Source organism: Amphiprion ocellaris, chromosome 14, assembly GCF_022539595.1.
Source record: "Amphiprion ocellaris isolate individual 3 ecotype Okinawa chromosome 14, ASM2253959v1, whole genome shotgun sequence".
In the NCBI taxonomy this organism is placed as follows: Eukaryota; Metazoa; Chordata; class Actinopteri; family Pomacentridae; genus Amphiprion; species Amphiprion ocellaris.
In genome coordinates this window covers 28,501,483-28,573,571 of record NC_072779.1, presented here as the reverse complement: position 1 = coordinate 28,573,571, position 72,089 = coordinate 28,501,483, and the positions used below count along the sequence as shown (strand labels likewise).

The following is a 72,089-nucleotide window of genomic DNA, read 5'->3' as shown; positions in this document are numbered from 1 at the left end:
CTAAAACTTCAAATTCCTTACTCCTTTGTGATGGTAAATTTAGTATCTTTGACTGCATGATCAGCTTGGGCTTTGGGAAATGACAGACATGGTTGTAACTGCTTTCTGAGATTTCAGAGTTTAAAGTGATTAACTGAGAAAGCAGGCTGATTCACAATGAAAACTATTATTAAAGTGAAGTCTGGATCTGGATGTGGATGACGGATATGGATGACGGCACCGGATGAAAATCTATGAGCAACAATTTTAGCAGATTTCCTTATAATCCACCAAATAGTGGTTGGGACATTTCAAGTCAGGACAGAACTTGTGTGCTACGCTGAGGAACGTTAATTAATTAGATGCTACCTGTTGAGCACAAACATGAGATTACGAGGGAACACATCCCACATTCAAACCTGTAATATTCCTTTCAGGTTCAACAAGGACGAACACTTGAAGTGCCGCCTGTGACCTCAAACCCACACGGAGGCAAACATGTGCCGGCTGTGTGCACAAAGTGTCCTGTGCACATGATACATTCCTTATCAGCAGCTCTCCTTCCTATTATGCAATGAACGTCACACTTGAATTCTCACTTTGATGCAACTCCCTGCAATGTGCTGCTACCGGTTTGTGTGTGTGTGTGTGTGTGTGTGTGTGTTTGTGTGTGTGTGTGTGTGTGCGTGCGTGCGTGCGTGTGTGCGTGCGTGTGTGGCTCAGTAACTCTCCACTGAAGGGCTGATAAAACCCTAAAGGTCAGATTCAGACCACAGGGCTCTATTTGAGTCTCTATATGGCTTTAAAGTCTAATAAAAACTAAAATATTATTGATTTTGTCTTTCCTCAGGTATCACAATGGCATTTTTGTCAAATATGCTTCATTGCTTCCAACTTCACCGTGACAACTGTGCAGAAATAACCCAAAACTGTTCACATTAGCTATGTAATAAGTCGTCTCAATGACTAAAAAGACCTTACACAAACAGTGAAATGTCACCTAAATGTCCTTATTTTCAAAGAAATCTTTTTTTTTCCAATGAGGACAACATTCAATTAATCAGAAATACAGTCTAGACCTTGTTAATGTGGTAAATAACTGTTCTAGCTGGAAATGGCTGATTTTTAATGGAATATCTCCATAGAGGTACAGAGGAACATTTCCAGCAACCATCACTCCTGTGTTCTAATGCTACATTGTGTTAGCTAATGGTGCTGAAAGGCTAGTTGAGGATTAGAAAACCCTTGTGCAATTATGCTAGCACATGAATAAAAGTGTGAGCTTTCATGGAAAACATGAAATTTTCTGGATGACCACACATTTTTTGAACGGTCGTGTATATATTTTTTTCTTCACAAATAAATTTATTATTTCATCAAAATAAATACATTAAGTGCATTTGAAGCTAAATTCAAAGTATTTTTGCTGAAACTGTATTCAATATTGTTCATTTTAACCCTCTGAACCCCAAAACTCACCAGTAGGTTTGAAGGGTATGTTATCTTTTTTTTAAATGCCAAAATTGCACCATTTACCATAGTCAAAAACTGCAAGAAAAAAAAATCAATGGATTCCCAACTTTCTGAGAGTCTGTAAAGTACTCATCTGTGCCATGCAGTTCCATCTAGAAACTTAACTGAATAAGATTAAAATCAAGGTGTTTCATCTAAAATCACTTTATTCTGCATGTCTGCATTGAAAAATTGAAAATTGACACAAATGAATTATTTGCTGTAACCAGATTCTGTAAAACAAATAAATAAATAAAACTGCACTCCCATGTGCAGCTGTGTCATGAAGCAACTCAGCTGTGACCAACAGTTATGTAACAGAAACTTTGTAGCTGAACTCCAGACTGTGTTTGCCAGAGCACATAGAGGCAAGTGTGGAGACAAATCAAAACAAAAATGTAAACAGCATAAAAATCTACTGTATGTTATTTTTTCCAATATTGGTAACACTTATGGGCACTTGGCAAAATGCTGCACAAGTTGATTCCATGTTTATTTAATTTTTGTAAAATTAAAAATAAAAAAATCAGAGATATCTAACTTGTTTTATGATTTATGTCATTCTAATATTGCTATTCTGCATACAACACATTTCTGAGCTCTCTATACATCTAGTCATGGTTGTTCTGTTTCCTTAGAGATGCAGGACTTTAAACTGCAGTGAGAAATGAGCCCTCGGTGAGTAAAAATGTGCCCAGAAACTGCTGGAGGGTTAATATCGCACTTAATGTTAATATCAAAGCAAAAATAATTTAAATCTAACTCTGCTGCAGCTGTGTGTCGAGGCTGAGGCCCCTGAGATTCACCTGAGTGGACGCCTCTGCTGAAACACTTAACCATGTGTGTAAAAACTTGGAGAAGTCAGAGAATCGGGCAGCAGAAGGAAAGTGGGTTTCGGTAAATATGTGACTAAAATGAAAAGGTGCTGCAGAAGCGGGGGAGCGGAGGTGCATGGAGCCGGACTCACCTTGGCCTGGTTGATGATGAGACCCATGAACGTGGACACCAGCGCGCTGCGGGACAGATGCGGGTTCTTGCGCCGCTGCTCTGGTTTGTCCAGCGGGAAAGCGGCCGGTTCCTCCGCCGTTGCCAGCGTGTAGGAGTGTCGCAGAGTCGGCATGTTGGCGCTGTTGAATGCTGTCCGGGACGGTCGGTGGTTCGATCCGAAAAGGCGGAAAAAGGAATTCCAGGAGACGCGCTGTTTGACGGATCGACGAGGAGACGCGTCTCTGCAGCCTGTCGGCGTGTTTCTGTCCTCACCTGCGCACAACACAACACTGAACTGCTGCGATGAGGAGGTGGCGATGTGTTGGAGTTTTTACTGCGTGCAGTGAACGTCCCCTCCCACTCTGAAGGCACTGATGCTGCCTTTAAGTGCTGTGGGAAACATCAAGACTGAGTTCTTGGTGCAGAAGGGCTGTGAAAAAAATGCTGCATTCAAAAGCTTACAGTAGTTGTAGAGGTTTACTAGATTATAGCATTCTGCAAATTATGTATAAAGCTGATAAAGAAACTCTACCAGTCAATGTCCAGAAAAGATTTGCAAAAAAGAGAAAAATGAACAGAGATCTTCATAAAAACAACATTTAGGACCAAATTAATGGAACGCTGCATTTCTGTAAAAGGGGTCAATTTATTATCTAGACAAGGAACCAAAAGAATCTAAATAAACAGAAAGATTTAAAAACGTAATTTAAACCAGCCTATTATTAATATAATATTAATATAAAGTAATTAAGTAAGAGTATCACAGTGTTTGTTATGAGAGAAAACTCTGATATGAGTGACAGTGACTGTGCAGACCTCTCAGACTTTATAGACATTTTGTTTATTGATTGTTTTTAATGCTTACTGTAAGCTGATTGTTATAAAGGGGCAGGTTACATAAGTTTATTCTTCTTTCTGCTCCCTTTCATTCAGAAGTCTGGAAACTTGTTTTATATTGTACTGAATTGCTATTTTTTATGTATTTGAATGAACTAAGTAACTTGAGTATTTCCAGCTTATGACTCTTTATAGTTCTATTGTTCTGCATTTTAAAGGAAAATGTTGCACTTTCTGCTCCACTACATTCGTCCAACAGCTTTAGTTTCTTTGAAAATGAAGATTTCACACAAGAAGCTTTTAAAATTCACCAACCAAATAATTAAAGATTAAACCAAGTTTTCAAAAATCAGGCTAACATTCAGATACCTGAGCTGTTGACTTTTCACTCAAAACCTCTCACATTTCAATAAAAGTTCAAATGATAGAATAGCTCAGCAAAAAAAAAAAAAAAGATCACTTGTGGTTAAGAAATTTGTTTGTTTTTCCATCTATATTCTAGAGATCTGTGATAAATCATTTCTGCACGGGATTAGTAAAGGCTTATTTTATCTTATCTTAGATTTAAAAATCCCCCAAAGAATCATTAGATTTTCTGATTTCTGATGGTCTTTAAACTGCTCACCTGTTTAGCACAGGTCCCTCCAGAAATTTAACCAAATTTAAGCTTAATCACAATATTTAATCAAAAATCACTTTATTCTATATGTTTCATTTAAATTCTGGCCAAAAACATGCGCAAACTGGATTCTGGAAAAAAAACAAAACAGCAAAAAATGCACTGCTTCATGCACTGTGAAGTCATGAGTGACACAGTTTTGACCCACAGTTATATAACACAAATTCTGAGATTTTTTGGTTGAACTGCAGGCTGTGTTTTGAAACCTGCAGCAGCTGCAACAATAACATGCCGCTGACGCAAAACTTTGTCTGCCACTTTAACGAGGCTTCACTTCTTCACTCACACTGTTGCCCTCATTTGGCTGATTTATTCTCACTCAGAGCAAAATAACAAAATAACTAAACATTTGTCGTCCAAAAAGTGATGCTAGCTCTGCCTGGATAGCATCCAGCTTGCTATCAGTGCTTTTGCCTATCTCATGCAGCTGAGCAAATCGAAGTTCAAAAAATTAGCGTGGTTTCTGTTTCTGCATCAGGGAATCGGTAATGGCATCGAGGTCGTTAGCACGCCTAGCTTTGTTAGCTGTGGAGGTACCACTCGAGCCAGCTTTCTTCACAGAATCAGCCATTTCATTTCCGGAAGTGGAAAAAAAGGTCGAGGCAAAAGAGTAAGCCAACTTCAGTGGGAGAGAAATGTCAAAATTGGGAAGTTCAGGCGAGAGCAAGACCCCTAAGCCACCATCTTGTCCAGCCAGTCACCGGAAGTCGGCAGAGTAATTAGGCTTTGTGTTACTGTTATATGAAATAGTGCAGTTGATTTTGTATTTTAGCTATATTTTAAAGCCAAGTACTTCATTTTAATTTAAAATTTGACTGCATGACTAGTCACTGTTATTTCTTCACTATGGTTCGTATTTATCTTTGCTGTAAGGATATTAGACTACAGATGGTTTTATTCTTAACATTTATATATATTGAGTTGTTTCTAGTCAATAAAAATATATGTGCATATTTTTTACACTATTTAGCAACAACCCACCTACTGTAAATACTTTATGCAAAGCACGCCAGTGTAAGGTTTGACTAACGACCACTTCAGTCAGCATATCAGAGCTGATAAAACAGAAATAGCACAAAAACCACATTTGCTGAGGGACCATGTTACAATGATGCGTTTTGAAGATATTTAAGGCTAATTTCCAGCAGCGGTTTTAACTGCAAAACACACATAAACACACACACATAAAACAAATCTGTAGGACTTCCTTTTTCCACCTGAGAAATATTGTAAAAATCAGGAACATCCTGTCTCAGAGTGATGCAGAAAAACTAGTCCATGCATTTGTTACTTCTAGGCTTGACTACTGTAATTCCTTATTATCAGGTTGTCCCAATAGCTCTCTGAAACATCTACAGCTGATCCAAAACGCTGCAGCCAGAGTACTGACGGGAGTTAGCAAGAGAGATCATATTTCTCCTATATTGGTTTCTCTTCACTAGCTTCCTGTTAAATCTAGAATAGAATTCAAAATCCTTCTTCTGACATATAAAGCTCTTAACAACCAATCTCCATCATATCTTAAAGACCTGATAGTACCATATTATCCTAGCAGAACTCTTCGCTCTGAGACTGCAGGCTTACTTGTTGTTCCTAGAATCTCTAAAAGTAGAATGGGAGGCAGAGCCTTCAGTTATCAGCTCCTCTCCTGTGGAACCAGCTCCCAGTTTGGGTTCTGGAGGTGGACACCCTCTCTATTTTTAAGACCAGGCTTAAAACCTTCCTTTTTGACAAAGCTTATAGTTAGGGCTGACTGGGGGACCCTGACGGGGTGAGCTGGTGTTTTCATTTGCACAACTGACTTCCCCTCTTGACGTCCCTTTAGTTTGTCCCTAGTTCTGCTGCTATAGGCCTAGGCTGCTGGGGAACCTCTCTGGATGCACTGAGCCCTTCTCTAACTACCTATGTATTTACTATATATACCATTATTGCATTACATTCACTCTGTTTCTTTCTGTGTCCTTTCTCGGAGTGTCCCTGGTCCCAGAGCTGGATGCTTCAGATCTGTGGTTGTTCTCCCACCAATTGGCCTAGTCTCCATCTGTGGGATGCTGCTGCTGACCTTCCTCCAGCCCACTGCTTCCAGCTGCCCATTTCCACCAATCTACTCTGCATTGCCCTTACTATACTTGATTTGCTCATCTACATATTTTTGAATTTACCACCAGCTATATATGTAGTATATTTAATGCCAGAGCCGTACACCATAGCAGTAAACTATAATTAGTTTCCATGTTAGTTGCACTTAGTTGTTAGTTGTACTTTGCATGTATCATCTGTCTTATCATGCATGTATCAAATTGTGTGTTTTATGGTCCCCCCCCAAACACACACACACACACACACACACACACACACACACACACACACACACACACACACACACACACACACACACACACACACACACACACACTAACACACACACACACACACACACACACACACACACACACACACACACACACACACACATCTCTACCCCTACCCTCCACCTCTCTACTTCTTCTGTCCCTCTCAACCCACCCAGCCAGCAGCAGATGGGTCCCCCCACATTCATTCTGCTCGAGGTTTTTTTCCCTGTTAAAAGGGTGTTTTCCTTGCCACTGTTGCCTTTTGGCTTGCTCTGGGGGTCAGGCATATGGGTTTTGTAAAGCGCCTTGAGACAATTTGACTGTAATTGGCGCTATATAAATAAAATAAAATTGAATTGAATTATTTGATTGAAAGATAATTGTTTCACAATGTGATTTTAAGAACAAAGTGCAGTTTGCTGTTTGTGCTTATACAGAAAAGAAGCACTTGTTTTGTAGGGTTTCAGTGGATAGAAAATGCATTATTTCTTGGCAGAAAACTGAGGCCATCATGAGCTTCATTCCTCAAACTCTGCTGCAATCAAAGACTCATGTTGACCTTGACTTTGATCTTCAGACTGTGGTTGTGATTTGACACAGAAACAGCTCAGAGGCTGATAAGAGGCTCGATAGCTGCTTCATAAACCTTTACAGGTCCTTCAACCTTCTACCTTTGCTTTCATCCTGTGGCTATAGCTGAGGGAAGATTAAAAGTACTGAGCAAAGTCTGGTGTTTTCAGAGTCACGAAATACCAGACTCAGCTGAGTAATCTGGTTTTGTATCTCTGTGCTGTATAACATTGAACATGGAGACGTGAAAATGGGTTTTTAATCAAACACAGTACTGAATTGTCTTGAGTTTGTTGGATAAAGTGTCACATGCCATTGGTGATGGAAAAAAAAACTCAGCGGTTACCATTGATATCAGGGTCCATCCTCTGGAGATCATGAAAAAGTACAGCAGATTTCACTGCAATTTGACAAATAACTGACTTCTAACAAAGCATTTAACCATGAAGTGCAAACCAGCACACCATGGAAACAATTATGGTACACGAAGTACGTCAGTAAAGTAATACCTTGAACACTACTCATGTTCTAGCAAGCCCAACAAGAACACTATGTGAGGAAACCCCATAATTATCCAACTACATGCATCTAAGGAGAATGTGACCGGCTAACTTTTCAGGCTGATTATCTCTGCAGGTTCAACAGAACGGAATTTTTTATTATGGTCAGATCATAGGTTTATTGTGTCAGAATGGACTTGTTTAATGGCACTTTATGTGGGTGGAGGTTTAGTAAATTATCTGCAATATACTTTTGCAACACCTGTAGTCATTTAGCACAGTTTTTGGGTGTTATGTGCTACAGTTATACGATGCACCTAGTTTGACAAACAAAAGAGGTGACAGATTTTTCAGTATTATGTTTACAGTTGCCATGCTAATGTTTGAAGATTACCAGACAAACCAAAGTACAGTTGCGGATAAATGAAGCATTGCAGATGCTTTAATTTTAAACTGCTAGTGAGATGTAGGATTCCTTGAGTTCTCGTAGTACTCCATCATGGTTGCACTACAAGTTTGGGGAACATTACAGTTAATAAAATTCAATTTGTTGTGAATATGAATATCCAAAATGCACCAAATTATATTTGAATGTATTCAGATAATGAAACTAAAATTTTGACCCCATTGTGACACTCAAGGAAGTCAGTGCATCAGGAAAGCTTTTAAGTTTCATCCTCTGGGGAACCATGAATACCTACATTATAGGAATGTTAATGAGCTGTTGGCTGGTTAACTACCACTGATCATGTATTTGATTGAAAATATGGTAACTGCGATTGCGGAAGACGAAAGATTAGCAGTTTAACTGTTAGAAAATGTATTGTAGATTTGATGTAGCACCTAAAATGTCCTACTGCTAAGTGTTATACTTTATTCACCTAACAGCATGCAAGGATCCATATGGTGACATAAATTCCATAATCTCACAATGTTTGTATTGTGTGTTTGCAGTAGCCTAGGTTGCAGTTTCTGTACCACAGTTATAGAACCATATTTCTAGGAGTGTTAGTGGGGTAGAGGTCAGGTTATTTCCTCTGTAGATGGTGCTGCTGTAAAAACACAGGCTGTAGAAGATGCTGTCTTGAAACTGCAGCCTTCTCTATTACAGACACAAGTTACTCCCCCAAGCCTTTGTGAATCTGTGTTGACCCCTCTGCGGATGTCAACCCAAAACCTTGCAAAGGCAGTAGTGTGCATGTTTCGCAAGAATGCGTACGTAAGCAGAATACGTAAACCCTGATCTACAAGCAGACTATAAGTGGACTAGAAAGTATAGTTTACCAAACATTCATGATATCTGCAGCTGTCTGTGTACACATTTACAAGGGAGTATAATCAAGTCCGAAAGATTTGAAGTTACATGTGTTTGCACATTCTCTTAGTTGTCTGCTGGCTGTCCAGTCTAGTTTGCAATTTGAGGCTCATGATAGTGCTAGAGTGGGAGTGATGATGTAAATGTCATCATCAGATCATGAACTCGAGGCCCTGTGTCCATTCAGTTACAACAAACTAGAGAGTAACTCAGACGTCTGCACAGACTGCACAGAGTCAGTAGAGGGACAGTAGTGCAAATGTGTGGGATACGTAGCTGGCAATTTACTGTGCATGAGTGGACTGAACCTCTAAGGTGACTAGAAAATCAATAAAGTAGCATAAAGCCTTGAATTTACTCCCTTGCAGACAGCTGCTGACACCATGGAAACGTAGTTATTATGCAATTTTCTAGTCAACTTGGAGTCCATTTGGAGGATGTGTCCCATAAAAGTGCAGCAGGTTGGTGCCTATGTTTTATGTACACACATAAATACCACCTGTTTGCTGCATGGACACCCAAATGTCTGCAAGAACTTGGGCCGATGACTAAATTTACATCAGTTGGAATTGTAGAAAGTAGAACGCTGGCCTAAGAACACCTACATTTTCTCAACCCTAGATTATATTCCTTTGTCAATGTACATACAAACACCACAGACACATAGTTGTTGTTACTATGCTACTTTCTGCTGCATTTGGAGTCCACTCAGAGGACTCTGTTCCAGTAAGCTGGTGCCGTTGTTTTCTCATAATGCACACTACTGTATTCACTGATGGGTCTGCACAGACTCAGGTAGATGACTAAATTTATGTCAATTGACCTCTTGCAGAAAGTACAACACTGGCCTTAAAACAATGATACATCATTGGTGTCTGAAACTGTCCTGCTGTATCCACAACAGGGTATGAACTTGGCTTTAACCTTAATTCTACTCCTTTATGGACATGGACATCATGGATAGTTTTTGGCATTATGTTACTTCCATTTGGAGTCCACTTGGAGGATTCTGTTTAATAAGGTAGGTATATACATATCTACATAAAGTAGACGTGTACGCTTTTGCTAAGCTTGTGCAATACTCTCCTTGTAGCACAGTTGCTCACAAATTTAGAACTGCTCACAGACGTTCACAGAGGGATCAGACTTTCAGATCAGACTCTTCTGGACTCAGGCCAGATGACAAAATTTACTTTACATGAATCTTATCTTATCTTAGGTTAAAAAATAACAGAAAGAATCATTAGATTTTCTGATTTCTGATGGTCCTTAAACTACTCATCGGTATAATCCAGGTCAATCCAGAAACTGTTACGAAGTTCAGGGTGGCTCAAGTGCAGGAAATGAACAGACGGTCTAGAATGCAACACAGATTTTATTTACAAAGGTTTTAGGACTACAAGCGGAAACTAGGACTTCAACAGGAAACAGAAATAGGGAGCAAAAGGCTCTGGGTCTTACGGCGGCACCTAGGGGCCGGGAGGTACTGAAACAAGACTAAACAATAACTCTAACTCGCGGTAGGTAACACCTAGGCGAGAAAGGCCAGTCTCAGGAATACTAAAACAAGACACGAGGCTATTTCTACGAGGATAGCGAGAGGTAACTACAAAAGAAGTCTTCTCCAAAATACGGTGCTCTTAACGAGAGCTATAACTATAATTGGACTACAAACTCACGGAGTAAACTAGGAATGCTCAGAACTGGTTCACAGCGGTTGCAGCCAGGGTTTGGGAGCAGTGTGCTTCAGGCCAGATGGTGGATGGCTTGCAGCAGCAACAGGTGAGTGGGAATGGACGCCAGAAGGAGGGAGTCAGCTCAGGTGAGTGTTTCCTTGTCTCTGAGATGATAACCAGGATCCAGTGCTGACGGCAAAACGGCAGGAATGGGTGGGTCCAGAAGGAATGTGTCTTTTACGATCCGGCACTGAGAGCTGGGTCGTGTCTGGTTATATTGTGGACTAGATCAAGCTTGATTGGTTGCACTCTACCTGTTAATGAGCTGGCTGATTATGGCAGATGGGGAACACCTGTTGCCTCCTCTGCACTGCTGGGCTGCCCTCAAAGGAAAGAGGAAGGAGAGGGGAGGGCACTAACTAGGCCTGGCAGCAGCCAGCCTGACAGAAACTTAACCAAATTAAAGCTTAAAATCACATAATTTCATCAAAAATCTTTTTTTCTGTGTGTTGCATTTAAATTCTGGTCTGAAATGTGCTCTAAATGGATCCTGTAAAAAAGAAAAAAAAATGCTGCTTCGTACAAGAAGTCATGAGTGACACAGTTTCGACCCACAGTTATATAACACAAATTCTGAGATTTTTTGGTTGAACTGCAGGCTGTGTTTTGAAACCTGCAGCAGCTGCAACAATAACATGCCGCTGACGCAAAACTTTGTCTGCCACTTTAACGGGGCTTCACTTCTTCACTCACACTGTTGCCCTCATTTGGCTGATTTATTCTCACTCAAAGCAAAATAACTAAACATTTGTAGTCCATGAGCGAGGTCCTTCAAAGTCAAATAAATATAGTGAAGTAAAAAGAGTAAAAAGTAAATATTTGCATCTGAACTGTTGTTGCAGGAAATAAAAAGTGTAATTCAATACTTTAAAGTATTAATGAGGAATATATTTTAATAGAAATTTCAGCTATTGATGAAGCAGCAATGCAATGAACAGCTGTAATCAATGAGTTTTTTTTACCGTTTGTATTATAAATATATTTAGTGGAGCCAACGTGTACTTTATTTCCGATTTAATTGGTTGCTTAACTTGAACACATCTACTAAGATACATTCCACTCCTGTGAAAGAGCAAAACTGTCTTTTTATTTGATGATATACTGACTTGTGTTGCATTACATAAATGTAGACGTGCACACTACTACTAAGCTTGTGCACTAATCACCTTGTAGCATAGCTGCTCAAAAGTTTAGAGCTGCACACAGACACTCACAGAGGGGTCAGACTCTCAGATCAGACTCTTCTGCACCTGATGAAATTTACTTTATCTGAACCCAACTCATGCATGCAAAAACACTGGTTTATTTAGCAGAGAGCTGCTAGCATACTTTACTTACAGAAATCTACTCACACATGCTTCCAGCGAAGTGTGTTTCATTTGTTTTTAAGAATTAATTGACTATTGATTGTTAACACAGTCGACTTCTGGATAAGAAAACTGATTAAAAGGTACATCTATAGTAACCATAAATTTAACATTTCAAGGCTAAGCATGCAACAGTCAAATCGGGGTCACAGTGAAGTGATCGCAAGAGAAGAAATGTAATGAGATCTAGATTACAGCCCTGAACTGTGCACCACGATAAGAAAAGCTGTTGATAATCACCTGAATGTTGTCTTATGTAAGGAAACAAAGTATGTGCATGCACTAATAATCCATTAACTCTGAGACATGCAGGTTTGAGGTTGCTGCTACTTCTTGCATAAATGAAAGCTATTGTGAATGCACTCTCCCCAATAATTACAACTTTAAAAAATAAAAAACACACCCTACTTTAGAACAAAGCCAGTGCCCTTACGCAAGCATGGTCCACTTCCACTTGGTCCCTCCACCCTGAGGTGAGGCCTCACACCTGCACAAATGCATGTCAAGGAGGGAAATACCTTCAGAAGTACTCATGCTTAAACAAACCCCAGGAATCCTTTCACATCAACTCTGTAACTACCTAAACTTTACACTGAGTCACTTTTACAAATAGCGGTGAATCACTGACACTCAAATACCAGCAGCGTGACAAAATATGTCACAGATGGTCGGACAGATTTAGAGTAGACAGTCTAGGTGTAAAAGTAAAATTTGTCCTACAATTTATCATCAGGAGGACAGAAATGTTAGAGATGCTTCCATAGAGAAACATAAATGTGTACATGATGTTTTGATGTATTTACACTTTAGAATTTTTCTGAATATATATCTGTGGAAAGAACTACAAAAGCGATTTAAATGCAACACATATTTAGGTTGTGCACTAAGTGGCAACAGGCAACAGAAAGATAAAACAGTGATTCAGCCACATACTGTACCTACACACACACACCCATAAATACACACACCTACAAACTTACGTAACCATAGATACACAACCAGGGAAACAAGGCCTCGCGCTTGAACTGTGTTTTCACTACCAACATGTCAACACAACACATTTGAATGGCATTTAAGATGCCTGGACGTCCTATATTTTCCCAGAATAAGCTGTTTTCTGCTTCTCTAGAGCAACAAAGCTGCATTTGAACCTGCTGAATGTAACTTAGCAGCAAAAAATATTTGAAAACTTATCAGTGAAGTCTTATCAGCTGTGTTTACTGCTTCAGGCACTTTAAGCAAGTTTCCATTAGTGTTGAGTGTAACACATTATTGATCCTTACCAGAACTGCAGAATTCAAATCCTTTAAAGCTGCAGCTGAAAACTAACCTTATCTCACTCATTTTGCACAATGATGCCATCTTTTATTGTGTCCTAACTTTTCATTCTTGTTATTTTATTGTCATTTATTTGGGTTCGTCACCTAGGCATTGTGTTTTATGGTCTGTCTGCTGTTCTATCTGTGCAGCACTTCGGTTCCACTCTAAATTTGACTAATTCAGTAATCAGGTACCAATCAGTTACATTTATCACTTTTATTTTGAAGCAGCATAGCCCACTGCCAGTGTCGCCTTGATTCTCTTATGCAACTGAGCACTTGGTTTGGAAGCTGGTTTTGACTTTTTGCTAACACTTTACTAATCCTCTGAGCTCCAACCAGTTTCTGGGCGTTTATTTGCTCCTGCCTCCTTTTAAGTAATTTTCACTGCAGTATAAAGTCCAGCATGTCTGGAAACAACACAACCATGGCTAGGAGTAGAAGGAATTCAAAAATATATTGTACAGTTTAACAAAGTTATAATGCCATAAATGGGGGAAAAATGGAAAAAAGAAAGTTGTATTTTTTGATTATTTATTTTACAAAAAGAAAAAATCTGGAGTTGACATGTGCATCTGTCCAAGTACCCACAGGTGTTGAAAAATTACAAAATGGCGGGATACTAAGGATAATTTGCTACTTAGGTTTTTAATTAATTTCCACACTTGTCTTAGCCTGCAGTTCAACCAAAAAGTCCCCATCTTCCCTGTTGTGGTGATAAGCACCTTTTTTTTTTTGCTTCTTTGCAGAAGCTCTATAGAACAAATCATTTATTTTTTGGCAAAGTTCTAAATGAGACATGCAGCAAAAAAGTGATTTCTGATGAATTATCACAATTTTCAGCCTAGATTTGGATGATTTTCCTAACATAAGGGAAAGTCAATAGGCTGATTTTATAAAGAGAGCAGGCCTTTCAAACCTGTAAGTAGGTTTTGGGGTTTAGAGTTAAATAAGAGTTTCGATAAAAACATGTTGTATAAGGAGAGGGATTTGTACTAATATGTAAGGTTTAACAATGCATTGTTAACTATTAAGTAAGTGACAAAGTTTCTCAGGTGAGTAGTTCAAAAGTAATGTGCCCTCAGCCCAAAAGGGTCGAGGCGGATGTCTGCCCTCCCTGAGTGGGTTCTGCTGTTCAGAGGGACTTTTTCTTCTCCATAGTGTTTGCTGACAGGGATTTTTTGGATTGTATAAAATTCTGTTGACCCTGAACCTTAATATTTGAATAGGTCAGGCTAATTTGACCATTTATTTATTTATTTGCTCATATGTATATATATATATATATATATATATATATATATATATATATATATATATATATATATATATATATATATATATATATATATATATATATATATATATATATATATATATATATATACATATTTAATATTTAAACTTGTTTGGTAAAACTATAACACCAATCTTGCTTCTTTGTTGGAAAAGGCTGTTGTTTTAAATGTGTTGTATGAACAACAGTGACTTGATTTGACTTTATGTAACCCATATTTTAAAGCATTACGTTCCACAGAGTGTAACTAAGTAAAGTAGTGTTATACTTTTCATGAGTAATGGCCTGACACCAGTCTTTGTCAAAGTAAGGCAGAAAAGGTCTTTCCTAATCTGCTGTAAACTGCAGTTTCTGATCAGATGAGATCAGCAGCATCAGATTTATGAGGACTGTTAAGCTGCACGGTGTTAAAACCTTGCAGTGAGCAGCTGCATCTACATCTCTTTTCACCTCACGTGTACCTTTTGCTTAACTTAGACTTTTATATCACAGACCTTGTGTGGTGTTGAAACGGTGTGGAGTGAGTAGAAAGCCTTTGGCAGCTCCTCAAGTTTTGTTGGAACTCCTGCAAACTCATATCGGCTCAGTTGTTGTTGCTATTTTGGTAAAGAGCTGTATTGGAATTTCTTTGTAACGAAATCACTTTGTGATTCAAGTTCTTGATATTTACATTGCCAATAAGGAAATGGAACATTTTGTTAAAGAGGTTAAATCTTGTGTAATTGGTCTCTTGTGGACTTGCTTGTGATAGCCTGAACTCATTTATTACTTATTTGTAAAAATACATTTCTATTCACTGTATACTGTGTAGTTTTTGGGTCTACAATTCTACAATAAATACAAATACAATTTCACTTAGCAGACTCTTTTATCCAAAGTGACGTACAGTACATCTGAGAGTAGATACAACACACGCAAGGATCCAGTGAGGAGAAAACAACCTTGTAGTCTTTGGGTGAAAGCCATTAGGTCTCATAATTGTTAATTTGGCCTGTAAGAAGCGCTGGTTGACTACTATTTACAGGCTGACTTAAGACACTACTAGCCATTTTCAGGCATAGGATTTGTAACACTACCCTCTTCATTGACCTGTTAAATTGCTATCATTCAGACATAGGTCACTTTTATGTCAATGTGCCTTAATGCAGATACGTGAGCACATGATAATTGCCCCACATGTAAGACTGGACAGTCAGTGCATCCTAATCTTCTGTCTGCCTTTCAGTTATTGCAACTACATGCAATCTAGACTCAGGCCCTGTTAAAAGTGAAATGGGACTTTTACACAAAGGTTACCATGTTGATCATTTAGAATTGAAATTGGCACGTTTACTTCCAGAATAATGAAAAGGAGTGCATGTCTGAATTATTGTGTAAAGTCTTTTTCAAATTCGCTCTTGTAGACTTCATGTTTACTGTCATGTTAAATTGCAATTAATATGACAATTGTCTATGTTTAGTCTAAACCAAATTGGTGATTTATGTTCCTCTCTAGAAAATATGAAAAGCTACTCCACTAGAAAGATAATAACATTGCTCTGGGATTTGGATATAACTTAAGTCTGTGTCATTCCATTTTGTAACACACTTTTATATTCTCATTTGTTTCGCATGTGTTCTTATGTTCTTGTGTTCTGTTGTGTTATAGTGTTCAGTCACAACAGTAAAACCACCAACCTGTTACTGACCCTTTGAGCCCTGGAGCCCTGAAAGTGTTCTGAGGTTTCAGGCACCAACATGTTTGCAGCAGATCCTTTTAGTCCTGGAAGTTGTGAGGTGAGCCTCCGTGGATCTCACTTCTTTTTGCAACACCTCCCAAACATGCTCAATCGAATGGGAATCCTGGAATCTGGGAGCTTTGTCACGTTCTTGAACAATGTTTTCAGTATATTAGGAAGCATTATGCCGCTAGAAGAGGCTGTCAAGGAGTACAGGGGTGTAGGTAGTCTTCAACGATGTTTAGGTAGGTGTTAGTGTAACATCCATGTGAATGCAGCAGAACATTGCTCAGAGCACCACACTGCCTCCGCCTGCTTCCCCTCTTCCCACAGTACTGCTGTCTTCACACTTGCTATTTTTTCTACTTTCAACACATCAACTTCAAGAACTGACTGCTCACTTGCTTAATGATAGATCACACCTCCTGACAGGTGCCAATCATTCATTTCAGCTGTCAGTTGTTTTAATGTTTTGGCTGATCAGTGTTAATTCTTGCATTATACAGTTTTTTTTAAACAATAAAAAATTACTTGGTGAATCCAGGTTTCCAATGCGTGTTTTTACAACACCTTAGGTCAAACTCTTGCTTACAATATCTTGGTGTTTTGTAATTTGTGATCACTGACCTGCTGCTGTTGTGTTTTTAGCTTTCTGTAGTATTTTGACTAATTAGGCTAATTAATGGGTTACATAATATTGTGAGACATTTAATCTTTTCTGTTTGTCTTGTTTGAACAGTGCGGCCCTACCTAGTTTCTTCTTTGATGAACATTCAGCACTGATGACATGTCACTGATGGCTGATGGATGATGACGGTAAACAGAAATCTCTCGAAATGCATGAAAAGAATTCACTTGCACTGCTTTTGCAAGTTTCAGGTAAGTGAATAGTCACAAGGTGTGGACTGAATGAGACCTGTAATTCTATGGAGCTACGTAGCTAAGAAACAGCTGCGTGTATTGACTTTTACTTCCTGTCAGATATTGAAACACTGGAACAGGATTGATGTTTGGGTCCATTTTGAATGTTCATGGTTTAAACCACTTTATCCATCTTCTAGACATCTCTCTCCCCAGCAATGAATTCCAGGTCCTCCTTAGATGTTCACTGGCCAGATGAGAAATGTAATCAAATGAGTTCTGAATTTATTCATGGGGTCTCCTCCCAGTTGGACGTGTCCAGAAAAAACCCAAAGCAAGGTGCCCAAGAGGAGGCATCATACGGAAAATAAGAATCTGGAGTATTTTCCCCAAGAAATGATCTACATACATGAGTTACATATCATTTGGTTGAATACTTAAAACTCACTAAAGGCCAAAACTGGATTTTCAAAAAACCGTAGACTTACAGGTTGAATATGTAGCCACAATTGCAATGAAGAAATTTCCCCCAAAAAACTATCACTTGCACATGTATTTGCAGGTTTATTTACTACTGTGATCTGCTGATTGTGTTCATTTATATATGTACAGATTAATGTTGCATGGATTCTCAAAGCTTAGAAGTTGATGGTGCTTTTATATTGTACTGGAGATTGTCTCCAGGTAATTTGTGATAATTTATAATTGAAGTTTACCTTTTTGCTTGTCGGTATGTAATGTTATTGAAGTAAGTTGTTATTTTGGGGTTTTCTACATTGCAATTGCAAGTTTGAGTGCTATAAAGCCTAGGACCTGTTACCCATGTATGTATATCATTCTATGTGGGGATGTATTTACAATTCTGTTTTCTGTCTGTGAACAAAAACTGGCCTTTTTAAATTTTACTCCTCCCTATAGTATAGCATACAGTCCACTGGTGTTCAACAGACATAGCTTCAAGGTTGGAGGTGCTGATTCTTGTCCTCCAACCTTGAAGCTATGGTTGCTGTATACCAATGGGCTGCTCTCTCAGGTATACAACCATAGGTATACAACAACCACAGCTTCAAGGCTGGAGGTGCTGATTCTTGTCCTCGCTGATTCACACTTGGCTGGAAACCGCCTCAGCATTCAATGAAGGTCACAGTTTGATGAAGTCAACAGTACCACATCATCTGCAAGCAGTTTAGACACAATTCGGAGGTTCCCAAACTGGACGCCTCCCTCAATCTGGCTGCACCTTGAGATCTCGCCTGTGAATATCAGAAATAGGATTGGATACAAGGAGCAAATTTCGTGGCGTCCAACTCCCATCGGAAACGTGTTTGACTTTGTGGTGAGAATCTAAACACAACTCTGTACAAAGACTGGATCGCTCATAGCAACAATCCCCAGTACCTCCTACAGAGTGCTGCAGATGTACCTGTGTAATGGAACATGTTGCATTTAAATATATATTTGGAGATTAAAACCTGTGTATTGGTGATTTATTGCAAAGGTTTATCTGGTATAAAAACTAACACAGGGTGTGGTGCATAGAAAGCCTGATTCTGCAATCCTTAGCGGGCATTGCTGCACGTTATGCATCAAATAAATTCAACTCACACTGGCTTTGAGAACTTCATTTATTTATGGAAGGGTGGTGCTGCTCTCAAGGAATACAACATCTTTTGGTCATGTTTTAAACATCAAAAACTTGATACTGATTATTAAAAAAAAGTCACGACATAAACCACCAAACTGACAAGGACTGTACATTTGTACATAGAAGGTAGCGAAACAAGACTACCTATGAAAAACTGTTACTAATTGTAAAACTAAACCAAAATTTCACCAGCTTCGGTAAGATTGTTGAAGGCTTGCATATGATGCATGGTGACATTTATGACGCTTAAGGTGCCAAATTGAAAGTGACTGAGTGTCAGCACACTCAGAGAGAGTATTAAAGGAAGGAGTGTTAGAAATACATGCAATGACATGACAAGACCATAACTGATTAGGATAAAAATGAGTGAAATGAAGTATTTTAGTGGCGTGTTTAGAGCCACAACATATCCTGGGTGCTACTGTATGACATCTAAAAATATAATATTCATTTCTCAAGGTGCCCTCCTCATACATAAATACTTCATCCATTAACTCCACTCATGATTTCCCCTTTCACAGACAGTTTTCTCCCTCAACACAATCCACCCACCTGTTTTTAAACTGATTTTGTTGGTTTAGAATGATGAATGCTGCACTTACAGTAGTTGGGCTGGAGGTCAAATATGAAGTTAATATATCAGCTCTGCCACAGTTAAAGTTAGCCAGTAGATCTAATGTGCAACAGGCAGAAAGGAGGTTGTATGTTTACACACTGTTAGAGCCTGCATTAACACGGTATCAACATCCGATCTGTATCTGGGTTTCTTATCTGGAGAAAAAAAAAACACATTGCACCATCTGACACACATCTGAAGGTGTTCAAGCTTGATTTATAACTGGATATCTGAGGTGTCAATGCAATCTGTTTAGTTTTGCTACTTTCTTTAGAAAAATCATGTGCAAATGTCACCTATGGTAACGCCACCACTTTCTGCTTTCTCACACTGTCAAAACATTACATACAAGCCTTTCCTCTGCAAAAGAAAGATAAGGAGCATTCATAAAGCATCAGATTCTCAAAGGACCATTATGTGTAATGCAGTGGCCAATCAGAATCCAGCAGTACATGGATGATCATGCAACTCATACCATGTCAAGTTAGCAAGAGTTTTGGGTCATGAGCAGCTAAAATGAGCTATGAGACTTCCATAGAGATGAAGTGAATATTCTTAATATTCATATTAATGCTACAGAAGTCATTTATGCAGGATATATAAAGGTCTGCTGCATTTAATCATCATTTTCATCATCAATTAATCTTTTCCTCAATGAATCAATCAACTCTTTGGTTTGTTAAGCCTCAAAAAATGGCAAAAAAAAAAACCTTTCCAGGTGGTTAAATAGGAGACAACTGGTCTTCTTTTTGGTTCCTGGAAGTCTGTTTACCAGAAACCTTCACACAAACCAATAGCTGCTGTTTGGGTTCCACAACATACATAAGCCGGAGGTTATCAGAACCTTATAGCACCAGGCTGAGAATGTAGCCAACAAAGCAGAGGTAAAAGAAAAGGGCATTTAAGAAAACACTTAGAACCTGTTCATTAAGTCAGCAAAGCGCAAACAACACAGCATCGAACGAAACAAGATCCTGTGTATTGACAGAGTCGTTGAAGAAATTTAGATGTAGATTTTGTCCAAATGCAACAACCTGGTGCACTTCAGACCCAGCAACACTCCAAAAACTGATTCACCCTCTGGATAAAACACCCAAACACCAAGCTGAGTAATGCTGTATATGCAGTCCTATCTATAGGAGAGACTAAACAATCACTACGACACAGGAGATCCTGCTCCTTAAGACAAGACTTAGCAATCTGAAGGATAAATGACACTCCTCTGAGGACAGCAGTGTCCACAACCGGGACAGAGAAGACAAATAGCTTGAAAGAGGAATGAAGGAAGTCATCCATGTTTAACTGGAACAGCCATTATAATGCAGTCCTGACATCGTTCCCCAGGAAGAATTATCACCACTCACATCTTAGGGTAGCTTTGATGCAGGTGAACTCTAGGTTGCTGATAATTTCTTGCCAAGTACTGACCCACAGTTGGCCTGAAATAAATAAATGTGACTCCCTACCAGCCAGGTAGAATTGATAAAGCCTCTTAGATGAAGGTGAAACATCTTCACAAACCAAAAAGAAGTCCAGTTGTCATTTATTTAAGCGCAGCACCTCTGATTATTATGACGCGGATGACTGAATCCACACAGATGCGATGAAAAATCACAATTTTTTTCAAAATGAGCTTCCGAAAGCTCAGCATGTCTTTGTTTGACCCAACTACCAGTAAAACAACAAAACATTTAAACTTCAGCATCAAATTAAATTAATTAAAGCAGAAACATCTCTCAGTGGAGAAACTGATTATGAAACTACTTATGAAGAAAGATGCAGATCAGCTTTCTATGAATTCTGAAGACCTCTTCTAAGATTCCAGCCCTAATTTTACCATATTGATCAATCCATAGTTGAAAAGTCATTGGGAGCAGAAGGTGTAAATTAATACTGGATGTCAGTATTCACACAATGCAACCCTAATTTTGCTAATTAAATGTTCAATTGACCATAAATATTAGTGGTTTACCTTTAGTTTGGCACCATCTGCTGGTGGAATCAATAAGACAGCCATTTTCTACTAATAAAACCCACCAGATCTTTTGGAAAATGTCACAATTGCGCAAGAAATTCTATAAATAGTGGCTTTAAATGAGTGGTAATACACAGTGAGTTGTCCTTATGAATGTCGATACTGGGGGTGAAAAACATCACAAAGTGGTGAAATGCAGCCGACCTTCCTCATGTCTAGAAAGCTGACTTACCTTCAGCTGTAAACTGGGTTCAAAAATTAGTCAACGTGCAGAGAATTGTGTCGATTTTCTGACTGGAACACTTCTGATCTACTGGCTAATCAATGCCGATACTTTGCATTTTCAAGTCTTTTCTGTGCTTGATTTTTTCTTTTGGCGCCTGTTGCGTTCCTTTAGCTTGCAGGATGTTAGGAGAGGACGAAGATATGAATCTGAGCCAGAAGCATGGAGATCACAGCGCTGACGCTCAGCAGAGGAATCACAGGAGTGAGACTGCAGCTCGAGCTCAAAGCTGGGAACAGAAGAGAAGTGAAAAAAATAGGTGAATTTATATTTGTTTCTAATTTTTTTTGATCATTTTTTATAAATAGCTGCAATATTCATTTATTTTTGTTATTGCTATTGCATTGTAATGCAGCCCTTTTTGATGCTAAATCTATCTTAATATTAAATAATTGTTTTTACTACTATTTTTATTTTAAAAACTTTTCTAAAATAAATACTAGAGCTGTCAAAATTAACACGTTAACACAAATTAATTGATCATCATGATTAATCTGATTAAAAATTTGAAAGCAATTAATGCATCTGCAGCGCAGAATGACTCAAAATCCCTGAAATGTCTTGGGCAACGCATTTCGGGCAGTTTATCCAAGTAGACTTACTATCACACGTCGTCACGCATGCGCAAATGGGCAGTTGACCCGGTAGTGGCAGAACCAGGCAACTCGAAATGGAAGATGCTAAACAGTAGGGCCCAACTGATTTATCGGCTGGCCGATTATCACTCTTTTCAAAATAATCATCATCGGCTCAAGTTTTACCAATTAAACACCGATATATTCTTAATTTCTCATAAAACAATAAATGCTGTTGAATTATGTCCTTGCACTGTTTGTCCAATACATGGAGCTCTGTCTCCATTCAGTCCTCAGTCGTCACCGATGTCTTCTCAGTAACATACAGAGGGAAGCTACAGCCAGGCAACATTACAGGAGTGAGCTGAGCTGACAGGTAAGTTCATAATGACGTTGTGAAATTAACAATGACTCAACATGTCTCCCGTTTTAGTTAAGAGAAAAAGTTAAAGTTAAAATGATTAACATTACTGTCTCTCTGCAAAACCATCATGGTGTCATGTCACTTTGTCAGAAAATACTATAACATGACACAGGCTGTAACAGCAACTCACTGTGTGTGTTGTTATGGAGTAACTTTAGTGTCAGACTATCCATCCATTATCCATCCATTATCTATACACCGCTTAATCCTCACTAGGGTCATGGGGGTGCTGGAGTCTATCCCAGCTGACTCAGGTGAAGGCAGGGGACACCCTAGACAGGTCGCCAGTCTGTCACAGGGCTACATACAGAGAATTAACCTCAGCATGTTTTTGGACTGTGGGAGGAAGCTGGAGAACCCGGAGAAAACCCATGCATGCATAGGGAGAACATGCAAACTCCATGCAGAAAGATCCCGGGAAAGCCGGGACGCGAACCAGGGATCTTCTCGCTGCAAGGCGAAAGTGCTAACCACTACTCCACTGTGCAGCCCTAGTGTCAGACTATTTGTGACCATTATATATTTAAAATGCAACTCTATCAAATATGACATGTTTTGACATCTGAAAAAGGCTTCTATGGTTTATATTTTTGTTCATATGAGTCCTGACTTCATGGCAAAGAAAGTAATGGAGTAGAGAAAATGTCATTTAACGCTAAAGGGCATCAGAGGGCTGCATAAATAATGTTTTGCCAGTAACTTCAATCATTATATTGCTTACACACACACACACACACACACACACACACACACACACACACACACACACACACACACACACACACACAATTCAATTCAATTCAATTCAATTTTATTTATATAGCGCCAATTACAGTCAAATTGTCTCGAGACGCTTTACAGAACCCATATGCCTGACCCCCAGAGCAAGCCAAAAGGCGACAGTGGCAAGGAAAACACCCTTTTAACAGGGAAAAAAACCTCGAGCAGAACCCGGCCCTAATGTGGGGGGACCCATCTGCCTGCTGGCCGGGCGGGTTGAGAGGGACAGAAGAGGTAGAGAGATAGAGATAGAGGGGTAGAGGTAGAGATAGAGGGATACAGATAGAGGGGTAGAGATAGAGGGGTAGAGGTAGAGATAGAGGGATACAGATAGAGGGGTAGCGATAGAGAGGTGGGGGGGTGGGACACAAGGACCATAAAACACAGCCACACATCTGAAGCATCCAGCATCCAGCTCTGGGACCAGGGACACTCGGAGAAAGGACACAGAAAGAAACAGAGTGAATGTAATGCAATAATGGTATATATAGTAAATACATAGGTAGTTAGAGAAGGGCTCAGTGCATCCAGAGAGGTTCCCCAGCAGCCTAGGCCTATAGCAGCATAACTAGGGGCAAACTAAAGGGACGTCAAGAGGGGAAGTCAGTTGTGCAAATGAAAACACCAGCTCACCCCGTCAGGGTCACCCAGTCAGCCCTAACTATAAGCTTTGTCGAAAAGGAAGGTTTTAAGCCTGGTCTTAAAAGTAGAGAGGGTGTCCGCCTCCCGAACCCAAACTGGGAGCTGGTTCCACAGGAGAGGTGCCTGATAACTGAAGGCTCTGCCTCCCATTCTACTTTTAGAGATTCTAGGAACAACAAGTAAGCCTGCAGTCTGAGAGCGAAGAGTTCTGCTAGGGTAATATGGTACTATCAGATCTTTAAGATATGATGGAGATTGGTTGTTAAGAGCTTTATATGTCAGAAGAAGGATTTTGAATTCTATTCTAGATTTAACAGGGAGCCAATGAAGAGAAACCAATATAGGAGAAATATGATCTCTCTTGCTAACTCCCGTCAGTACTCTGGCTGCAGCGTTTTGGATCAGCTGTAGATGTTTCAGAGAGCTATTGGGACAACCTGATAATAAGGAATTACAGTAGTCCAGCCTAGAAGTAACAAATGCATGGACTAGTTTTTCTGCATCACTCTGAGACAGGATGTTCCTGATTTTCACAATATTTCTCAGGTGGAAAAAGGAAGTCCTACAGATTTGTTTTATGTGCGAGTTAAAGGACATGTCCTGGTCAAAGATAACACCGAGGTTCCTCACAGTAGTACTGGAGGCCAATGTAATGCCATCCAGAGTAACTATATGCTTTGAAAGCAATTCTCTAAGATGTTTGGGGCCAAATACAATGACTTCAGTCTTGTCTGAATTTAGTAGTAAGAAATTATAGGTCATCCAGGTCTTTATGTCCTTAAGACAATCTTGCAGTCTAGCTAGCTGATTAGTTTCATTTGGCTTCATAGATAAATACAATTGAGTGTCGTCAGCATAACAATGGAAATTAATACAGTGCTTCCTAATAATGTTGCCTAAGGGAAGCATGTATAATGTGAACAGTATTGGTCCTAAGACAGAACCCTGAGGAACTCCATGATTAACCCTAGTATGCTCAGAAGAGTCATTGTTGACATGCACAAACTGGAACCTGTCTGATAAGTAGGATTTAAACCAGTCCAGTGCTGTCCCTTTAATGCCAATAGAATGTTCTAGTCGCTGTAATAAAAGTTTGTGGTCGATTGTATCGAATGCTGCACTAAGGTCCAATAAAATAAGTATAGAGACCAGTCCATTATCTGACGCTATGAGAAGGTCATTAGTAACTTTCACCAGAGCTGTTTCTGTGCTATGATGCACTCTGAAGCCTGACTGAAACTCTTCAAACAGGCTATTCCTTTGTAAATGTTCATATAATTGATTTGCAACTGTTCTTTCCAGAATTTTAGAGAGAAATGGGAGGTTGGAAATTGGTCTATAGTTGGCTAAAACATCTGGATCTAGAGTGGGCTTTTTAAGTAAAGGTTTGATTACAGCAACCTTAAAAGCCTGTGGTACATAACCTGTTACTAGAGAGAGATTAATCAGATCTAACATTGAGGAATTAATTAAAGGTAAAGCCTCCTTGAACAGTCTAGTTGGGATAGGATCTAAAAGACATGTTGATGGTTTGGATGTAGAAACTATTGAAATGAGTTCAGAGCGATGTATGGGGGTGAAAAATTCTAAATATCCATCTGGTCTTACAGCCAATTCTAAAGTGTCTGTACTCGATGATACATCTGTGACATTTGCAGGAAGGGCCAGATTAATTTTTTCTCTAATCGTAATAATTTTATTTGTAAAGAAGCTCATGAAGTTGTTACTGCTCAAAGCTAAAGGAATACAAGTTTCAACAGAGCTCTGACTCTTTGTCAGCCTGGCTACAGTGCTGAAGAGAAACCTGGGGTTGTTCTTGTTTTCCTCTATTAAAGATGAATAATATGTTGTCCTGGCATTACGAAGAGCTTTTTTATAAATTACTAGACTTTTTTTCCAAGCTACATAAACTTCCTCTAAATTAGTGGAGTACCACTTCCTTTCCAGCTTTCGGGACGCCTGCTTTAAAGTCCGCAGCTGGGAATTATACCAAGGAGCAGGTCCTCTCTGAGATAGAACTTTCTTTTTTACAGGTGCAACACTATCAAGTGTTGTACGCAGTGAGGCTGCAGCATTATTAACAATATAATCCACTTCTGTGGGGGTAAAATTATAATATTTCCCTTCCATTATATCAGTAAGTGGTGCTGGACTAAATAGAGAGGGTATTATTTCCTTAAATTTAGTCACCGAATTGTGAGACAGACATCTACTGTAATGATATTTATTCTTAACTCCTATACAATCTATTGTTGTAAATTGAAATGTTATCATAAAATGGTCAGAAAGAAGAGGGTTCCGGGGAAATACTGTTAACTGTTTGATTTCTATGCCATAAGTCAGAACGAGGTCAAGGGTATGATTAAAACTATGAGTTGGTTTATTTACATGTTGAGAAAACCCAATTGAGTCTAATATTGAATTAAAAGCAGTCGTAAGGCTGTCACTGTCCACATCAACATGAATGTTGAAGTCACCCACAATAATGACTTTATCTGAGCTGAGCACTAAATCAGATAAAAAGTCTGAGAATTGAGATAAAAACTCAGAGTAAGGAGCAGGAGGACGATATACAACAACAAATAAAACTGGTTTCTGAGCTTTTAAATCTGGATGAGAGAGACTGAGAGTAAGATTTTCAAATGAACTGTAACTAGGTTTAGGTCTCTGGTTCATTTTTAAGCTAGAGAGGTAAATTGCTGCCACTCCTCCTCCTCGGCCCGTGATTCGAGGAACATGACAGTTAGTATGACTAGTAGGAGTTGATTCATTTAGACTAACATATTCTTCCTGCTGCAACCAGGTTTCAGTCAAACAGAACAAATCAATCTGGTTATCAGTTATCAAATCATTTACTAACAGAGATTTAGACGAGAGAGATCTAATATTTAACAGACCACATTTAATTGTCCTGTTTCTTCGCTCAGTTGAAATAGTGGTATTAATTTTAATTAGATTTTTATGGTTACTATGTCTTTTGTTTAGTTTTGATTTGCTTAATTTATTGAATTTTGGTGGTCGGGGGACAGACACAGTCTCAATAAAGCTAAGTGATTTACTGGAGGGTGACAGCTGAGAGGAAACTGCAGAGAGGTGTGGAAGACTACAACTCTGCATCCTGGTCTGAACTCTGGGTTGTCATGCTTTAGGAGTTCTAATAAAATCAGCCATATTTCTAGAAATGAGAGCTGCACCAGCCAACGTGGGATGGATGCCGTCTCTCCTAATCAGACCAGGTTTTCCCCAGAAAGAGCTCCAATTGTCTATAAAGCCAACGTCGTTTGCAGTACACCACGTAGACGACCAGCGGCGAAACGATGCCATACGGCTAAACATATCATCGCTTATCAGATCAGGCAGGGGTCCAGAGAAAACTACGGAGTCCGACATGGTTTTGGCAAAGTTACACACCGATGCCACACTAACTTTGGTGACCTCCGATTGGCGTAACCGGGTGTCATTACCGCCGACATGAATAACAATCTTACTGTATTTACGATTATCTTTAGCCAGCAGTTTCAAATTTGCTTCTATGTCGCCCGCTCTGGCTCCTGGGAGGCATTTTACTATGGTCGCTGGTGTCGCTAGCTTCACGTTTCTGACTACGGAGCTGCCAATGATCAGAGTTGGTTTCTCAGCGGGTGTGTCGTTGAGTGGGGAAAAACGATTAGAAACGTGAAGCGGTTTGTGGTGTGCCGGGACAGCGGGCTTGAGCTTAGGACTACGTTTCCTACGAACTGTCACCCAGCTACCCTGACTTCCCGGCTGCTCGGGAGCTGCTAGGGTACGGCTAGCAGAAGCTACACTAGCAGCTATATTATTGCGGTCCGCACCGGCTAAGGGAGCCTGGCTAACAGCTAGCGGGGTGTTTTCCATGGTGCGGAGCCGCGCTTCCAATTCAGAGAGCCTCGCCTCCAAAGCTACAAACAGACTGCATTTATTACAGGTATCATTATCACTAAAGGAGGCAGAGGAGTAACTAAACATGTGACACACTGAGCAGGAAAGAGAAGGAGAGGAAGAGGGAGAAGCCATGCTAACTGCTAAGTGCTAGGCTAGCGGACAGAGATAACAGATTAACTTAGAATTAAGTACTGAGAGGGTGCGTGAAGAAAACGAGTGTATGTTACGATTCAAATATTACCGCTACACACAGATTTAATGAATATCAAATTAGATGGAGTGGATAAGCTACAACAGTCACAGAACACAACACAGCGCTACAACAGGAAGTGACGCAATACGCTCACCGTAACGTCAGACGTCAGCAGGGAGAATATATATATATATATATATATATATATATATATATATATATATATATATATATATATGTATATATATATATATATATATGTATATATATATATATATATATATATGTATATATATATATATATATATATATATGTATATATATATATATATATATATGTATATATATATATATATATATATATATATATATATATATATATATATATATGTAAGGAAAATGCTCTGCCTGTAATTCATATCTGTGTTGGTGTAAGCGTTAAGGGACCAAAAAAGAAGTTATTTTATTCATTATATATTTTTTAAATTAATCTGCCGATTAATCAGTTATCAGAATTTTCTTCTGCCAAATACTGGCATTGACCTGAAAAAATCCATATCAGTCGGGCCCTACTAAACAGCACATCGGTGGGAAATTTGAATACAAAAAAACCCAAGATGGAACAGTCAACTGACATACAGTAATCTGCACACTCTGCAGGAAAGAGTTTTCTTTTCACCGAAGCACTTCCAGCTTAAAGTACCACATTAACGTGAAGCATGCGTTAGTCAGGGATTCTAACACAAACCTTTAAAGGTGTTTAATAAACGCCTTAAGTGCATATATATTCTCTTCTTTCTTGAGTCTGTTTGTGCATGCAAAATGAAACGTGATTAATATAGATTGAAATGAATGATATTTAATCGTGATTAATCTAAATTAATCCACAACAATCCTGTGATCAATCTGATAAAAAATTTTAATCATCTGACAGCAGTAATAAATACATAAACTCGATTTGTAAATTAGACAATGGAAAACAGAACCAATAAATTCTATATCCAAACTACAATTAAAGCAAAAAGTCCACAATTAACGCACAATTTTATGTCTGAAAAAAGAAAATTGTATAGAAAAGTGTATAATTGCACAACTAAATGAATGTCCCAAGACAGAAATGTTACTTATTTTTCTTTTCACAATGTATTTATTTATTTATTTTACAGTTTCAGACATGATTGCTCCTCTATCAGATTTTTTATTTTCATTTTATGGAAACCTAACCATGGTGTATTTCAACATAAACTGCAATTGTAAATAGTATTTCATTAATATGCACACATGCAATTACAAAAGCATGTCATAACATGTAATGTAAGTTTAAAAAGTAGTTTAAAATAATATTTTTTAAAGAATAAGGCAGATTAAATTTGATATTTTATGTATTTTTATTTATATTTATGTATTAGTGAATATATTTATATCTGTTTTTATTCTTTCAGTCTTTGTTTTTTCTATATTGTTGAAATTTTGGAATTTACATTTCAAAACTGTAGTATGATTTATTGATTAAGTGACTGATTGATGGGGCTCGGCAGTCTGTGACTACCCACCAAAAGAGACTGATCTGATCATTTAATCTCATTTTCAGAGGGAGTAAATAGAGAAAATATACCAAATTTACTGTTTCCATTTTCTTATTGTAAACCAATAAGGTGTTCATGCTGTTCCGGGTCGACTATTGTTGCTACATGTAACCAAACCCAATGAGAAACCTGCAGCAGGAGGCCAACAAACGGCACACAAGGTCCTGCACGTGATGCTGATGGAGTGCTCAGGTAAACGAGATAAACCACACAGAGATAGCTAACTGGTTTATCGCATCTCCAACAATGTCGTGTCAAAGTAGCTACCCGGGTCATGTGTGATGACGCAAGTGACTGATTCTCGTTAGTAAAGTCACCTTCGTACATCCGAGACTGTTTAGTCAACAGTCAGGTGAAGACGCACAGCCTGCAGAGTGTTTCATAACAAAAGAAATAAGGGATAAATTGTAAAAATGAGGTAATGACTAGAATTCAATCACATATCAAACAAATATTACGTGCATAAAGGATGAAATATTTATGCAAAACATGGACCGAACCAATCCAAAAGCTGAAGTGGCAATCGACACATTTGCTTTAACTAAACAATATGAAATGAAAGCTGATTGCACAGTTTAATGGCTGCAGAATAATGGCACCACCAGCGTTTAGACTGGCCCCCTATAAACCCCACTTTGTTGACTATCAGTAAATACAGGTGCTCACAAGCAAAGATTTTAAACTTTATCGCAGCACTACGACACACAAACCTACGTCAGCCGTCGACTTGCTTTGTTGGTTTTCACAAAGAAGAAGAATGTGTTAAAAAGATAAGATCTCTGGTCCAACAATGCACCATATTAAATCAGTGGAGGACTGTTTTAAAGCAGCCGATAATAGGCTGCATTAAGTAACACATTTCTGGGAACCTGCATGCTCTATCAGTTGGATTATTCTGCTTGGTGAATAAATCCAGCTTTAATATTCTTTAAACTGATTGTAAATCCTTATAATACTTTTATAAAGAGATAATTTTTGTGGCATCTGTTTATTTTTTCAATGAAATTCCAAAAAATATAACACAAGAGCAAATGCTGCTTTCATTTTTAGGATAAAAGCAAAGATTAAAATGATATTATGTTCATTTAAAGTACTCAGGTAATGTGACATATGAGAAAGCATTAAACTTTTAAACTAGCCTGACAGGGACCAAACCCATCTAGGCTGTTTTTCTATTATACATTTTCTCAAAATAAGACTGAAACAACCTTAAACTCACCCATTAGTGCCCCTCTGTGCATGTAATATGTGTAATATTATTTATTTGTGTGTGGTTCTTACTCCGGCAGCTTTTTCCATCTCGTTGCAGCATCCCAGTCACACAGCTGCAGATGGGACCAGTTCCTTTACTGGTGCAGATTTGTTCACAGCCTCCGTTGTTGTCCTCACACCAGTCAGACTCTAAGGAGACATCAGATGTTATGAAAGTGATGCAAGTTGGGGATGGTGTCATTTATGTTCTGAACCACAACCACTTTCTGTCACATTTTCATTTACTGTTGGCTAATTTTTCACCGAAATATAAAGTCCGGCACCTCTATGGAAACATTCTTGCAAGTGCCCTCAAGTGTTACTAACACTGGAGTAAAATGGCGACTCTGCATGCTATAGATATTTTACTATTTACATTTTTATTTGTTTCCCTGCTGCAGCTTCTGCTTAAACACGTAAAGTGATGGAAGAGCTGACAGGTCAAGATATTTTTGGAGGGAATTCCAATTGATTGCTGCAGCAAAGCCAAAGGATTTCCAGCCTTAGGGATAGAGAGTGTAATGAGATCACTGGACTCCAGGTGGTAGTTGTTGTGGAAGGGGTGTAGGAGGTTGCAGAGGTATTGAGGTGTGTTTCCTGATAGGGTCTTGTAGATGAGTGAAAGCCAGCGTTGGAGTTGCCTGGTGTAAAAGGAGGGCCAAACCACCAGTTTGTAAAGGTCACAATGATAGGTGGAGAAAGGTACACCGGTAGCAAGACGGATGGCTGAGTGATAAGGGGCATCAAGCCTGTTAATGGCACAGTTAGTGGCCATTTTATAGATGACATCACCGTAGTCAAACACGGGGAGGATGGTCATCTTCACAAGAGTGTTTTTGGCAGAGTATGTGAAGGAGACCTTATTGCAGTAAAGGAACCCCAGTCTAGTTCAATGCAGTTCATGTAAAAATGGTCTGAATTTTAGTCACATTGCTGCTGGTCACAGTTGAGTTACATTTGGCTCCACGGCTGCACTGGGGAACACAGAATTATTCTGTTTTTCACAGAATCTAGTTCAAGCAAAAGGTATATTTTTGGTGAATTTTTATTCTACATGTGAAGACATGTAGAATAAAGGGATTTTGATGACATATCACAATTTTTTGCTTGGATTTAGTTAATTTTCCTGATGGAAGGGCATGTCACAGATGAGCAGTTTAAGAAAAGTCAGAAAAGTTCAAAATCAAATTTTTTTAAATTTTTTTTATTTTTTTATTTTTACCCTTTCTAGCTCTGATTAATGGTGCCATATTGGTGATATTTTAAACACACTGTTCCTTAGGGTATCAGAGGACTAATAAACCAGAGCTATGAGGTTGTTTTAACACATATCTAATCAGAAATATTTCTAATTTGTAAAGTTATTACTTTTTTTGCTTGGTAAATCTTCCTGCCTGTTCCATGTATTTACAGTGGCATGAAAAATTATTTGAGTATTTCTCAGATTCTTATTTTTTTGCATATTTTCCCCACTTTAATGTTTAAGATCATCAAACAAATTTAAATATTAGACAAAGATAACCAAAGTAAACACAAAATGCAGTTTTTAAATAATGATTTATTGTTTTCAGGGAAAAAAGCTACCCAAACCTACCTGGCCCTATGTGAAAAAGTAATTGCCCCCCTTGTTAAATCATGAATTTACTGTGGATAATCACATTTTTTGGAAAGCGAGTTAAAAAAAAAAAGAATTCGAGAAGGGGGCAAATACTTTTTTGTGACACTGTATCACAGTGCCAATAAAAAACCAGGAGAAGCTTAAACTACTAAATCAGCTCTTTAAACTAGCGCTAGATGACTCTGCTCACCTCTCCTTCTTATAGGTCCCACAGACAGGATGTGTTCTTTATGGTCACTGTCCTCCGAGTACATTCTCTTCTTGTGTGGACAGTTCTGGATGCACAATAAATACATACATTAATACACAGCAGAGTGTTTTTCATCAGTTTCAGTTAAGGTTTTTATTTATGTCTCACCACTTTGCAGGCATTTGTTTCAGAGTCGCACAGCGAGACGTCGCAGTGCAAGTGGACCTCATCATAATCCCCAATGAACTTGAAGACGGTGACATGGAAGCGACAGGTGAGCGAAACGCCATTCTCTGCCATGCCAATGGTGTTGTCCTTAATGTTTGGGCACCTGAGAAAGACATTATGTTTATGGGAAACTGTCCTGCTCAGGAAGAACATCAGCGTTTATAGGTAGACAAGTGTGGAAACAAATTAGAAATAGAAATAGCAACATATCTACGGCATGTAGAGCCATCTTTTTTCAGTACTGGGTCATTCCATTCCATGGGTCATCTCAGAATCTCTTGAAACTTTTCAGGAATGATGTTCAGCATCTGAAACCTACATCTGCCATTTTTTTATTTGAAATTCCAACATTTTCATAATTTGTCACGCAATGGAAATTTTCAATAAATCATTCGCAAGTAGGAAATTGAATGAGATGCCACTTTCAGATGTCCATATGTCTTGAAGTATACGTCCTGAAGTCTTCAAAGCTTGTCTTCATGCTAAATTGTTTGATACATTTATTGCTTTACAGGTATGCATTAAAGCTGCATTCTTTCTTTCAGCCAGCAGGAGGTGAATCCTCTGATGGCACAAACAAGTCTGATTGTATAGAAGTCTATGAGGAAATAAAACCAGGATCAGGCCATTAAGACAACATGGAAGGATATTGAAACTTTGCACACAAGTAGATGATACTTCCATCTCTTACTAGCCCAAATTTCATCAACCTACCCATGATTCAAGCTGTCCATATGGTCATTTAGAAATAGATTTTTTTTTACCTGTGTCAACTTTGACTCCCATTTCTACTAACATATGAATGCTTTCTAAGCATTGGTTTAGTCATTCAGATATTATTCTCACAAGAATATTGATCAAATAGATAAATTTTTTTTTTGAAAATCCACTTTATGTGCAATTTTTGAGCAAATCCTGAATCAGAGAGGTCTTAAGCACAATACTGAGTGATAGTATTTGTATTCTCTCCAATGACCAGGAATTTCTGAAAATCTCCTAAAAATTCGAAGACTCTAGGATGTATACTTCAAGAGATGTGGACATCTGAAAGTGGAATCTCATTCAATTTCCAACTAACAAGATTTTTTTGAAAATTTCAATTGGGTGAAAAATTATGAAAATGTTGGAATTTCAGCTAAAAAAAACTGGGCAGATGTCAGCTTAAGATGCGAAAGATCATTCTTACAAAATTTCAACAGATTCTGAGATGGTTAACTAACCACCTTCGCTGAGATGACATGGAATGACCCTATTAGCAACACTTGTGGAAACTTGGGAAAATGTTGATTCCACTTCTTTATAAAGGCAGACATCCCCTGTCAGTCACCACCTTCGCTTCATTTATCAGTAAATAGTTGCTGCCACTTTCAGGTGTGGATGTACACTGCTGGTCACCCAGACCATTTCATCTCTTCAATGAAAACTCACATTTTTACTCATGTGCTAACATAACTACACAAGGGTTTTGTAATCATCAATTAGCCTTTCAACCCCATTAGCTAACACAGTGTAGCATTAGAACACAGGTGTGATGGTTGTTGGACCTCTGTACCCCTATGTAGATATTCCATTAAAAACCAGCTGTTTCCAGCTAGAATAGTCATTTACCATATTAACAACGTCTCAACTGTATTTCTGATTAATTTAATGTTATCTTCAATGGGAAAAAAATGCTTTTTGTTCAAAAATTTTTGTTTCAGAATTTAACTACAACCTTATCCATCAACTCAAAAATCAAAAACAAAAAAAATACAGTGGTTTAGTTTTACATTCTTCCATCTTTTGCTGTTTTCTTCTATTTTAACTCTCATTATTTACACTTCCACGTCTCACTATGAGATGCCATATACACACATGGACAAAATTGTTGGTACCCCTCAGTTAATGAAAGAAAAACCCACAATGGTCACAGAAATAACGTGAATCTGACAAAATTAATAATAATTAAAAATTCTATGAAAATTAACCAATGAAAATCAGACATTGCTTTTGAACCGTGGTTCAACAGAATTATTTGAAAAAATAAACTCATGAAATAGGCCTGGACAAAAATGATAGTACCCCTAGAAAAGACTGAAAATAATGTGACCATAGGGACATGTTCAATCAAGGTGTGTCCTCTAATTAGCATCACAGGTGTCTACAAACTTGTAATCAGTTAGTCGGCCTATTTATAAGGTTACAAGCAGTCACTGTGCTGTTTGGTGACATGGTGTGTACCACACTAAACATGGACCAGAGGAAGCGAAGGAGAGAGTTGTCTCAGGAGATTAGAAAGAAAATTATAGACAAGCATGTTAAAGGTAAAGGCTATAAAACCATCTCCAAGCAGCTTGATGTTCCTGTGACTACAGTTGCACATATTATTCAGAAATTTAAGATCCATGGGACTGTAGGCAACCTTCCTGGATGTGGCCACAGGAGGAAAATTGATGACAAATGGAAGAGACGGATAATATGAATGGTAACAAAAGAGCCCAGAACAACCTCTAAAGACATTAAAGGTGAACTCCAAGGTCAAGATACATCAGTGTCAGATCGCACCATCCATCGTTGTTTGAACCAAAGTGGACTTCATGGGAGACGACCAAGGAAGACACCATTGTTGAAAACAAATCATAAAAAAGCCAGACTGGAATTTGCCAAACTGCATGTTGACAAGCCACAAAGCTTCTGGGAGAATGTTCTATGGACAGACGAGACAAAACTGGAACTTTTTGGCACATCAGCTCTATGTTCACAGACACAACAATGAAGCATATGAAGAAAAGAACACTGTCCCTACTGTGAAACATGGAGGAGGTTCTGTTATGTTCTGGGGCTGCTTTGCTGCATCTGGCACAGGGTGTCGTGAATCTGTGCAGGGTACAATGAAATGTCATGACTATCAAGGTATTCTAGAGAGAAATGTGCTGCCCGGTGTCAGAAAGCTTGGTCTCAGTCGCAGGTCATGGGTCTTGCAACAGGATAATGAGCCAAAACACACAACTAAAAACAGCCAAGAATGGCTAAGAGGAAAACATTGGACTATTCTGAAGTGGCTTTCTATGAGCCCTGATCTAAATCCTATTGAACATCTGTGGAAGGAGCTGAAACATGGCGTCTGGAGAAGGAACCCTTCAAACCTGAGACAACTGGAGCAGTCTGCTGATGAGGAGTGGACCAGAATACCTGCTGAGAGGTGCAGAAGTCTCACTGACAGTTACACAAATGGTTTGATTGCAGTGATTGCCTCAAAAGGTTGTGCAACAAAATATTAAGTTAAGGGAACCATCATTTTTGTCCAGGCCTGTTTCATGAGTTTATTTTTTCAAATAATTCTGTTGAATCACGGTTCAAAAGCAATGTCTGATTTTCATTGGTTAATTTTCATAGAATTTTTATTTATTATTACTTTTGTCAAATCCAAATTATTTCTGTGGCCATTGTGGGTTTTTCTTTCATTAACCGAGGGGTACCAACAATTTTGTTCACGTATCAGTCTATATATATGTGTATATATAATAACAGAAAAGAGTATTTGTTTGATGTAATTTACTAATGATGTAAAACAAACTAAATTGGACATTAAATGATAGATTTTGTCTCTCTAAATGTGTTTCCTTTGTCATTCTACATCAAAATTCCAGTAATACTTCGGGCCATGCAAACAGGAACTCTTCCTCCAATGTTTTACTTAATGTTTATAGATATTAAAAAATACAAAAATAGATTTTAAAGAAAGTGATAAAAAAAAATCATGACTTTGCTTTCGGGCCTGAAACATTTGCACAGTCCTACATATGCACAATGTAGTGCCCTAAAAGTTCCCACAGTAGAAAGAAGGTCACATATTTGGCATGTACACTATGTTCAGCTACCATCCCACAGCCCACAATGCAAAGATGTCTCTGTGCCTGTCAGGTTCATTGCACCAAAATGAGAATTTATTACTCACTATTCAATAAATCAGTGGTTTACTACACAGTAAAACTTTATGACTTCTGTGGCCATTTCACCTTGTGCGTACACTGATTGTGTTTGAGGTCTAACTTTAGCATTTATCCTGATCAATACACTTTCAATAACTCAAGGTGGCTGAGTGAAAAAGGTTTCTCTAGGCATATATGCACACTTTGTAAAAGTAACAGTGTGCCTAAAGTGTTGGGGTCTGAATATTCTCACAATAAATATAATCAATCAACAATAAATACAATCAGTTCTGACATCTGCAGAAGCAGAGAAACCACGACTAGAAGCTGAGGGAACTCAAAAACGTCTTTTGTGCAGTAAAACAAAATTATAATCTGATTAATCATAACAAATAAAGATTGCTTTCTTTGATTATTCATTGCACAAAAAATGTAAAAAAAACATCTTGGAATCAGGATGTGAAACATTTTTCCAAGTGCCCACAGTTGTTATTATAATTGGACAAAACATGGTGGCTCCACATACTGTAGATATTTTACTAATTAATTTTTCACATTTGTTTCCATACTTGCCTAACTATCTGCTCTGTGTAAACCCAGTCTGCAGTCTAGCGAAAAAGTGACCGAAGTTTTGTCTTGTGCCTGCTCCTCAAAGCTAAGTCACTAATGGCTTCACAGGTGCACAGAGGAGTGTGAAATTTTTAGGATCTGGTTGGAGCAAATTGTACATTTTTGGGTGAATTTTAAACAAAATGTGTAGAATAAAGTGATTTTTGGTGAAATATCTTCATTTTACATTAGTTAAGTTTTTACAATGGAACAGGAAGTTGAAAGTCTGTTCTTTATAGTTTCTGGATTTATAAATGGTGTCATTTTGGCATTTTCTTGTAACAATGACATGCGTTTCGCATGTGATTGTTAAATCTGACAAGTTATTATAAAGCTAAAGAGATTACAATTAAATAACAACAAATAACAAATTAAGAAGTCATTTTGATTTCAATTTAACACCAGTTTTTAAGGTTTTAAGCTCTACGTTCCAGTCATACCCTCTCTCTATGATGATATATCGGAGTCGGTCGCTGCTGTAGCGGGAAGGCGTGGCCCAGCACATATTTACAATGAGGATGAGCTGGTTTTCATCGGCTCCTTCCACAAAGACGCCCACAAAGAGGATGTCCCGAGTGCTGAGCACCACCTCACCCTCCCTGTATGGGTGGCGGTACGAGGAGTTTTTATACAGAGCCATCTTAGTGATGAAGTTTCCTTCCTGGGTCGGTAAGGTGAGGTTTATCACACTGTGGGAGGGAGGAAAATGTTGGAATGTCCTGCTATAATGATGTATTTTACTTGAAATGAATGCAATCTATAGCTATGCACTCTCTCTGACCTGAGCATGGGTTTGAGGACAGTCTCCAGAGAAATCTTCAGGTCCAGCTCGTAAGCACAGGAAAACTCCACGTTGATGGTTTTGTCTCTGGTGATGACGTTGCCGGTGTTGTTCACACTTTCTATCCACACAGTGTTCTTATACATGATGTGTGTGCCATTGGACTGTAAGAGAGATTTTTTAAAAAGTCTATATATAATCTGATATTTCAGTGTCAATAGCTGTTTGTCGTCTTTGTGAAATATCTCATGACTGTGCATTAAGTATGTAGTTAGAGAAGTTAGCCCAGCTTAGCATGAAAAATAGCAACATGTGCCTATATTTTTGAATTAGGGGGCATTTCATTTTTTAAATTAAGACACAAAAGGAAAAGTTGCAACAAAGGGCAATTTGTGCATAGTTAGCCTAGCTTAGCAGAAAAAATAGCAACAGGTGTGCCTGCAAACACTAATTCAATTAACTCACAAAAGGAAAAGGTGCAACAATTGCAATTTGTGCATAGTTAGCCTAGCTTAGCATTAAGAATAGCAACAGGTGTGAAGTATCCCTACAAATATTTGGGAATTACATGACATTTCATTTTTAAATTAATACACAAAAGGAGGAGTTAAAAATGGCATGTGTGCAGTTAGCATAGCTTAGCATCCCCTACAACCACCGGTTAAGTAGGTGACATTTTATTTTTTAAGTAATTAGTTAGCTTAGCTTGGCATAAAGAGATGAAAGCAGATGAAAACAGTTAGCTCGAGTTTGTCAAAAGTTCAAATGTATCCATCAAAGCTTCCGTTTAATTGTTGGCAAACAACAGGTAGTTTTTTGACCCATCTGTGGCTACAATGGAAGTTGCTACTGTATGCTAGCAAGCTAAAGTTTTCATGCAAGATTCTGTAAAGCATCAAGCATGGCAACCTCATTGTGATGACAAGACTTCAGAAAAACTCTAGACAAAAATTGCACCCTGATGTTGTTGTGAAATAGTTCCTGCATATTATGACACGCATATCTTTTTAATGTATGGGTAAAACCAAGATGGCATGTTTTAATCTGTTAGTTTAAGATGAGCATAAAACATAAAAGATGGATGTAGCCTCTAGCACTGAAAAGTGAAGTTAAACCTGCGTTCTTTCTCACAGCCAGCAGGGGGCAACTCCATCGGCTGCAAAAACGGTTTTGTTACCGTACTTCTCACTGGATTTGTTATTTCAGTACACATTTTCCTAAGATGTTTATGGTCTCAATCACTAGTTTTAAAACTCTGTGAACACAGCATGACCATATTTTGGTAAATTATGGTGCTATTTGGAGTAAAATAGACAATTAAACAGGGTATGTTTTAGAGTTGTGCTTCTTTGTTGACAGGCTGCTACCGTATGCACGTGCATGTTTTCATAAGAATACAAATGAATGTAAACCAACCTGTACGATGGAGCCACAGTGTCCCTTGGTGTTGTTGATGTGGAAGGAGATGAAGTCCTCTCCCTCGATGCCGGCGCAGCGCTCGTCGTTGACCCGGACATCTTCTCGTTCGAAGCCAAGTTGGAAGAGTTTACACTTGGAGATAGAAACCTCCATCAAAGCATGTTTACAAGTCACCTCCGCTTGGATGATGTCATCATCACCTGCCAGACAGAGTCAGATTTCAACACTTTATACATGTTTTTATGTTTTTGAGGTGGTGGTTTCATTGTACATCACAGGTTCCAGATCAGAATGGAACCAGGGATGATGATGGTGCAGATATATGACTGACTAATACTGGATTTCGGGGGCCAGTGCACATACCAATTTCTGGGGAGTAAAAAATATAAGAAAGACAAAATGATGAGGTCTTTGTTTATTAACTTTGCAGTAAAGTGTGAAAACACTACTTGACTCTGCACCACTGTCTGCTCAGCTGTGATACATACTCTGCTACATGTGCTGCAGACAGCGCTGAAAGTGTTTGAAACAACAGACTTCAAAAGTGCCCAAACTATGTAATGACTATGTCAAAACTACCCCATGGATCTTTTTCTGCATTAGTTTTACAAAGCAAAATAAATAAAAACAAATTCCTTTATTGGTGCATATCAGACAACAGATAGAACCAAAAAATTGGAAATTTTAAAAAGTACAATTTAAATGGAATTTTAAAGGTATTTAAATTGACTGTCAAATGAAAAATAGAAATCCCATAATTATGTGATCAGCATTCAGCCATTAATGTAACTGCTGAAGATTTTTTGTTTTATGAATGTCATAGTAGTTAATTTTCCCTTAACAGTTCTATTTTCAGTGTTTTTGCAATGCACATTTCAATTAAGCTTTTAAATTTTTGCCATTTACATATAGGACTCATGATTGGGTAAAATGGTTAAATGGCTGCAGAGAATGAATTTTTACTGCACCTACACAGTCAGAGTTAAAGTCTGAAATCCCCTGAAAACTTTGATATTTCTCTATAACATGAAAAGCTACAGAGACATTTCCAGCCCAGTGGACTGAACAGAGACAAAGCTGGGGGTGGATGAAGCTCTAACCTCCGGTGCTGGTGGGTAACTCAGGACAGCCACACAGGTCGCCTCCGTTCTCCAGCTCACAGGTGAAGTTTGTGCAGATCTCTCCTGCACAGGGGTCGTAGATCCATTCTGCTAAAGACACGTCCACGCACAATGTTAGCTGTCAAACACATACACAATCCAACCAACCAGACAAACTAGCTGAAGCAAGTCACAATTCTGGTCTGTTTTGTTGAGTTGGTGCTTCGGGGACAGAAAATGCAATAAAATGTAATTTAACTTCTATGCTGAGAGCTAGAATAACCCAATTAAAAGGTGTGTTTGGGGGCATCTGTGAGGGAACACATAATACACCAGACATCCAGACATATTTGACAGGCTTAACAAAACCAAATGAATTTAATATGAATCTGTAATAATCAGCTATGAATTAAACTGACTTACTTTTAGTAATTCTGTTAAATTCTATATTTAGATTATATTAATGAGAAGGAAAGTGGTAACACCAGCAGTTATTATACAAAATATTTACGCATACATCTTTACAGATCCAAATTAAATGATTCATTGCATCTACTGCTTGAAAGTATTTATTTCACTGACAAACTAACCTGGCAATGACTGACTTTTGTTGCAACTTCCAGGTAACACAAACAAGCTGTAGACACAAAGCTGACTTCTGAAGTTGTTATGGCAAACTTTTTGGTAAACAGTTGCTTATTCATGAATCTCTTAGATACAGAGAAACATTAGCACTAGTTTGGATGTGTGTTTGAGGTAATCTGATGAAAGAAAATCTAATATACACCCTTCTTGTTGCTCTATTTTGGTCTTTATTTGCAAGGTTAAGTGATACATCTGTGGAATTTTTAACCACAAGTGACACATTTTGCATCAAAGTAGACATTGCTAATATAAATAGACAATAATAGATGTTTTAATGTATATTACTTATATACTTGTACAGTTTGCTAATGGACCTCACTAATAGCATCATTGACCATCAGAACTAATTTATTCGACAGTGGGCAGTGATATTTTCCAGCTTTTTTGGCTAAATGTAGCTTGAAAATGTGATTATAGTGCCTTGCGTGTGTCTGGGAGTTGGCTGGTGTCTCACGGTGCTCTTACAGCAGTTCTCCTGGGTGATCCACTTGGTGGTGAGGGTTCCCATTGACCGGCAGGCCTCTGCGTAAGCCGCCAGTGAGCCACAGACCTGAGCCTTGCGATGGTTATAGCAGCCGTCCAGGTAGCAGGACTGGTAGAAAGGCCGGGGATCCAGCAGGCCATGACAGGGCTGGAAGAAACCCTTCAGCTGGGTCATCTTCTGGCAGGCGTCTTCGCCCTGCAGAGCCAGGATGGCAGTGTTGTCGCAAGACTGGGCCAAAGCCACATACTGGGTCTCGTCACAGCTAGAGGAGGAACATTTAACTGTCAAAGTTATTATTATATATATATTATAATACATTTTATCGTATGTTCCTTGATCAGTTGCTGGTGCCACCTTTATTTCTATCTGGAAATACAGCATGCACAGTTCTTCACCTATAGTGTGCATCAACCAGTGTCAGGAACAATGAGAAACACCGATCTGTTAGATATTAACTCAAAGGGCACTCTCCAGTTTAGGGAGCAACAACAGGTATCATCAAGTCAAACTCAAAAGAAAACAGTTGATGGCGGAGCTAGTCAACTTGTTAAATGTTACGCAGTCTACAAACTTCTTCTGTACAGATGGTGAAATAAAAAAACTCCCATCCCATTAGTCTTTATTTGGTCCAATGTCGAATCCTGTTTTACAATTTTTAGTCTTTTTGGTCTCCGCTAACTCTTGAATAGCTTAAAATTTCTTCTAACGGTCATTGATAAGAACCTGAAATTTTATGAAAATTCTTAGTCTGCAAGAAGCAACTTAGATGTTTGTACTTATTGTTTATTGTGGTCAGATAGAATTGTATGTCATCTGCAAAACAATGAAAAATAATCTGTTGTTTTTTATACATGAGTCCAATGCACAATGAGAACAGAATTTTCCCCAAACTGCACCCTTGAGGAACTCCACAAGTTAGCAGGTCTGTAGTTGAAGAAAATTCACCCATGTGAACTAAGAAGCTCCTGTCTATCGGATGAAACTTGAAATATTTGAGGACAGTCTGCACCTTTGATGCCTACACACTGTTCAAGACCTGATATAAGGATCCTATGATTACAGTGTCAAATACACCAGTCAGGTCTGAAAGCACCAGAATAGAAGAATTTCCCAAATCAACAATTTAAAGAATATTAAAAGACCAGTTCAGATTCAAAATCACACTGAAAGTTTTAATTAACACCTAGAAAAGTCTGCAGTTGCATAACAGGAAAGCTGGGACACAATGTGACATAAGATATGTATTTATTAAAGTACAAATATTTGTCCCAACAATATTAGAAACATCCTAAAGTAGGTCAAGAGGCAACACTGTATAAGGACAACTTGTAGGTCATAAATGTTGAACCACTTCTGTAAGGAAATTATATCTCTATTTTACAAGTCATGTATAAGGTCTCTTCTATTTTTTTCTACAAATGTTTATAATTCTGAACATCAGCTGTGGCGTAAAGGCGACAGGTAAAATGAAAAGTGTCCCACAGATCCCACTGACAACAGTCTTTGGTAGGCAGATTTTCTGCAAGGTCAAGTCAATATGGGACAAACTAAACCGTTTGCTTTAAGAATGGATTTAAAGTACCGTGCTTTAAGTACAATAGGTGTAAAAATGTTTTGGTTTCTAATATGCATGTTATTTTAGCATTTTAGAGATTTTTTTCACATTTTTGCCATATCAAACAATTTGTATTTTCAGTTTTTGAACATTTGTTTTTATACTATGATTTTTATTCTCCATCTGTGATAATAAATGACTGAAGTGAAGGAAATATTTAGTAGTATGTCCTACTGGATAGGTAGTGTACAGTGGATTTATTGGAGTTTTTTCACAGAAAGCTGCTTGCTGCTGCATAAAATGTGGTTGATGAATGGAGTTTGTTGGTGGGAATGAGTTGGGTGATGATTCTCTGTTGTTCCATCTGAGAGCAGTCATTTTTAATAAAAACTGGGATAGTGAGGGGAATTTTACTGTTCTTCCACAACAGTAAGTCTGTGTCTGTCCCCTTCACCTACCTGTTCTGCATACCGTTGGTCTTCCAGCTCTGTGCCAGCTCCAGGGCGCTGACAGCGGGTTTGCCCCTGGAGGTGATGTAGTCATCACTGGGGTCCCCGTTGAAATTCCCACAAAGGCCACACACCTTGTTCTGCAGACGCTGGCCCATTGTGATGCTGAGGGTGTTAAAGCGGTTGTAGCGAACCTGGATGTCCTGCGGCGTGTCGATGACAATGAAACCTTCGGATGTGGACAGACGTGTCATCAGCCCTGTTAGAAACGGCACTGATACTGGCGTTCCATTGACCTGGAGGACACAGGAGGCAGAGAGCTTCAGATATGTGAGACAGGACACAGTTAGAATGTAAATACATTTTCAGTGTCCAAAATTAACACTTTACATGTTGCATTCAGACATTTCTCTGCTCACATTTCAGGTCTGACCACTATGAGAATTTCATTTCCTGCTTTGACAGGACAGAGTAAGTATAATGCACTCTGACGTGTTTTTTGTTTGTTTCTTGAATTTTTGCCACTCATGATCTGTTAAATTTGCTTTATACTCTGATTTTTGGAGTTTAAAAATTGTAAAAATCAATGTTTTTTGTATAAACATTTTTAAAAACTTCCTGTGACCTATTAAACTCAACATGAAGGAGAAAACTGAAATTAAAATCTCAATTTTTGACACAAACTGGTCTTGCAGATTCAAAGAAGGTGATGTTACTCATGTTGGAGGTCAGTCAGACCCTATAAAGGTCAAACTCCTTTTTAGACATCTCATGAACCAACTGTTACAAAAATCTAAAAACAGAAATCCAAATACTTTTGTTATTATTTTGGGGATTTACAAGAGGTAGTGCTGTGTAAAGTACCTCTATGTCAACAGTAAACATAGATACAGAGCACGTAAAATCCATTGTATTAGCCATGGTCTATGGATAAGGTCTTCAGGACTCCAAAGATAAGTACTGTATTTTTTTCTGCAGCAGACAGACAAGTTTATAATACTATAAAAATGGAAAAAGGAGTTTTTTTGAATAGGTAGAGGGAGCATGGATTCATAAGGCCAACAATTATAGCCGACGGTCTTTTAGCCAATAGTGTCCGTTGAAGAACAAGACATTGCGGAAGGAAACAAAGATGAAGCCTGAATGTCAACATGTGGAGTTTTATGAGCTTTTTCAATCACTGAATGAGGTGAAATTAGGTAGCTGATAACACAGAGATACATGAAGAAGACTGTTTTCACCAGGCTAAGATTTAAAAACACATTGGTGCTGTTTGGGTTTAAACTCAATCACCTCAGGCAGGAATGAAAGTTAGAGCATCATCTGCATAAGCTCAAATGAAGTCACATTCTTATTATACTTCAGTGTTTTAAAACTGTGGCCAACAATTCCTAAAGCAGCTCAGGAAATTGTTGTGGTGAGTGGCTCAAGCAGGATTAGGAGGTACTGGAAGCTGAAGTTTAAGGCAATCAGCGAGTCATTCACTACCTCTGTGAGAGTACTGTACTGTGCGGTGATGTGGACTGAAGCCAGACCTGGAGGAACTCTAACAGGCTATTAGTGCCAAGGTAATTGGTGAATTGGACTGCAAGAACTTTTTTTCAACTAATCTGGAAAGAAAGGGCAGATTTGAATTCAATGTTTGTTTTTATAAAGGCCTGTTTGAGAGAATGTAGCTGACAGGAAGTAACTTGACCGCTAAAACAAAACAAAAAAGTCTAAACAATGTGACATTTGAAAGAAAAAAAGACACAATCTTGCTCTGACTGATAAACAAGCAATACAATGTACTCTCAGTGTACCCTAATGAGTTCTAAAGTTACAGCCTTAGATAGTCTGCTATTTGGTGGCATATTGTCTCTAATATTAGCAAATTTAGCTAGATATTGCTGTGTAACTTACATGACTGAGTTGCCTTCATTTATAACTCTTCTTAACCATGCTTTGGCATTTACCTAAATGTCCACAGAGTTCTATGTTTGGCAAAGGTGCACATTCTTCCTATTTCTCCCTTTAGATCCACTCTGAGGCCAAGAACTGAGCCCCAGAAATGAAGCTTTCTCCAGAGTCATACTGCCAGACAAGCTGGGTCTGGAACCCTGAGGCTAATGGTCCAGGGAATAAACTTTTGCTGAGCTTGACCGTATCATACTATATTGAGCTCACACACACAGAAGGAAAGAGTACTTTTATCCTATTTTAAAGAACCCATATGATAAAAATCCTTCTTAATTGTATTTTGTGGAGGCTATAAACATATAAACCTACAGCCTTCGAGCTTACATGCGAGTAAGAATTTTACTGAACAGCTACAAACCAGCTGAGGATCCAACAATCGTCTATCTCAAACTTTGTTTCCATTCAGAATTAGCAGCTGCCTCGTAGTCCAACCATGTTTATTTACTTTCTGGAGCTACTTCTGCTAAATCGTCTCAGCCACGTGAAAAGCTCACCAAATGTTCTGCTGATGGCCGCAAGAGTGAACACAAGAGGCTTTGTTCATTCCCTGCATCTGAGGAACTGAACACCCAAGGGACTACTTCTATCACTGATGGCAATGTCACCATAATGATAAAAAAATGCACAGTATTAGCTGTGCAGTTAATGTGGCTAATGGTACCATTAGCTATGATGCCCACAGTTCATACCTCTGTGGAAACTGTAACACTGAGGGACATTCAAAGATGATGGAAACTTTAAGGCGAATTTTAAACCAGTAAACAAGGACTTGGTGGTTTACTGTGCTTTCTTGTTGCCTGTCGTGCTTCAGTCAAACCTAAACAAAGCTGGGATATACATGAGTTACCTTCTCTTCTGGTGTGTGTAACATGTACTGTATTTAAAATATTCCTGAATTCCCAGTAAAGCTGTTCTCATTGACATATTTTTCAGTTTTTGTCGTCAGACAATGGAACAAGTATAAAACAGTGACTGCAATGCAGCCCTTTAAGACTACGTATTAGGTGGCACTTCATAGCCATTTCCAAGCTGCAGTACTGTGCTGCTACATGAATTTTTTGACTTCAAAAACTGACAAACTCACCAAATACATACATTAAAAACAACTGTGGTGTGAATTCAATGGCATTTCCATGTAAAATGATGGCTCAGAGGGAAAGCTACAAATGATAGAAAGTCTTGGTCTCACTCATTCACATTTGTGTCACCTGCTGCTCCATCAACTGTTTAATTTGTTCTGTCAATCACAGATACAGAGAGTCTTCTTACTGAAGGGGGCATGAACAGCAGCAGATCAGCTGCATTTGAAGCTACACACTCTGAAAGAACACGATTTTAATGGGTCGGAGCCAGGAGGTTCTAGAGTCATGTTGAAATTAACCATCTTTGCAGTGTTTTTAGCTGGAAAAACTGAAAGACAGGTTTTGGGGACATGTGAGGCTTAATTTGCTGAAAAGAGGCACAATATGAGACCTTCCAGTTTGCCGTCCTGTCAGTTTTGACTGCAACCATAGCATCCACTTTAGTACTGATCATTTTCAGCACAAATTTACCGTAACTGCATAGCAGAAATCCCACCAAGGTCAGTTAGTAAATTTGGCTACCAACAATGGACCAACCCTCCTCTCACCTTGACGGTGCTGCCAGAGATGAGAATATTTTCCTCATTTATGTAAAGGTAGACATGAGAGATGGTGGTGAGGTTGGGTGTGCTCCATTTATCGAAGTTAGCGATGAGCTGGAAGGAGAGGTCGGGCAGTTTGTGACAGTTTGTGGATAAGACAAAGGAGCAGGAGGCCGGCAGTCTCAGCGATGCGCCGTCAAACGTCCTGAAGACGCCTCCACCCGACGCCACGCAGTGTTGGGAGCGTCGAGCGAAGCAGCCTCGGACTCCATACCGCAGAGTACACTCCTCCTCGGCCTTACAGCGCCTCGGGTCGCACTGAATCAGGTTACGTCCTATGCACTGGCAGCGTTTGGTACAGTCGCTGTTCCAAAATAGCTGTTTGGGCTGCAATAAAGAAGGTTTGCTATTAAAATAAGATCTGAAACGATTGATTAATAAATAAATCAGTTGAAAGAGAGAAAAGTATTGTAACTATAGACACACGCGTGTTGTGTTTTTTCAGCAAACTTATCAAATATTCAAAATTCCAGCTTGCCAGCATGAAGAAAAAATAAGAAAATTTCACAATTAGTTTGGGTTTAAGAATTTTACATGACAGTATTTTCTATATTTAATGAAAATTGATGTAGCCTAGTCTACAATGAAAGTTGCTAGTTTCAGAAAGTTTGTGATGCACTTTTCCTAAATCGTTTTTTGTTGTGAAGGGGTACATTTATTGATTCAGAATTGTTTAGTTATTTGTTCTTCCATACAATTTCTAAACTTCACATGAAAGTAATTGGCACTTAATGGCTCAGAGGTTTGTTAAAACTGATTCAAAAACATTCTCAGTTTCATGCAAAATGTGTCTAAAAAAACTGAAAAAGAGAAAATAAAGAAAGAAAGAAGATAAAAAGAAAGAAAAAACATACAAATACAGAATAAAAACAGAAAGAAACATTCAAAAGGTAGCCTGAAAGTAATAACGTAAAGAAAGAGAGAAAAAATAAACAGAAAGAAAGACAGAAAAAGAAAAAATGACAGACGGAAAGAATAAAAAAGAAAAAAGAAAGACAAAAACAAATAGAAAGGGATGAAAAAGAAACTAAAAAAGAAGAGATAAAAATAAACAGACAGAGATAAAGAAACAAAGAAGAAACTAAAACATAAAGAAAGACAAGGGAAACACAAAGGCGATAGTAAACAGACAATTAGAAAAAGAAAGACAAAAAATAAACTAAAAGAAAGGAATAAAGAAAGAAAGGTAACCACAAATCAAATCTCGGGGGGTAGGAAAACTTCATAATGCAGTTTTATACTAGCGGCCTGATTTAGTGTTTACCGTAGAATCACTGTCACAACTAAAATAGCACTGACTTCCTAATAAAGACCTTTAATAAAAAGCCAGTTCTGTCTGCAGAAATCACCACGTTAACATCATGATATTGACTATATGTAAGGTTGGTTCTGGGACTGTAAGGCTGGATGTGGGACTATAAGGGATGTGGGACTATAAGGTTGGATGTGGGACTATAAGGTTGGATGTGGGACTGACCTCGTAGTACTTGCCGTCAGTGTAGCATCCACAGTTCTGCGGCAGGATGCAGCTCTTTCCGTTGAGGACGTAGCCCTGGTCACACTGGCAGCCCTCCACACAGTCCTGGCTGCAGTCCCTCTGGCCGCGGGCAGGGGCGCACTGGGGCGGACACACCGACATGCAACTGGAGTAATGGCTGTTAGGTGGACAGCTCTGGACTGGGAGCAGGCAGGTTGGCAAACATATTAGCTAACAAACAGTTATCCAGTATGAATAAATGTTGATTTTTCTGGGGTAAACATTTGCTGATGCAGCTGAATGAATTGTCCACATCGAGCATTCATGCAGCTCTACAGCAGCTGCTTTAATGTCGGAAATACGCTTATTAGCTCTGTTTTTCAGGTGTAAAATGACATATTGATGTTGGCCTCATAACTGTCTGGTATGCAGCTTAGAAACTAGTTAGCATAACTTAGCATAAAGACTGGAATTAAATGGAAATGAATAGATAGCCTGACTCTGTCTGGAGTTCAAAAATACCCCCATCAATACCTGCAAATCTCCCTAACTATAATATGTCTCATTTGCTAAATGCAGACACAAACAAAATATAAAAACCTGCTTTACTTCTTGTGGTATCTAGCCATGCAGATTGATAGTTTGAGGTAGACACTCCTGATATTTTTGCCTGAACTGTCCAACCTTCAAGCAAATTCTGTATGTTTTTTGCTACTGTCATATTTTTACCCACTGGAGGCTTATTTTCACTGCAGTTCAAAATCCTGCATCTCTATGGAAACAGCACAACCATGGCCAGATGTAGAGAGAATCTAAAGTCTTTCGTGCAGTATGACAGTTATAATGTTACAAATCATTGAAAAAAATAATATATGGAACAAACTTGGAATCAACATGCACAACCTTTTTCCAAGTGTCCACAGTGTTACCAATAGTGGAAAAAGGTAGTTCTGTGTACTACATTGTACTCCTTGCATTTTTAATTTGTTTGCATGTTTGCTTGTGTTCCATCTTATCTTTGCAAACGCATCCTGAAGTTTAGTCAAGAACTTTGTGAATTTACGTATTACTGTTGTATAACTGCTGGTCACATCTGAGTCAATAATGGCCTCACGGTTGCACAGAAGAGCGCAGAATTAATTTTTTTTTGCAGAATCTGCTTAATGCAAACAATTTATTTTTGCCATTTAAAAAAATTAGACAAGCAGAATGTAACTTCTGAATATAACTAAAATATCACGATTTTAAGCTCAGGTTAGTTTACGTTATCAGATGGAACTGCATGTCACAGATAATTAGTTCAAGCACTGTGTGAAAGTTGAAAATATGGCAATTCTTATTATTTTATTATTTATTTATTCTAATTATTTTTCCAATTTGTCTTTACTGATAAATGGGGTAATTTGGGAGATTTTGAAAAGATATTAGGCCTTTTTGACCTGACAGCAGGTTTTGGGGTTCAGGAAAATAAACCCAAATTAGTGGCGTAGAAGGGCATTTGGTTTGTGGTACTCACTGAATAGAAATATTCCTTTTAAAGATCCTCCTCTTGTGAATAACCTATGGACCTCACCGTTTGTGTTCACTGGAACTACTTTCTAGGGAAGGAACAGTGATTTTGACAGCAGCTTCTATGGTTTATTTATAGCAACAAGGGAACTGTTTGGCCATGAATGTTGTTGATGTAACAACACTGCGAGTGCCACAAATTCATTTTAGAGTGTAACAAAGTTGGGGAAGACGTCTTGCAGGCAGATATCTGAAACCTGTATTAGTAGCTCTAGATTTAAGTGAAAATATAATTTTTCTGTATACTTTACACACAGCTACAGCATATGAAGGGCACGTGTACTCACCACAGGGCGAGTCACTCCTCCAGCCGGTAACAGGCACTCCTTGGGTCTGACAGGTGCTGGCGTAGATCTGCAGCCAGTTACAGATCGTATCCTGAGCTCCCTGGTCCAAACAGGTGTCCTGCAGGCAGCTTTGGTAAAAGAACGCTGGTGCCACCTTGCTGTGACAACGAGCAAACACACCTCCTCGATCCACAATCAGCCCACACAGCCTCACCGCCTCGGGCTCCACAAACACGTACAGTCCGTCTCCAATGTGGAAGCGTATGCCCGTGTTGACTTCCGCCCCGTTGTCGGTGCCAATGTTCATGTTGGCATCGGCCACCATTACAGGGGTGTCGCTCAGGCCGCTTTTCTCCCCCAGGCCACACCGTGGGCACGAGTCCCCACAGCCCACCTGGCAGAAGGTGTCCCTCTCTGCCCAGGACATGCCCCAGTCGGTGGTGGTGAGGGTGGGTGGGGATAAGGGCATGCCCTGGCAGAGGCCGCAGGAGGTGTTGTAGAGGTCGCGGGGTAAAGTCAACAGGAGGAGAGTGCTCCAGTCAAAGGCCACCTTCAGGCCAAAGTCTGTCTCCAGAATGAGCTGCATTCCTAAGGTAAAGATGTTGACCTTTCCTGGGCCGAGCTTCAGAGGAAGGTACAGACGCTCCTTATTCACCTGAGTGCAGAAACAATAGGTTCAAAGTCATATTCTTTAACATCCCAGCTGGCACAAACACATTCCTGCATAAGCAACTACTTGTTTGAGTTTCTAATCCAGCTGACTTGCTTTCAAAGTATGTGGGGAAACCCAGGGGATGAATGGTTGAATGGACACTATTAAGACTGACTGACAGCGTCCGTGGATTCCTCTAATTGTAAAAGTGAGAGCGTGAACGCAGAGAAAATTAGAGAAAAGTGTGTGTGGTGTGTGTGTGAGAGAGAGATAGAGAGAGAGAGAGAACGTGTGTGAGGGGGTGGGTGGATGCAGACGTTTTTGTGTGTAAGTGTGTGTCATTTCTGTTTCTCCTCAGATCTTTTAGTCGGTTTGTGAACCCAGTCCAAATGTCGCTCAGGGTCGGGGTTTTGTCTGAGCCAAATCCAGCCTGATAAAAGATGCCCATTGAAATTAGATCCACCGTAAGCCAATCAAAGAGGAATTCACCCTCTGCCTGGTTATTCTATCGGCTTGATTACAAATAACATGTCCTCACACATACAATAACTACGACCTTCACCGGTCATGCACAAAATAGCTGCATTAAGACAGGTGAGTAATCTTAGGTATTCTCAGATATATTAAAAACACAGTGGCTTCTGATTCATTTCCTCATCACATACTTACAGTGACAGTGTTTTTGTAGCTTCGGGACACCTCAATTTCATACTCATAGACCTCCAGTACGAAGCCCCTCACCCAAATCGCTTGGCCTGTGTCTCTTTCCTCATTACGAGCAGCCAGTTTAAACTGAGGAAAAGTTCCACTTGCGTAGTCCCTGATGTCCCTCCCACAGTTGGTGGTGGCCAACCTGAGAGTACAAGAGCTCTGCATTTCAAACGGTACACCACCAAACGGCAGGAAATGTCCATAACCGGCAGCCACACACAGGGCCTCAGTGCGCGGCAGGCAGAAGTACAGGCCGTCGCTCTCCTGGCAGTACTCCTCGGGATGACAGGGCGCAAGCTGACAGTATACACTGTTGTCGGAGCCGTTGCAGTAGCAGCGCTCCTGGCACTCCCAGTCCGTCCAGAAAGTCTGGTTGGTGGCCAGCTGGTGGCCATGACTCGTGCAGCCACAGTCGCTGCGAGCCACACACAGTCCGTCGCGGAGCGCGAAGCCGTCTTCGCACTGGCAGCCCTCCTGACACGGCAGCGGACAAGGTTCCTCCGGTTCATCCAGGTTGAAACAGGTCAGAGGGCAGGCGCTGGTGCATTCGTCAAAGTGGCTGTTGTCTGGGCAGGGAAGAGCTGAGGCAGAAGAGCAGAGTAAGAAAAGACAAAGATACCAGGTAAATCAGAAAGCTGCTCAGATGGCTTCTGTTGAGCACACTTAAGGCACAACATGCATAAAAATATTCACCTTCTAGCCTTATACTTCTTATGTTTGTCAAAATATGCAGGTTAGTTGTTGTACTGCAAAATCACAAGGCTCATACCTTAACCCTTTGATGCATAACCTGGGTCAAAAGTGACCCAGATCCAATGGAAAATGGGTATCTCCTGATGTGGTCTACGCATCAAAGGGTTAAGCTCACAAATATTGTCAAATACATATTTCTAAAGCATGATAAATGGCAGATATGATTGAGACACGATAAAACGCTTTCTGGTGGAGCAACATAATACACGCAAGTCATCAAATAAAAAGCTTGGACACTAGACGAAGGTGATTTTTCAATGGCAGCGTCATCAGGTTTTAGCAACTCCGAAGCCATATTTAAAGTGTCCATACATCAAGGCATAATAACAACAACAACAACAACAAAAAAAACCTCATTCTAATAACAATAATAATAATCTGCAGTCCTGCATTTAGCAAGATAAATGCAAAAAGGTGGCAATACAAATTCTTTAAAGAATGTTTTGAGAGTCTTATTAATTTTGGGGAATGTGTTAAAACTCTTCATTTTTTAGCTGCATACCTCAAAAGATCAACACAAACAACAAATGGAAGAAGTGAATTGAGTCAGTTAGCAAAAATATGACTGTTGGGAGCCTCCTGAGTGTACAAACACAATGCTAAAATAGAAACTGTGCAGAATTAGTGCTTTGAGAAGTTTCAATAAATATGTCGATGTTAGTTAGTGTTGTCAATCAAAGTCTGCAAAGTTGGAAGCTTTCAGAGATAAATTTCAGCTCTAAAAGATTACATAGAAGAGGCTTAAAAGTAAAGCTGAGGTTAATATTGGTGAAACTATTGTAGAATACTGGTAATTGTTTCATAGCAGACATTTTGACTTATTGGTTTCAATAATATAATTGCATGTGAGTGTTAAAAATTCAACATATGGTATTGATGCTATCACAGGTTAAAATAACTCCTAATGACAGATAAAGGCTGTCAACATTCAGCTTGAGCTTTATAGGAGTTGCAATGTTGATGTTTTTATAAGGAGATTTTTTTTGTTGTCCCACAAAAGAGGGAGAGAAAAACTTTGGGAAGCACTGCTGGAGAAGATATTCAACTTCAAGATGCCGACAGTGTTCATACATCTAGCACTTCGACAGGAAGCAATAAGGTAAAATATTCCTCACACCAAATCCACCAATATGCTTTATTTGGCTGCTCTGCTCATGTTGTTGTCTTCACATGTGTTTATATATTACCTTTCGTGGATTTTTTTTCACTTCCTCCATGCATTCACATGAGCTATTGATTGTTATTACTCCGCCAAGGAATGGTGGAGTTATGTGACGATCAGTGTACGTTTGTTAATCTGTGAAACCGTCAGTCTGTGTGAAACATTACTCAAAAACGGACTAGCGGATTTGGATTAAATTTTCAGGGGAAGTCAGAAATGGCACAAGAGCCACCTCATTAAATTTTGGCAGTGATGCGTCTTATAGTCTGGATCTATGGCTTTGTTAAGTATTTTCCATTGAGAGATATAGCTGCCGACACAGCGTCGCTGCAACCATGACGTGAACACTGTCAGTTACCTGCTGACGATCACATGATTGCGATCCTACTACAAGTTGACTGTGATTTATCAGTTGGAAATCATACAAGGAGCAAATGATTAAGAGGTGGGGTGTTTCTGAGTCCCATCATTTCCTGCTGCCTGCTACATATTTAGGTCATGCAATGTAGCAAACCCAAGCCAGACAATGGTGAAGCTCCTGATGTTTCACAAAGCCTTTACTTACTTTCAGCCATCAGCCTTATTTTGAACACAAATTCACCTTTCTGTCCTTCACTCCTTTCTTCAGGAAACACTGTAAGAGCTTGTCCCTGTTCCAGCTAGGTGCTTCTAAATTTATACACATTCTTAGCTAGACAGCAACAGTGTGTAACCGTTTTCTTTCATCTTTACATGAATTTTCGGACTTTTCGGCAGTGTCTGTGTCATGTCAAGAAACCGCTTCTTAGATGAAAACTTCCTGTAACTCTGTAATGGTGCCAAATAAAAGCCTGTAACATTAAAAATACGCCTTCAAACTAAAAGCATGGACGGCACGGTTATTTTAACACTCGCAAAACAAAGGCTTGCCAGAAGTGATGAACTAATCAACAGATCTTTATAAGAGTAATTTACATGTAATTTGGTATCCATACATAACATGCACATGTATAACACATGCCTGTGTTCAGCATAAGGTCATTTTTTATTAAAGATTTCATCCTACAATGCATTTCACTGTATATTATACGATGTATAATTGTGTTTGTGATAAATAAAGGTCTTGAATCTTGGAAATTGAATCTTCGGAAATGATACGTCAACTGAGCAGCCTTGCCGGAGTACTGCACTCTCTGAGTGCTTTTCTAGTTAAAGCTGCAGTAGGCAGAAATCACAAAACCAAAAACACCTTAGTCCTGCAGCTCTTCCTTCTTTTCTAAGCCCATCCCACCATAACCTGAAGCCCAAAGATTGTCCAGCCAAAAGACAATATTCATTTATAGGAGATTTAAACTCCACTCTCCTGAACAAAAGTCCTCTATTCAACAAACTGCGCTACCAGCTTCTGTTCTCAGCATGGACTTATAGAATGTTATCTGATCGATGAAAAGGCCCATGATTGGCTAAAATCTCATGTCACAGGGTAGATTTTCCAAATTCAGAGCTGTTGCTGAAAGGTTTGAGTGAAATTTTTGCCCATCAGTTCCCAAAAAGAGAGCTGACCCCAGCTTTAACTTTGTGTTTTCTCTCTCCTGTAGTTCGCGCTTTGTCCTCTCTGTCCTCTATCTCTGTATCTCGCATTATGAATATTTTGCACATTTAAGAAACTCTACACAATACCAATGTCTCCACATTTATGAATAATCTGTGCAATCTAGATACAACCTGTGAAATATCAGTATTTCTTATATCAGTATATCAGTCTACTCATGGAAGAATCTTTGTATTACCATTGTTATATATTTTTGTTTGCTTTTATTTTCTACTTGTGTGCTTTACCCCTTTGCACTATCCTCTTTGCTGCTATAACACAAGTAAATTTCCCCACTGTGGGATTAATAAAGGCTTATCTTGTCTTATCTTACCTCTCTCTATATATATCTGATCAGCAATTACTGATTCTACCAATCTGTCCAGCAATTATGTTCTCTCATTTTCTTTATCCTCCCCAAGTCTGGTTCTGCTGGAGGTCTCTTTATGTTAAATGGGACATTTTTCTCTTCCCCATCTCTCCTCATTTTACTCAAGTAACACTGATTATTTTGTTGATTATTATTTATTGATTATATTTTGTTGTCGGGTCTGAATCTTATGTTTAAAATAGTCAGGTAAATCTGTATATTATATGATATTGTGGATTTTTAACCTTAAAGTTTAAACCTGTTTGGTAAGTTTGTAACATTAGTCTCATTTCTTTATTGGTTGGCTCAGCATCTGTTGTTACAAATATGCTATATAAAAAATTGTGGCTTTACCAGACTTTACTACTCGTGTATACAGAAATAAAAAATAACCCTTGCTTGCTATCAAGTAAGACACGCTAATTGTTTGAGGGCATTTTTTTTTTTTTTTTTATGTTGGGGGATTTTTTGACCATGTCTGTTCCAGACTCCAAGTTAGATACTGAAATATTGCAAAATATGAGCCTGTTTCTTCAAAGTGATGCTGTATATACTCACGGCAGTTGGTGGCACTCCTCCAGGAAGTGAGGCCTACTTGAGCATCCTGACAGGCAGTGGCATAAGCCTGTAGTGAAGAACACAGGGCCGAGCGGTTTCCTTCCTTTACGCACATGTTATACAAGCAGTTCCTGAAGAACGGTGATGGGTTCACCACTGCATGGCACGCCAGGAAGGAACTATTCCCCGGATCGTTGATGTTGCCGCACATCCAAGGACTCTGGTAAAGACGTAAATCTGTGCACATACGATACAAGTCATCACAGTCCCCGTTGCAGGTGAGATCATCAGCAATGGACCGCCAGCCCTCAGTGAACTGTTCTGTAGATTCTGCCAGGCGTCCATTGGGTAAGCGAAGGTCATCGGTGGCATTGCTGTTGAAGACGCCACACAGACCGCAAGTGACATTGTAGAAGATGGTGGAAAGGGAGATGTTGAGGAATCCCTGGCGCGTGTAGTGGACACGAATCAAACCACGGGATTCCACCACTGTAGCGTTGCCTGGTGCTCTGTAGATCATCATTGTCTCCATTGGATGGACATACGGGAGTGCTACCAGTTCACCATTCACCTGTAACACATAAAGGTGTAATAGTCATAGTCATTTTTTTAACCTTCATGCTTATCAACTGATTTTTGTGGGCTCCTGACCAGGACTGTTTCATATGAATTCTCCACATCCTGTATCTCATCTTAGTAGACTGGAACAGAGCTCCCGTCCTGTACTCTCATTCCTTTCCTGCTTATGCTTGTGACTGATTGGACCGCTACCCAGTCTTGTGCTAAAATCAAGCTGAAGCAAAAATACCTCACCTTTCAGTCTAAACAGCTGTGATTTCATATGAGCATTCATGTATTCTGTAATCACTGACTGTTGTTTACCCAAATAAACCGAAATTTGTCATTTTTGTTATTATCAGTGTGGGTACTATTATCGACCGATTACTGATTAAATAAATAAAATTTGCTTCTTTGGCTCTGATGCAGCCATCTGTCTCTTTGTTGTCACTGTGGTAGCAAGCAATTTCCTGCCCACAGCTTTTTCTGATTGGTTACATGTCATCAGTAATGGCCCATCAAAACTAAATGCTACGGCTTAAAGACATGGACAAAAAAGAGCGCATTTGCAGAGTGAAGAAGCTCTGTAAATTAGTGGAGCTGTTTTTAAAAGATAAGGTAGCAGATGTTGCTACAGTTGTAATACACACTGCATTTTTAGACAAACATACCCTGTGACACTTTAGATGCTTGAATAACTGAATAATTTACATATTTTGCTAATGGTGCTAGGCTATGGGTATCATTAATGTTTGCTTTGCCTTGTAGCCTGTGGCTAATGCTACCTGGAGTAGTCTTCACATCTTCTTAAAGTAGTAATAACTTCAGTAATGTACTTTAGCAGCGACACAACCTGCAAAAATTAACCAAGAAGCACAGCCATCCCCACAAATCAGAACATTAGCTACTTTCACTGTAACTAGGGCAATGCTAATGGCTAGTGGCTAAGTTAGGAGGCAGCCTCAGATTACCCCAAAACAGTGTCTGCAAAACAATCATGAGCAATGCTTTAATGTTTTCAGTGGGCAATAAAAGTGATAGAACAGTGAAAGATTAACCAAACAGAGAGGAACAGCAGACATAACTGCTCAGTCTCAATCAGCTGATCTCACAGTAAACAAAAGAGTATCATAGTACCACATGATGCTAGGTCAATCACGCCAACTGAACCTGCTGTTCATATTCATCTACAGAAATTATTATGAAGGAAGTACAATAGTTATTAATGACAGGTTCCCTGCTATCACAAGCTGTTAATATATATAATTTAATGTTGGCCTTTCTTTATTACCAATAATTGGTTTCGGTATTGGCCCTGAAAAAAATAGATATTTTGTCTGTTTGTGTATTCAATCACTGCTTGATGGTGGCTACTTGATGTCTTTGTATGTTTTGTAGCTTCTTAAAAGTGGTTTCTTGCAGCACAGACCATTGTGATTTGCATTACTAAAGCATTTTTTTCAGCTGCCTGGAACTTGGGTCATGCTTAACTAATTTCACACACCTGCTATGTCTTTGCAGTATTGTCTCTTTTTTCTGATAATTAAGCCAATGAGCCACAGTAACACAGATAATCAACAGCCAAAAAGAGATGAGAAAATACAAACCTTTACTATATCAAAATCTAACCCTCCCATCTGTGCCTCCATGTTAGCCACTGTAACCACCACAGGTCTTTTCCAAGTGGGGCCTTTGTTCACCAGCCGCCTGCCAATCTTCACCTCCACCATCGAGCCATTAGCTGGCACCGGGCCACACAGCTTCAGCAGGTAGTAAGAGCTGTCATCCGGGAAAAGCAGGAAGGTGCCATCAAAGGAGGATGTCACTGAGTTCTGGGTGACTGAGCACACTCCCTCCCTCCGAGGGTAGCAACCCAGCAAGCCCACCTCCGCCACACAGACCTCTCCCTCCTTACAGGACTCATTGAAACAGGAGACTTCTCCGGCAGGCCCACAGGTGCAGCGGAGGATGCATTCGCCTTCTTCGCCGCTGGGGCCGGCCCAGAAAGTGTGATTAAGGGGGTAGTAGAGGCCATTATGCTCACAGCCACAGTCGTCGCGCTGCACACAGCGACTGCCGCTGAGGACATAACCGGGGTCGCACTGGCAGCCCTCAGTGCAGGGATGAGCACAGTACAGAGGAGCTGTGAGGTCTGAGCAGGAGGCCGGGCAGGCACTTGTGCACACCTGGTAACTGCTGAACTCTGGACACGACAATGCTGGGAACCAAAAAGAGATAAATAAATATGTTAGATGCTGCAGTAGAACTAAGGGAATCTATGCAAATGATGCCCTGAATCTTACCACAGAAGGTGCGAGATCTCCACGGGCGTATTGTGACACCAAGAGCTTGACAAGCCAGAGCATAGGCCTGGATTGCCTGGCATAGAGTGGTGATGTTATCCCTGTTGCTGCACATGTCATACACACAGCTATACACAAACGCTGTGGGGTCAACTACGGCTCTGCAGTCCCGAAAAGGTCCATCGGTTTTGTTGATGAGCCCACAGTAGTCTGAGCGAAAGTAGAAAGCTTCTGTAAGTGGATCGCATACACTGCAGTTCTGAGCACAGCCATCTGTGCACCTCCAGTCGGTGTCCTCGGCTCGCCAACTGCCTCCCAGCTCCACCACGCTTTCTGCTAGAGAGCCGTCGGGCAGCACAGGATCATCAGCGGGGTCGTCATTGTAGTTACCGCAAAGGCCACAAGTGTTGTTGAAGTAGGAGCTGGGCAGGGAGATGGATGCATAGTGTTGGCCGTCATAGGTTACCAAGAGTCCAAAATCTGTTTCTAAAGCAACAGCAACGCCTGACTGGTACACTCTGACAGCACCGAGCTTCAGTTGGACCGGTAAGGTCTTCACCAAGCCATCTACCTGTAAAGAAACAATTCAGAAAGGGAACAATGAATGGAGATAGAAAACATAGACCAGACAGTATTCTCTAAATTAGATTGCTGTCTCTTTCCAAAAATGCTTTAATCACAACAAAACTTTAAACACAGATCTCCTACATTATCATTTTGTACTTGGATATTATGAAAATCCAGACAGATGCATTGAAGAGGTACTGTTTAGTGTCAATTCATGCTTTTAGCATCCGCCAGGGTATCCAAGACACAAATTAATCATCCATTCTCTTGAAGAATGGATGATGAAATTTCAAGAGTGGATATTTGAGTATATTCCATAATCAAATATCCACTTGCAGCCTAAAATTTATCCCCATGCAAACTGTCTACACTACAAGCATACTGCACATTTGTCAGGAAAACAACCAGTATTTTAACCAAATGTTTGGTACAAGAAGATACAGCGTGAACTGATTCTGCATCATCCACACATTTATAATGCATCATTGAAAGAGGTGTAACTGAAGCAGTTGCTGCCAGATTTCTGAGGTGCTTGGATTTATACATCCTTTCCATAAATGGAGCTCCAACAAAGCAGAAAAACAAACTTTAAGAAAAATTCATGTTAACATGGTGGTACAGTGTAATCTGCAACTATTGGCTATGTCTTCATGTTTTTCTGTGTTTGATATGCTGGCAATATGAGTATCTGCATAGCAGATGGATTTGCATTTATTGTAGAATGGATGGAATCCAACCCAATCTCCACAAAATGATGTTCTTATACAATAAAACTGCATTCTAAATTACATTTCGACGGGAATGTCATTTTGTTTTGAAATCATCATAATTTGTGACCTGTAATATGATGAGAAAAGTACTGAGTTTAAAATATCGACGAAAGCTCGAGTGTAGGAGTTGAGGGGCAGTTGGTTCCACCAGCGACTCGGCTTTAGTCAGGGCCATGGTTCACATCCCACAATGACGTTTAGGTTTCTGTCCTTATTTACTCTCAGCTGTCTTTTGCTTTCTGGTTATCTACAGACAAGGAAAGCATGAATTGACCCTAGCTCTTTAAATCCACAGGTTCTCACCTGAACTGTTCCTAAACTGCCTTTGGGTAACATCACTCGGTGACCATACACCTCCACGGTGACGTCTCTCAGCCAGGATACTGAGGCCATCCCTCGGTTCTCATTTTTGGCTTCCACACTGAAGAAGGGCAGCCCAGCTACCTCCCAGCATGGCCGAGCCAGCAGGTAGGAGCAGGTTCCCTGGAAGTGATAGAGGAAGCCGTCAAAGGTGTGGTAATGAGGGTCCCCGAACACCACACAGGTGCTGGTGCGGGTGGGCTGGCAGTAAAAGGCTCCTTCCTGCTGCTCGCAGGTCTCCAGCTGCCCACATGGAGCCTCCTGACACTGCACTTCGTTATCAATGTCCAGGCAGCGGCATCGCTGTGAGCATTGGTCAGACAGCCAGAAGATTTCCCCTCGTCTGTAGAAACGCCCTGGAGAGGATGTAGAAATGGCATGAGGACATATTTACAAGTACCGTAAGTAAATGAAGCATTTTATTCACATGAAGAAGTTTGTAAAGGATCGATCTGTGCTGACGTTGTCAATGTCTGAACTTGCCATTGTAGCTGCAGCCATTGGCCGGATCTATCAGTTCAGTGTCTACACGGAAGAACCAGCGTCCAGGAACATTTACATTGGTTGTCTGTTCAATGTTCACAACGTCGTTTGATCGTGACCCCGGCAAGTTGAAGAAGTGACCAATGTCTCCACCATTAAAACCTGACTGAAAAGGGGAGTGGCATGAGGGACATGAGCTCAAATGTTTTTCATATCTTTTCATAGCAGAAAAGGATTGTTCTACATATGACAGGGAGAATACCTGAGCTGTGGTCCCACCCAGCCCCGTTAAAGGATCTCCACCGCTGGCCGTTCCTGTGCTCCACGTGATTTCTCCATAGTTGAACATACTGAAGAATGCCACGCCATCTGAGATTAGTACACTTTGGAATGTGTTCACCTTTTAATTAAACAAGAGGATTAAATAGTTTTAAAAAAGAGAAGGGGTGGGGGGTGGGGGTGCGCATACATGTGAAACATAACAAAAATGAAGAACACCATAACAAAGGAAAGTGATGATTCAATGAATGTCTACCTTCCAGACAAAAGAGCAGATTTACAATAAATGGAACACAAAACTCCAAAAATGTCTCAATCTCAGTATTTTCAATCGAGGCATGTTTTTTCACACTCAGTATAGCCATGAAATCATTAAATAAATATTTACTGATCCAGCAGAGAAGAATTGTGGGTCTGGGATGTTTATAGCCTAGCTTAGCAAAACCACTAGCTACCAACAACAGCAAATCTGTCATATTTACACATATTGTTTCTAGATCATGTCTCTCATGATGGCAAAGGCAGTTGTTCAATTTGACTGACCTTGGCTGAGCTCACAGGTTCCTCCTTTTTAGACTTTTTGTTAAGATTAATTAAACAATGAAACAATCTCAGTGCCAACTGCACAGAAGTGAACTTCTGAACTCCAAGCAGTTTCTGGATGTTTTTTGCTCTTGTTGGCTCATTTTTCACTGGAATGTAAAGTCCTGCACCTCTAAGGAAACAGGACAACTATGGCTAGAAAAAGAGAACTCAAAAATGTCTACTGGGAGTATGACACAGTAAGAATTACATTAATCATAAAATGTAAGATTTGAACCTTAGAAACAACATGTACAACATTTTACCAGTATAGGTGTTGCCAATATTGGACAATGGTGGCTCTACATTCTATTGACATTTTACTTCATACATTTTAAATGTGTTTCCATACTTGTCTCCTATCTGCTCTGAGTAAACACTGCCTGCAGTTCAGTTGCTGAATTTTTGTCGAATAACTGTTGTGTCGCTTATGGCTTCACGGATATGCCAAGGAGCACAGGTTTTATTCTTTTTTTTTTTTTTTTTTTTTACAGAATCTAGCTGAAAATCTGGCGATTCTTTCTATAATTACAGTTTTTGACTTTGATAAATAGTGTTTTTTCAGAAATGTTTTCAAAGATAACATGCTTAACATGCATTTAACCTGATATCAATTTTAGGGATTTAGAGGGTTAAACTGACTTTGATAGTCTTACTTGATAATAATAAGACATTAAACATGTATACTTCCAAAATGTTGTCTGCAAAGTGGTTTTGCTCGCTGGTAATCTGATGGAAATTAAAGGTTTACAAAGAATAATATCAAGAAAATGACAAAGATCATGTCCTGGGAATAATTTAGGCATTTCTGCTGTTCTTCCTAATTAGGCAGCAAATTCAGTAGATAATAATTTTCCTGCAATCCTAAAACAAGAGGAGAGTACAAGAGGTTCTTTACAAGGACAGTTAACTTAGTGTTGACTCTTCTACTAAAGACTAAAGACCTGAAACAAAGACTGATGGGATAGAGTGGTTCTGATGGAGTTAAGAAAGAATATATTTATTTCTTTAACCAGAAAAATCAGATCAAATGTTTATATGGTTGTAAGGGGGCAATATTTTGCCATTGAAGGTATAATCAAAAATTTTATAATTCCCCTCTCAATCCTATTAAAATTCCTTCCAATCAGACTGGTCTGTTCTTGTTGCATGAAGCATTTCTATTTTAATTGGTTTATTATTCTAATTATTCGTGGAAAATTAGGGTCCATGTAAATGTAGCTAACTGCTAACAACATAAAAAGTTTCCTTATTCGAGTTTTAACACTGTGTACCAGTTCCTCTCCATATTCTGTAACTGTGTGGAAATGAAGATGAAGGAGATGGAGAAGAGTTTGGATTTTACCGGAGTTGTCTGGCTTCCTCCATAGAAGGTGACCTGGTGCCACGTTGCAATAAAGACCCAGGTGGCCGTGAAGAGGGGCATGTTTTTGAAGTACTTCCGGACATCTTGCGTCGCCCTTTCCAGGATTTGCGGCTCGGTGGACTCTCGGTAGTACACGTCTCCGCGGATGCCGTTGTGGACATCTGCCCAAAGTGGAGCAATGAATGATCTGCTGTCACTCAGGGGAAAAGCCTCTGGTGTGAACTGGCTAACCTGCACGTTGAAGGAGACCACACCATTGTTGTTGACCTGCGAGGAGAAAAGACAGAGTTGTGTTTGAGTAGCATAATTTTAAAGAGAGTGACTGCAGAATGATGATAGTGTTTTGTTGCTGGCTTACATAGATGGAACGGTAGGGGTTATTGAAGAAAATGAAGGGGATAAGCAAAGCAACTTCAGGAGAACTCCCATCATCCATCTTGGGGGTTTCGAGATCCCTATGGCCAGGTCCATATGGATACAGTATATCCTGAGTACGAGCTGAAAGGAAAAGCTCATTAAATAGACTGCTCCCATCTTTAAAAGATGACGATATTAGCTGTTGCAGAGTTTGCCTCATACCTCCTATCTGTGCAAAGATGCTGAGGAGATGGAGCAGAATGACTGGACAACCTGGCCTGACCATTCTAAAGGGAGAATGAAACGAGAGACCATATTGAAGACCCACTGCTTTATCTGCGCTGCATTTTCCTTAAAGCTAATGGAAATGCAGGAGGACATGAGTCATAGGACTTCCCATAAACAAGGCCGTTGGACAAAAGTCGGGAGGAGGGAGAACCATCAAACCAACGTCACGCTACTTCTTTAAGATCAGGCTCCCAGGTCTCCCCAGAGGAGCCCTGAAAAGGCCCTATTATGCATGCCAGAACAATGTGTCAGGATCACATTTGCCTTACAGTCCCTTGTGAGTCGGCAACAGTGGACTCCAGGCCTCTCTGTGCCTCGACTCCCTGCAGCTGACAGGACTCTGCTCCAGCGTCTCAGTGTCTGAAGCCGCGAGGCTGCTTAGGACCTCATTACCACTTCTGTTTGGGATCCATCCATGCCTTGTTGGCCAAAGGGAGAGGAGCGTAAACACTGGGGCACTAATGGCTTTAAGTGAGCAGGTTTGAATTGCCAAGGTCCTTGCAGCAGCCCATTGGGGATGTTCAGTGCCTGGCTTGGCAACGTTCCCATTGGCGAAGTCGAATGTACAGCCAAGTTGGCAGATTCTACAGTCACCATATAGCATCTGAACTTAATTGTTTAATGAGCTGGGAGGAACTGTGCATTCAGTGGATTAAAAAATTAAAAGAGCGAAACATCACTGCTGCCTTAAAAGTTAAACCGGTTCCCTTTGGATATCACAGGCCTTTTATAACAACTGTTAAAGACCCTAATATATGGTGAACTTATTAAAGTAACACCTATTTGAAAATATGTTGTTGGAGATGTGATCATTGCTTGCCAGCTGACCTTCGAGCTTCTAAACAGTCTATGATTTTTCCCATAGAGAACAGTTAAATCTTGGCAAGTCTTTAGCAATTTACTTGCAACACTGATGCTCTATGGTGTTTTAAACTAAAATATAAATTCTTTCAACAGATAAACATGATTTCAAAAGACAAAATCTCACACTATATAGTCAAATTATAGTTTGCATATTTTTATTGGCTAGCACGGTTTTTAAAATAGTGCTTCCTCTATGTAGTTTTGGTTCCTTACATGCACACGTTTGCCAAATATCTTCAATATAAACACATTTAAATGGAAAAAAAACATGATTTAATGCCATTATACACAAACATTACTGTGAAATCAGGTGTCTGATCTCAATATATGACAAAGCTTAGAAAAGCCAATTATTTAGTCAACCTACAAGTGTACAGTTATGTTTAAATATAATCATAAAAGCCTGTCTGAGATCTGTTTAAAAAATAATAATTTGCAAACTAACTTTTGGTGTGATTTTGGAACCTATGAGGAAATAGTCACATTTACTGTCCAGTACGTTCGGTGTTTAACTCCTCATACATGAGGAATGTATTAGATGCTTCTCTCAAATTACCGCCCTGTCTCTCTAATGTGTGAATTCTATTCAGGTGGATGCTAAATTGTGTTCAGGTGTGCCAAGGTGAGTGGGCACTGCTGAGAGAGGTCTGCTGTAATGTCATCAGCCTCTCATCAAACATTGTCAACAGAAAGATTACCACAATTGCTGTCTTGATTCTCGTAGCTCACAATCTTATCCGCCTGGCATTTAGCTCCTTTTAGTGACTTTTAAAGGAGGGCAGTTAAGATAAAACTCCAACAAGACAAAACTGTAACTGTGTGAAATAAGCAACATGCAAAAAAAAGGTCAATTCACTCAAGACATTTAGATAGAGATTTGCAGATTGACAGAGGTCTAGATTGATTGGTTTGTCTGTTAACCATCAAAAACATCAGTGTAAATGCACATCTTAGAAAAAAAAGACATGATAGATCAGTTATTTGAAACAAGGGGTGCAATCTGAAGGGTGGAAAGTAGTAAGGATGTATGTTCATTTTATGTAAATGTGGATGTTAATCGAATGGATTTGAGATCTTTTAACATGGAAAGAGCCTGAGCACCAGTATGCAATAGTTTAAACACCGACTTTAGAAAGCAAATAATAATAAATAACAATGTTGTCATGTTAATTTATGTTTTCTAAAACCCATAGTGAAAGAAAAAGATTGTATTTGCAGCATTAAAACCTGAGTGGAGAAGTTTCTCGCTGCACCTGTCAGGTCATAAATAAAGAAGCTATTGATGGAATATAGCAGATAAAGAGAGAATGTACTCACCTGCCTTCAGAAGATGGACATCTAGCACCTCACTAGTCTAACCTGGCAATCTCCACACAGCAGAGTCCCATCCAGCAGAGGACCATCCACAGAGTGATGGTACTGATGGAGGGAGTGAAGGGGATGAAGGCTATGCAGAGCGGCTTGGATGTCCTGACAGACTTTTTGTTCCACTTCCAGCTCCACGGGTTTGTCAGCAACAATCCAGAAGGTCTGTGCTGCGTTTAAACTGTCCTCCGAGGGGTAAAGTGGAGGAGATTCACGGGCTCCTGCAGAAGCTGTGGAAGCCTAAAGGAGCAGGTGCAAACTTTACCTGGGATAGTGTTCAACTTAATCTGAGATCAGTGTTTGGGGAATGGAGGTAGGTGGGGAGGAGAGGGAAGTTGAGGGGAGGGACAGCATAGGAATCTGAGGAAGAGAGGGAGTGGAAACAGAGCAATATGTAAGAATGGGAGAGGGGAGGTTAGAGATGTGGAAAGGATGGAGGGTGAAACAAAAGAGAATGACTGTCTGGAGATTTGTTTAAAACGCAGGAGAAGAGGAATGTTTTTGTACAAAGAGAGGCTCTCACATGGGATGAATGCAAGCCTTTTTGGGCAAGATCTGTCAATAATACCAGCAAAGTGCCAAATGATGATAAAACGTGTCTTTAGTGGAAGATTTGGTTGGAAACAGTGTGTCTTTTATTTGTTTGGAATGGTGACATTGGAATCAGCTTTGCAAGTGTCTGTAGACAATTTCTGTAAAAGTGGACACGGAATTTTTCTCGTGTTGAAATTATCTGTGTGACAAATCCTCAGCCTGTGTAAAATGAGGTTGACCTAGACGCTACCTTTGGATTAGGCCTCAATTGTGGTCCAGCCTTTGCCAGAGTTCACTCAGTACAGTTAAAGCTCAGGGCACACGAACTCACCAAAGTAGTACAGTCTGACTCTGGGGGCATTTATGGACAAAAACCAGAAACACACACACAGTCTGAAACCTTGCTTTTCAACCTCCGAGGAAGGTAGAGTTACAGAATTAACATGAATCACTTTGGATACTCTGTGTACCCCCTTTTTTTTAATTACGAACAGCCTCATTTACAAGGCTATACAAGACACTTCATTTCCATAGATGCTGGGGAGATACTGAGGAGAAACCTCAGGTGGATCCATGCTGATAGGGTCTGGGAAGGAGAGGGCAGTCAGTTGGGTCTTTGTTGCAGGAGGACAGTGGAAGTAACTGGAGAGGCAGGGAGCAAGATGTGTGAAAGGCTCCAAGACTGAGGGCAGGCCCCAGGCTCCCATTAAGCAGCACTGAGACTCTCTGCGGAGGCTTCTTTTAAACCTCCCACATCTTGTTGTGTAAATGGTCGCATACTCTTAACCAACCTGTGAAAGAGAATGTCGCACAAAGACGGACAAAAAAAATTCAGCAGTTACAGATGACCTAGTGGGCTGGGGGAGCTTCCAAATCTAGGGTTTTGGGAAATGTCGAGGATGGAGACGCGGGAACGACAGAGATGGGCTGATACACTGGATTTTGTGTGCTTGCGCGCTCGTTCATTGGGAACAGCAAACATGACGGGAAATGATAACACGTCTTCTCTTTTCTTCTAAATACTTGGGTGGTCAAGTCCTGAAGTAATCAGACCTTTTCTGCTAAAGGATGTGTGCCAATTTTACACATTTTTTTTATCTTATCTTTTGAGAGGGTTTCAGGAGTTTTACTATGTATTGAAAACAAAGTGGTAAGAAAAAAGCCTTCTGTACCTCCAGAAGGAGCTGCACAAAATCTATGAAAGTTGCTCACTAGATATATATGAAAGAAAATTTCTGTCATCCGAGCAGCAATGATTGGCGCTGAAAATGTAGCCAACAGAATCTGCAGTTCCTCAAATGGCCACTTGAGGCCGATTCCAAAAGTGAGATGTTCTCCATAAACCCCCATGTTAAAATACCCAGTTTTACAGCAGAAATAAATATGTTGACAGATGGGTACAGAAAACTGTTTTGGTCTCTATAGATAATTTCTGCATTCATGACATCTGTACCAGAGTAAATTTTTACACAATTCAGCAGTTTATTTTGTACTGACGTTTAAAATAATGTCTAATGAAGACCTTGGCCACTTTGATTGGTGAAAACCTATTCTCCAATGCAACTAACTGCATTCTTACAATTCAGTTACATATTGAGGAAAACATATTTTCTTCCAGATTTGTTTGCAACATTTGCAAATAGTTTCCAATCAACATATTGCAATGTATTATTTTGCTTTAGCCCACTTAATCAGCTAATGGACTTGCTACCCTGGTGACCTGAAAAACAGAAGAGACACTATAACTATGTACAAAGAGTTTTATTTTTAAACTCAAAAGGACATTTGTGTGGCCTGTCTCAGCTCCACTGGCACTATATCCTTTTTAAGATTTTTGGATAAGCTAGGACTTTGGAGGAGTTTGCAGAGATGGCTGGAGGCACTACTCCAAGTTTCAAAGCCAAATTAATTCGCATCATTAATGTGAAGCATCCATGTTCAAATTTTATCACCAATTATGAATATATAATTCTTGCAGGTGGACTCTTTCTGAGCAATCATGACTACTTCGTAAAGCAACTAAGAGCAGAGGAAGTCTCTCTTAAGCTTGTTTACATTCTGCACACAAGTTCCACACCTTTTCATGTGAACAACCAACTTCTTGAATACAGCACCTCGCATGATCTCAGTATGTCCGTTCCAACACTTTGGTCTTTCCACGTGGTGGCCTTCTTGGTTTATTTGAAGCACCAAGGCCCCAAATCAACTTTGAATGTTTTTCCACTTCGGTGACCCTGGATCTGTGATTTTTGTCTAGTCCATCCATGGTCGCATAGAAGTAGCTTCAGCAAGAATGACTAACACTGCTTCTGCTGCTTGGATTTTGGCCAAAGCAGAGGCAAGAGCATTAGCTAAGTAGGGTTGGTTGGAAGAACCTGGGGTCTAAACACGGATCAACATCAACTCCAGTCAATTCAGATGCTGAGGGATGTCAGTATTGCTGAAGCATTTAAGAACTCAACTCCAATTGGCCCACCACTCCCTGGAGACAATACAAAAGCATGCCTGATTTTAAAAAGTTCTGTTTTCCTAGCAACTGAAGCAGCCAAAAGCATCAGTGTGCTTAGAAATGTCAGCCAACATCCATAACATGCGATAAAATAATTGTTCCATCGAGTTTCAAGTTGTTTACTAGAGCATATACCGTATGGAAGGTTTCTATGCAGCAGGAAGGTATTGTGTGGGAACAGGGTCAAACTATCCAGCATCACACGTTCTGGAGAATCCATCAAGCCTGACCTTCACAAAAAAGTCTTGGACTGGATACCTACTGAGCTCTGTTAGGCCGTCACCTAATCCGTGGAGTGGGCCACTCTAATTCAACCCCTTATGCCCAACAGTTGGCTCTGCCCTGCCCTCCCCTCCTTCCCTTCCATTCACAAAGGTGGACCTCCTTCCAGTAACCCAAACCTTCTTACCCCAATGACTCCTTCACCTCAGAGCACAATAGGGCCCGTTCAACGCCCCCTGCCCTTAGTCCCACTTCATAATGCAATGGGGCAGATCAGGGGTAGATCGGAGTACCAACTGCACAGCCAGGTTCTGTTTACTCGACAAGGTGCTAACTGCAATGGATGCAACGCAGCTGCATCAGACCTCCAATGTCAACCTGACCTTGCATTAGTGGCACAAGTTAGGATGCCGTCTGAGTTTTTGGTACGATTCATTGTTTGCAAAAAAAGATTTAGTCCACAGTAGTAACTTTTGAAAGGGCTCCTTCATGCCCCTGTGGTCAAAAAGGTGCAACTGCACTGTATTTGCTTACAATGATCACATTAAATTCTATCATAGAATCAAAACTTGCAATAGTACTTTTGTCTCCTCCTTCTGTCCGTAAGAGTAATTTGACAACTACTGTCAATGTGTGTTTATTACATTTGGCTAGCTGTTTAATAATTATTTTAGCCTGTAATTGTTCATCTGAACTGCGAGTTTCTATTTTATCTGGAGCGACGGAAAAGTTTCTTTAATGCAACCTAGGTGTTACCATCACAGGATTGACCACGTTCATAGCTGCATTAGCTTAATATCATTACAGAGGGATTTGCCTTGCACTGACTGACTTATTCAGGCAAGACCTTTAACGCAATGGGCAGTCATTCAAATGTACCTGTGTAGCAGGTACAGTGTTTACGGTTGTTACTAAATTAGTTTAGAAGGATAACATGCCAAAATAATAATGCCAATAATAACCAAGGCTGAGAGTAAAGTAATTAGTTCTTCAGGTTAATATTTGTGTAAACTAAAAGCTGGACTTGATGACGGCGCTAAATTGGAAATCAGGGATCCTTATGTATTCTGTACGATATGTGCACAAAATGTGATACTTTCCATCTTACTGGTATCAAGACATTGAAGACTGAACCAACAATCTACTTTAGAGAGATGCTAGTTTAAAGTCTGGAAGGCACCAAAAGACATATCGCTTAGGAGGTGGTAAGACGTGTTACCTAAAAATTAAACAATGGTTCTAAAGGCAATGCCAGTCAGTCTGTAATCTCTGGGATCCATCTACTGGGAATCATGAATGGAAACACAAAATGAAGTCCTGACCACAAGATGATTATATCAGATATCTCACTGGATAAGGGAAAACTTTGACCAACGTGGAGCAAGAGGAAAAGTCAGAGTGTGACTTAAGTCATAGGAATTTATTCTTCAGACATCAAGAATATACTGTATGTAGGCAGATCTCACGGATAAAGCAACAGCAACATGCACCAAAGGTATCCACCTCATCCAGAGCAACAAGAAAATCGATTTATAGTTCCCCTGAAATGCATCAGATGCAAGCAATAAAAAGAAAGAAATCTTTTTATTTGTAAGTGTATTATTTCCTGTATACCTAGATAAACTAGTGATTAAATTAAAATAAGGAAAATGTAAATTAAAAATGGCTCATTAAAAATCATCTACAGTTATCAATATTGACTAAAATAAAATATTTCATTACTTTCTTAGCAAATATACCCATTTCTAGCGGTAGATGGTAGGAAATATGAGGATAATTATAGCTGCCGAAAAAAGTCATTTTTATCAGTGACAGTAAAGACATTCACAAATTCTGACACAAATTGGATAAGAGAGAAGAGAAGATAATCCTTTATTACTCCCCACGTAAGGGGAAATTTCCAGTGTTACAGCAGCAACATCTTTCCAAGCAGCACTAACTATATGTACGGATAAACTCAATAAAAACAAAGCCTTGGACAGGATCAAGAATATTACCAAAGTATGGCAGCCTATTCTGTAGTTCTAATGATATTTA

General features: G+C 39.5%; 2 protein-coding genes across 3 annotated transcripts in view; both read right to left on the bottom strand.

Moving 5' to 3' along the window:
• The window catches only part of LOC111575127 (ubiquitin carboxyl-terminal hydrolase 2-like), an 11,951-nt gene extending 9,156 nt beyond the window's left edge, over positions 1 to 2,795 (bottom strand). The window contains exon 1 of the mRNA XM_023280065.3: positions 2,459 to 2,795. Within this exon, the coding sequence (XP_023135833.1) occupies positions 2,459 to 2,611 (153 nt within the window). The 5' untranslated portion in view covers positions 2,612 to 2,795. The remainder of the gene's footprint in view (positions 1 to 2,458) is intronic.
• A 15,843-nt stretch (positions 2,796 to 18,638) lies between these two features.
• Positions 18,639 to 71,743, bottom strand: tecta (tectorin alpha). 2 transcript variants are annotated; one of them, XM_023280072.3, is made up of 24 exons: positions 66,740 to 71,735; positions 64,493 to 64,557; positions 64,272 to 64,411; positions 63,893 to 64,180; positions 61,949 to 62,086; positions 61,687 to 61,852; positions 61,147 to 61,559; positions 59,507 to 60,077; positions 58,811 to 59,421; positions 56,646 to 57,216; positions 52,191 to 52,813; positions 50,870 to 51,524; positions 49,014 to 49,213; positions 47,483 to 47,863; positions 43,903 to 44,189; positions 41,871 to 42,151; positions 40,761 to 40,871; positions 39,658 to 39,860; positions 38,242 to 38,405; positions 37,901 to 38,149; positions 32,881 to 33,043; positions 32,713 to 32,797; positions 30,935 to 31,054; positions 18,639 to 21,779 (listed from the first exon to the last, which is right to left on the bottom strand). In XM_023280072.3, the coding sequence occupies exons 2-24, from the start codon at positions 64,554 to 64,556 to the stop codon at positions 21,676 to 21,678; spliced, it is 6,588 nt and encodes a 2,195-aa protein (XP_023135840.1). In that variant the 5' UTR covers position 64,557; positions 66,740 to 71,735; the 3' UTR covers positions 18,639 to 21,675. The 2 variants fall into 2 exon arrangements, 1 of the variants encoding a protein (XP_023135840.1); XR_008603917.1 differs by lacking the exons at positions 18,639 to 21,779; positions 30,935 to 31,054; positions 32,713 to 32,797; ... (1 more) ...; positions 37,901 to 38,149; positions 38,242 to 38,405 and having other exon boundaries at positions 39,835 to 39,860; positions 40,761 to 40,868; positions 66,740 to 71,743.
• Positions 71,744 to 72,089: the final 346 nt, after the last annotated feature.

Excerpts from the sequence above, each read along its gene's own strand:
- tecta (XM_023280072.3), bottom strand. The coding sequence starts at position 64,556 with ATGGTCAGGCCAGGTTGTCCAGTCATTCTGCTCCATCTCCTCAGCATC. Across the intron at positions 57,217-58,810 it reads TAGATTTTGATATAGTAAAG|GTGAATGGTGAACTGGTAGC; the intron begins GTTTGTATTTTC and ends TATGTGTTACAG. Across the intron at positions 21,780-30,934 it reads AGATGGAAAAAGCTGCCGGA|CTTTGAGCTCGAGCTGCAGT; the intron begins GTAAGAACCACA and ends TTCTGTTCCCAG.